The sequence below is a fragment of the Oncorhynchus keta genome, chromosome 13, assembly GCF_023373465.1.
Source record: "Oncorhynchus keta strain PuntledgeMale-10-30-2019 chromosome 13, Oket_V2, whole genome shotgun sequence".
NCBI lineage: Eukaryota > Metazoa > Chordata > Actinopteri > Salmoniformes > Salmonidae > Oncorhynchus > Oncorhynchus keta.
This window is the reverse complement of record NC_068433.1, coordinates 22,060,387-22,132,475: the sequence shown is the minus strand read 5'-3', so window position 1 is coordinate 22,132,475 and position 72,089 is coordinate 22,060,387. Positions and strand designations below refer to the sequence as shown.

The 72,089-nt window shown below is 42.8% G+C and overlaps 2 protein-coding genes and 1 long non-coding RNA gene across 4 annotated transcripts; 2 read left to right on the top strand and 1 right to left on the bottom strand.

Annotated features, from left to right (window-relative positions):
- The first annotated feature begins 22,530 nt into the window (after positions 1-22,530).
- tmem256 (transmembrane protein 256) lies at positions 22,531-27,838 on the top strand. Its single transcript, XM_035783676.2, has 4 exons — positions 22,531-23,050; positions 23,452-23,489; positions 26,990-27,070; positions 27,347-27,838. Exons 1-4 carry the CDS (start codon positions 22,969-22,971, stop codon positions 27,488-27,490), a joined length of 345 nt encoding a protein of 114 aa, XP_035639569.1. The 5' UTR covers positions 22,531-22,968; the 3' UTR covers positions 27,491-27,838.
- An 11,216-nt stretch (positions 27,839-39,054) lies between these two features.
- On the top strand, positions 39,055-55,393 carry tmem102 (transmembrane protein 102). 2 transcript variants are annotated; one of them, XM_035783675.2, is made up of 7 exons: positions 39,055-39,225; positions 39,917-40,131; positions 50,680-50,864; positions 51,062-51,253; positions 51,631-51,789; positions 52,049-52,261; positions 54,338-55,393. In XM_035783675.2, the coding sequence occupies exons 2-7, from the start codon at positions 39,930-39,932 to the stop codon at positions 54,941-54,943; spliced, it is 1,557 nt and encodes a 518-aa protein (XP_035639568.1). In that variant the 5' UTR covers positions 39,055-39,225; positions 39,917-39,929; the 3' UTR covers positions 54,944-55,393. The 2 variants fall into 2 exon arrangements, with proteins under 2 accessions (XP_035639568.1, XP_035639567.1); XM_035783674.2 differs by having other exon boundaries at positions 39,056-39,225; positions 51,619-51,789.
- A 4,756-nt stretch (positions 55,394-60,149) lies between these two features.
- Positions 60,150-62,810, bottom strand: LOC127906746 (uncharacterized). The gene is made up of 4 exons (XR_008062743.1): positions 62,496-62,810; positions 61,370-61,391; positions 60,565-60,629; positions 60,150-60,330 (listed from the first exon to the last, which is right to left on the bottom strand). It is a non-coding gene; the product is annotated as an uncharacterized LOC127906746 (long non-coding RNA).
- Positions 62,811-72,089: the final 9,279 nt, after the last annotated feature.

The following is a 72,089-nucleotide window of genomic DNA, read 5'->3' as shown; positions in this document are numbered from 1 at the left end:
AGAAAGTCAACTGCCACGAAGGATTTATCATCGATAGATAGGTGAAAAACACCTTGAGGATTGATTCTAAACATCGTTTGCCATGTTTCTGTCGATATTATGGAGTTAATTTTGAAAAAAGTTTGCGTTTTAATGACTTTTTTTCTTACCCAAACGTGATGAAGAAAACGGAGCGATTTGTCAACACAAATAATCTTTTTGTAAGAACTGAACATTTGCTATCTAACTGAGAGTCTCCTCATTGAAAACATCTGAACTTCTTCAAAGGTAAATTATTTTATTTGAATGCTTTTCTGGTTTTTGTGAAAATGTTGCCTGCTGAATGCTAACGCTAAATCCTACGCTAGCTATCAATAGCTATCAAAACTGTTACACAAATGCTTGTTTTGCTATGGTTGAGAAGCATATTTTTGAAAATCTGAGATGACAGTGTTGTTAACAAAAGGCTAAGCTTGAGAGCTAGCATATTGATTTCATTTCATTTGCGATTTTCATGAATAGTTAACATTGCGTTATGGTAATGGGCTTGAGGCTGTAGTCACGATCCCGGATCCGGGATGGCTCGACGCAAGAAGTTAAGGACAGTATAACCAAATAACGGTAATTCTACAAATGTATAGATACGAGTTATCAGATTTACATCTAAATGTTGTGGAACTTATGTAACTAAATATGAAACTATTTTTGAGAAGATGAAATGTGATTTTAGCCTTATAAATGAGAATTGTCTTTCATGTAAAGTTTTACCCAGTCAGTAACCATGCCCACATGAACACAGACATTATGGCAAAGGGAAGGAACACCCTTTTTCCCAAAGTTTTTATAAAAAGACTCCTAACGAAAACCACTTAGATCAGAGAATGTGAGGATCATCAACATGTTGAAATGGTTGGAATATCTACAGACCATAACATTTCAGGTTGCTGCCGGTGTGAACAGTGGTCTTAGCTGTACCCTGAATAATCAACCATTTAGACCAGACAGTGTGGTGGAGTGGTGGCTACATGGCTGAGAAAAGGTTTAAAACTAAAGACCAGTATACATGCAGCGAGAGCTGAATACGTTACGAAATGGTTTAAAAACTGCAATCCCAGAAAATGGTAAGACCTTCTGAAACTCTCTCTCGATGAAGAGGAAGACTACACAGGAACATTCAGTTATGCACTGTTAGCCTAGGAAACTCGACCGAAGATGAGAGAGAAAGACCCATTTCCTTTCACCACTATAGGTATTTCTAGGGTATCTATTCTAACCAAACAGAGTAAAGGACAAGGCCCGCTGAACACTGCGTGGTACACTTCTGGAGACCCGTTCTAACAGACACTCCGAGACCAAGAAGCTATGACTACAAAGGACATGGTGACCTCTGGTGGACAACCAGAGACTTTCTGATGAATTGCTCTCCACAGACTGATCGAGTGATTTCAAGAGAGCAAGACAACAAAGACATACAAGCGTACATATGTACATTGCATTTCTAAATCCAAATGAATGGTTGTTAGGGTGCTACATATCCATATTTATGATGAGCGTATTATTCAGCTGTATGCACGATAGTTGAATTCTTTTGTCTCTCCCATCATATCAGGTTAGTCCACTAGGGACTTTTCATTGCATTATGTACTAATCAATGTATAATCTATTTGTGTGTTTGTTTATGTATTTCTGTGTGATTATTTAGTTAGTTAGTAAATAAATAGTTAAGTCAATTTGTGTATCGCTGATTCATCATGGAGACTAGGTTTTGTGCAGATTTATAGGATATTATGACGTACAGAATGAGACTGAAATAGAAACAAATGATTGATGGATGACGGATAGTATATCGAGATTCAGATGTTTTTTTTGTTAATTCGGGAAACGGTAGCTCATTAAATAAACTTTTCCCGTGGTACCCCAGATTACTACTTAATTAATTGTTATATGATTCATTTAATTGTGTAATAATTGAACGTGGTATGTAATTATTCGATGAATAGCCATCTTCGCATTAATGGTAGCAACGTCACGACAATAGTCACTTATTACCTCGAATACCTGTTGTATTCGGCGTATGTGACAATGAGAGAGAGAGAGTGTGTGTGTTTGTGTGTTTGTGTGTCACATTTTGCCTTAATAACGCTGAGCGAGAGTTTAGCCATGTTAAAGCAAATTTCCTGCAATTTTACACATTTTGCTATCATATGCTTTCGAGGGGGCCTGTCATCCCAAATACTGTCCCCCTACTAAAATGTGTCACAGTGTGTCACAATAGGATTTCGATGAGTTCTAGCTTCTGTTGCTAGGGCTGTTGCTAGAACTTGAAAAATTCTGATCGGATTATGTAATGAACCTAAGCGGCTGTTGCTACGCTGGTTGCTTGGCTCTATTTTACCTCGTGAAGGAAGGAGGACTCAGGCGGTTCTAGTTCTATTCCACCTCATAAACGCTCGCTCAGTCCACGCAAAATTATTACATCAGAATTGCTCTCCAAGGACAATATTTTAGACAGTGACAACCTGCATGACACAACCTGCTGCTTCAAAGGACCGAAAATACTGGAAAGAGAACAGGTTCTATTTCACCTCATAAACGCTCACTCATTCCTCGCAAAATGATTACACCAGAATTGCTCTCCAAGGACAATGTTTTTGACAGTGACAACCTGCACGGCACAAACTGCTGCTTCAGAGGACCAACAAGACTGGAAAGAGAACAGTATTTCTTTACCATATATTTGTCTTTGTATAAGAAAATATTGTTAAATAGGAAGAAATCATTTAAGCTGTTTTTAGATTGATGTTGCTAGCTACTGTACTTATTTACCTCAGCCTGCCTAGTCAGCTAGCCAGCTGCAGTAGCTTAGCCAGACAGTTTTATTTAGCTAATGTTAGCTAGCTAGCTACTGTAACTGTTGTTGTAGCTTTCTGTTTCTATGAAGCTTGCACTTCAAGAGCAACCAGGCGAAGTACTATGAAGGAACCATTGATCTCGACAATAGGCGCACCTGGTCCCCATTTCCTTGATTAGTAATTGTATAAGTGTACCCTTGGTTCACCAATGTCTTGTCGATTATTGTTACAATATCCATTGGTCGTGTGGGTACCTGTGCTGTGTTGTTTTGGCTATTGTGCCACGTGTATTGTGCAGATGATTACGGGTCTCGTCCCATGTGATAATCATTGTGCGATTGTTTATTTATTTGAGGTACTCCTCGCTCTTTTGTTTGGGTCTCAATCCTGTGTTTTGTAACGTGTTTGTTTGGTCTTCGTCCTGTACACGGCAGGTTGTAATTTTGGTAAAGACATTTTTAAAACTATTACGCATTCCTATGCCTGTCTCCCGACCATTTATGCCAGCGTGACAGGATGGCTCATAATATTGTCTAGAATGTAGTAAATGGAATGGTATCAAACATGTGGTTTCCATGTGGTTGATACCATTCCATTGACTCCATTCTAGCGATTGTTAAGAGTCATTCTCCCTTCAACAGCCTTCACTGATACCTCAATATGACAGACCTATAACTGTATCTACGCTTCTTCTGACCGGGAATTGTCAAGGAGGTGGACAGCTGAGTAAGTGAAATAACCTTTTGTTTATCAATCACATTCTATTATATCTGAAATGATTATGAATTCAATGAATGTCATATCAGAGAGCACACAATGTTCAATTTGTCACTTTGTGCTTAAAGGTCAGTACCCTGTCTAGCCTGCCAGAAGTCTGGAGAGGGCAAAGACTTTGGTGCTGGAGTACTAGCCCATCAAAGTGGTTTCACCATCAAATCCCCCCTCCCACCCCCCACCCCACAAAACATTGGTCACATACACGTGTTTAGCCGATGTTATTGCGGTGTAGCGAAATGCTTGTGTTTCTAGCTCCGACAGTGCAATAATATATAACAACTAATATCTAACAATTTCACAACATATATCCAATAAACACAAATCTAAGTAAAATTATATAATTAAGAATACATAAATATATGGACGAGCAATGTCAGAGCAGCATAGACTAAGATACAATAGGATAGTATAGAATACAGTATATACATATGAGATGAGTAATGCAAGATATGTAAACATTTTTAAAGTGACTAGTGTTCCGTTTATTAAAGTGGCCAATGATTTCAAGTCTATGTATATAGACAGTAACCTCTATGTGCTATTGATGTCTGTTTAACAGTCTGATGGCCTTGAGATAGAAGCTGTTTTTCAGTCTCTCAGTCCCAGCTTTGATGCACCTGTACTGACCTCGCCTTCTGGATGATAACAGGGTGAACAGGCTGTGGCTTGGGTGGTTGTTGTCCTTGATGATCTTTTTGGCCTTCCTGTGACATCGGGTGCTGTAGGCGTCCTGGAGGGCAGGTAGTTTGCCCCCGGTGATGCGTTTGGGAAGACCACACCACCCTCTGGAGAGTCCTGTGGTTGTGGGTGGTGCAGTTGCCGTACCAAGCGGTGATACAGTCCGATAGGATTACTCTCAATTGTGCACCTGTAAAGGTTTGAGTTTTAGGTGCCAAGCCAAATTTCTTCAGACTCCTGAGGTTGAAGAGGCTCTATTGCGCCTTCTTCGCCACACTGTCTGTGTGGGTGGACAATTTCAGTTTGTCAGGGATGTGTACGTCGAGGAACTTGAAGCTTTCTACCTTCTCCACTGCGGTCCCGTCGATGTGGATGGGGAGTGCTCCCTCTGCAGTTTCCTGAAGTCCAAGATCATCTCCTTTGTTTTGTTGACGAGAGGTTATTTTCCTGGCACCACACTCTCAGAGCCCTCCCCTCCTCCTTGTAGGCTGTCTCGTCATTGTTGGTAATCAAGCCTACTACTGTTGTGACGTCTGCAAACTTGATTGAGTTGGAGGTTTGCTTGGCCATACAGTCATGGGTGAACAGGGAGTACAGGAGGGGGCTGAGCACACACCCTTGTGGGGACCCAGTGGTGGAGGTGTTGTTTCCTACCTTCACCACCTGGGGGCGGCCCAGGAAGTCCAGGACCCCATTGCACAGGGCGGGGTTCAGACCCAAGGCCTCGAACTTAATGATTAGCTTGGAGGGTACTATGGTGTTGAATGCTGAGCTATAGTCAATGAACATCATTCTTACATAGGTAAACCTCTTGTCCAGATGGGATAGGGCAGTGTGCAGTGTCATGGCGATTGCATCGTCTATTGGGGTTGATTAGTGTAGTGTTATAAAAATGGGAGATACACTACCGATCAAAAGTTGGGTCACTTAGAAATGTCCTTGATTTCGAAAGAGAACCACATTTTTGGGACATAAAAATAATGTGTTAGCTAATCCAAGTTAATCCAAGTTTGTCCTTTTAAAAGGCTAATTGATCATTAGAAAACCCTTTTGCAATTATGTTAGCACAGCTGAAAACTGTGCTAACAGTCTCAACGTCAACAGTGAAGAGGCGACTCCGGGATGCTGGACTTCTAGGCAGAGTTGCAAAGAAAAAGCCATATCTCAGACTGGCCAATAAAAATAAAAGTTCAGATGGGCAAAATAACACAGACACTGGACAGAGGAACTCTGCCTAAGAAGGCCAGTATCCCGTAATCGCCTCTTCACTGTTGACGTTGAGACTGGTGTTTTGTGGGTACTATTTAATGAAGCTGCCAGTTGAGGACTTGTGAGGCGTCTGTTTCTCAAACTAGACCCTAATGAACTTGTCCTCGTGCTCAGTTGTGCACCGGGGCCTCCCATTCCTCTTTCTATTCTGGTTAGAGCCACTTTGCGCTGTTCTGTGAAGGGAGTAATACCCAGCGTTGTACAAGATCTTCAGTTTCTTAGCAATTTCTTGCATGGAATAGCCTTCATTTCACAGAACAAGAATAGACTGACGAGTTTCAGAAGAGACTTCTTTGTTTCTGGCCATTTTGAGCCTGTAATCGAACCCACAAAAGCCGATTCTCCAGATACTCAACTAGTCTAAAGAAGGCCAGTTTGTCACGTTCTGACCTTAGTTCTTTTGTTATGTCTTTGTTTTAGTATGGTCAGGGCGCGAGTTGGGTGGGTTGTCTATGTTAGTTTTTCTATGATTTGCTATTTCTGTCTTTGGCCTGGTATGGTTCTCAGAGGCAGCTGTCCTCTGTACGCCTATGTAGATATTGCAATAAAAATCGTTTCCAGGTCCAATCATCATTTACAACATTAACAATGTCTACACTGTATTTCTGATCAATTTTATGTTATTTTAATGTACCAAAAATGTGCTTCTCTTTCAAAATCAAGGACATTTCTAAGTGACCCAACTTCTGATCGGTATTCCTTCAAATTTTCTCACGGTAAGGTGTAACCTGTGTGTTTGCTTTTTTACGTCTCTGTCTCCTACCCTGTTCCCGTAAACTCTGCTCCTGTTCTCCAGGACCTAGTGGTTCTGCCCAACACCCAGATGTGGATCCACCAGATATCCTCCATTACCAACCATCTTTTCATCACATCATCTACAGCTACTGTTATTGTCATGTTGTCATTATCTGCTAAGAAAGTTTTCTTGCTCTGTCATACTGGGCACGTAATATGTGAGATACACAAATTAACTAAAAACACGAGCACAGCAAACGAAGAGAGCGGCAGTGCGTGGACTTTGCTGTCTCCCTCTTCAAGTCCACCTTCTGAGACTGGCTGCCTGTTGAGAACAAATGACAGGTAGAACGTCCCACCCACACAGCAACCACCTCCACAATATTCCACACAACACAATTCAGTATTTTACTCTATGATTGGCATGTGAGTGTACAAAAAAATCTCAAAATATATTAATGACAAAACTGTACCAGAAAGTCCTTCTGTAGCTCAGTTGGTAGAGCATGGCGCTTGTAACGCCAGCGTAGTGGGTTCGATCCCCGGGACCACCCATACGTAGAATGTATGCACACATGACTGTAAGTCGCTTTGGATAAAAGCGTCTGCTAAATGGCATATATTATTATTATTATTATCAAAGTTTGTGTATTAAAATCTTAAATATTGCTAGGTTGGTTTTCACAGCTGTTTCACAAGTTGTTAATTATTGTAAGTTGTAAGGTACCCTTTGATTGGTATTTATTTGTTCCACATGATTCATTGTTGTATCTTAGGACCGACAAAATACACATATATATTCCACCACAAGGGGGTGCTAATGAATCATAATAGAGGACACGGGAAGGTCAGGTTAAAATGAAAACATGACAGCCAGACAAGCCAGTGTATGAATCAAATGGATTTGCATATGAACGGAGTGGAAATTAGCTGACTTCGTGATCTGTAAGGTAAATCACTTTAATTCATGTGTCAAGCAGATTACACGTTTTCTTTGCCGTTTCCGAAACATAGCAACGTTTAAGACATGGATTTAATGTTGTAATGTTAACAAGGTACCCAAAAGTAGTTTGAAGTAATATTTTTTATTTTATTAGCTTAACAAAAATTGTCACGGAAATCAGCCTTGTTTGCATAGCAGTGATGAAAATAACGTAATTTAGGCTGTAATGATCTCCAAAATTTGAATCATTAGGTCATCACACTGTTGATATAGCAACGGACGCTAATAGTTTATCAAATCCCATTGTGACACAGAGTGGGACACTTTTTGGCCGGGGGACATCATTTGTCATGACAGGCAGGAAGGGTGCAGGTGCCCTGCGTGCCTGTTCGGTAATCCGGCCCTGAGTACAAAACATTGCATGTCCGGTCCCATACCAACACCCTCAGTAGGTACCAGCACTATACTCAACTAAATCACCTATTGGGGATTGAATTATCATGACTGAGCTTTAAAACAATGTTGTTATATCCACGAAGCCATCAAATCAAACCAAACAATAAGCTCCAGTCCAGTTAAAATATGCAGATGGACACACACAACTATACCCCATGGCATTTCCACTACACTCATTGGGCCAGGGTGCGTGATGTGCTGGTTGTGTCCCGGCCCTCTAATGGCTGAGGCTGGTTGGCTGCCGTTGTCTCCTCCAGCACATGAAGAGTAATGCAAACCGACAGGCCTGTCTCCACTGTCCACTGTGGTTAACACACACACACACACTCCACTCCCTCCGCTGTGCATTGGGCTTGTGTGTGTGATGTATAGTGGAGCAGTGAGTGAGTGTAGAACAAGCAGTGTGGTGTCAGGCTTCTACTGAGGTACTAGGAGAACAACTGTGAGATGTTAACCCCCCCTGGAAGATGTAAATGTGATCATTATATTGTTAGCGCTGTCTTCTCAATATAGGATGCCATCTACCCTCTAAGACAGGTGGGAAACTTTGATTGGGGTTTGGGGCCACAAAAAAATCTGAACTCATCATGAGGGGACACAGTGGCTCACCGGTCTGCTTACCCACATCCAGACCTACACATACAGTCAGAGCTGGCCCTAGCCTTTTGGGGCCCTTGCCCCCCCCCCACACACACATTTAAGTTTTAAAGTTAATTTCCTGCAATTCAACACATTTTGCCATGGGGTATAAAGAAAATGTTTCAGTTTTAAAGCAAGGTTTCCGCAGTTCTGCTAATTTTGCCTTGGGACGGAGAGAAGAATGAGCAGTTTTACAGCTAATTTCCTGCAATTCTACACGTTGCCAAAGGGTGTAGAGAAATGTTTGCCGTTTTAAATATGATTTTGGAGTGAGAGTGACTAACAAAAACCATAGTCGGTAATTTGACCATGATTACTACAGCTTTAGACAGCTGGCTAACCTTACTTACCAATCTAAAAATCTTAGCTGACTTGGGCTAATTGATGAATGTCAGTGACTGACATAACAAGAGAAAAAATGCTGATGCACAACCAAATGTCTAAATTGTACCTTGCGTTGTCTACTATTCTAACTCTCAACAGTAAGATGAGATCCCAACTGAGTCATTTTTTGTTGTTAAAGAAATTGATCTGCTGGCCCAACCCTGCTCTGAAACATAAAAAAACATTTATCGGCTCACTGTTCAGCTCATCCACTGGTAGTTCTATATAAGCAATGTTCTGTGTTGTCAGCTTCATGGCTTCACAAGCGTTGAATGGCTCCTTGGATGGGAGCTCCATCACAACAACAAGGTTGCACACACACACACACACACACACACACACACACACACACACACACACACACACACACACACACACACACACACACACACACACACACACACACACACACACACACACACACACACACACACACACACACAAGGGGGAAATTGTCTGAAGAGATTTGGCACTGAACTGAACAGCCCGGAGACGGGAGAGGAGAAGCTCTCTGAAGTAAGATGGATGTTTGCTTTTGGGGAACCTTACAGGAGACTGGTGCTGTGACTTACAGGTCATTTCCTGCTTGTCAGGGAAAACAAGATGTAAAGCATTGCTTTTCTGTTGTCCTTGCCTCCCCGTCTGTGTCTAGCTGGCACGGGCCAAATTGAAAAGAACCTGTGGACTGTAATGAAAAAGGAGAGCATCTCTTGGTGTAACCGTTTATGCGGGGGACATGTATTGCCTACACACACAGGCACTGGCAGGAATACATACACACGTGCACAAACACACATTAAATGGATGCACGTACACACCCACACAGCTACCCACGCATGCATGCACACTTAAACTAATGAGCTAAAAGTGCACTTTAGAAAAGTTGAATAATGGTATGTGCACATACGGGGTACCAATCAAATCATAACCATTACAACCAGCACATACTAATCAAGATGACATATGAACACATTTACCCTAACCTTGAGATGAGTACGATACATACTCCAACACTGACAGGCACTCAGACAGGTATGAGAAGAGTGAAGAGAGAAGATAGAGAGAAGAGAGAAGAGAGAAAGAAAGAGAGAGAGAGAGAGAGAGAGAGAGAGAGAGAGAGAGAGAGAGAGAGAGAGAGAGAGAGAGAGAGAGAGAAGAGAGAGAGAAAGAAAGAAAGAAGAAAGAAAGAAAGAAAGAAAGAAAGAAGAAAGAAAGAAAGAAAGAAAGAAAGAAAGAAAGAAAGAAAGAAAGAAAGAAAGAGAGAGGTGGGGTGGGGTGAGAGAGAGAGAGAGAGAGAGAGAGAGAGAGAGAGAGAGAGAGAGAGAGAAATAAAGAGAGAGGTGGGGGTGGGGTGAGAGAGAGAGAGAGAGAGAAAGAGAGAGTGAGAGGTGGGGGAGAGAGAGCAATATGGTTGAAACGGAGAGAGAGAGAGAGAGAGAGAGAGAGAGAGAGAGAGAGAGAGAGAGAGAGAGAGCGATATGGTTGAAACGGAGAAAGGGAGAGAGTAGGCCTATCTCACAGATGAGGGAGGACGGAAAGCCATAAGGCTTGCTTTTAATGAAATAGTAATTAAAAAGTCGTAATTACAAACATTGTATTAACATTCCGTACACTTGCTTCTCTGTCACCCAAGGACTTGATAATACTATATGCGGCTGACTGGGTTTTTTAGAGTTCTCCGCTGTGTGCTGTGACCCTCCCTGACATCAAATTGTTAATTGGCATTAATGTAAGCTTCCTGGGCACATCTACACAAAGTGGTAGAGACAGTAAAATAGCACCCCCAGCTGGTCAACACATTATAGAATTGGTCCACTTTTCAATGAGGAAGGATGACATGTATCGCATTATGAGGAAAAGCAAACATTATATTTTCAACATTTCCTGTTGAAAGGGAAAATAGGCTACGGTTAAAAAAATATTGTAACCAAGGAAGGAAACTCAATGCTTCTGAAACAGAATAATTTTGAATTGTAATTACATGATCCATGAAGTGAACACTAATGCACACTCTCTTCATTATGGGTTACGTTTTAGAATATTGTCTGTAGACAATAATGGAGGGTGAGACACACTAAGCCTCCTCTAAAGCTGTGGAACTTATTAGAGTGAAAATGAAAAATGGGAGAGTAGGGCTATAAATAAATGATGTGAATCACATTGCTATAAATCAAGCAGTCCATTGAATTATGTATTTCAAATGTAGGTCTTAAACAGTCAAAGTAAAAAGCTTGTTTCATTTTTTTTTTCAGCTGTGAATTTGAGGTCAAGGGGTCATCGACAAGAGTGTAAGAGCTTTTAAAACAATGTGGCCACTCTCTGCCTGGCAAAGTTATCATTCTAATTCATCCACATGCACAACACTGATTTGCACTGATAAGCCTAACAGCACTTTTCTGTAATCTCCAGTGTTATAAAGTTATGCTATTTGTGATGCACACTGGAGAGTTCATGACATTTCACTAGGCCTACATTGCATTTCCTCTTTTGGCTACAATTGCAAAATATAATGTTTGCTAATATTGATTTATGTGGCTAGGCAATTCCTACAAAATGTCCCCCCATATTCTTATAAAAGATCACATGCCAGAAGAAATTGTAACATTGTTTTTAAGAGTTTAAAGTTACATTGTATCGCCAACGTGTAGGCAGGCATATTCACCACCGCTGACTTTTAGCGAACTGCGCAGTTCGCAAACGATTCGTTCTTTTTGAACAACTCTTTTAACTGACTCGAGAGCCATGATTCGTTTTTCTGAGTGACTCGTTCATTTGACCTGCTGGCCGCCATGAGTCCTACAGCACGATTTATACACGCTTCTCCGGCTTAGCGACTCAGAGACATGCTCCGGCCAATTTACAGTACCAGTCAAAAGTTTGGACACACCAACTATTTTCAACGGTTTTTCTTTATTTTTACTATTTTTTATGAAATAACACATATGGAATCAAAAAAGTGTTAAACAAATATAAATATATTTTATAATTTACATTCTTCAAAGTAGGCACCCTTTGCCTTGATGACAGCTTTGCACACTCTTGGCATTCTCTCAACCAGCTTCATGAGGTAGTCACCTGGAATGAATTTCAATTAAAGTTAATTTGTGGAATTTCTTTCCTTCTTAATGCATTTGAGCCAATCAGTTGTGTTGTGACAAGGTACAGTAGGTGTGGTATACAGAATATAGCCGTATTTGGTCAAATAACAAGTCCATATTATGTCAAGAACAGCTCAAATAAGCAAAGAGAAGCAACAGTCCATCATTACTTTAAGATATGAACGTCAGTCAATTCCCGAAAATGTCAAGAACTTTGAAAGTTTCTTCAAGTGCAGTCGCAAAAACCGTCAAGTGCTATGATGAAACTAGCTCTCATGAGAACAAACACAGGAAAGGAATACCCAGAGTTAACCTCTGCTGCAGAGGATAAGTTCATTAGAATTAATAGCCTCAGATATCGCAACCCAAATAAATGCTTTACAGAGTTCAAGTAACAGACAAATCTCAACATCAACTGTTCAGGGGAGAATGCGTGAATCAGGCCTTCATGGTCAGATTGCTGCGAAGAAACCAGTACTAAAGGACACCAATGAGAAGAAGAGACTTGCTTGGGCCAAGAAATACAAGCAATGGACATTAGACCGGTGAAAATCTGTCCTTTGGTTTGATGAGTATTTGTGAGACGCAGAGTAGCTGAACTGATGGTCTCTGTATCTGTAGGTCCCACCATGATGCATGGAGGAGGTGTGATGGTGTGGGGGTGCTTTGCTGGTGACACTGTCTGTGATTTATTTAGAATTCAAGGCACACTTAACCAGCAATGCTACCACAACATTCTGCAGCGATATGCCATCCCATCTTGTTTGCGCTTAGTGGGACTATCATTTGTATTTCAACAGGACAATGCCCCAACACACCTCCAGGCTGTGTAGGGGCAATTTGACCTAGACGAGGCTGTGATGGAGTGCTGCATCAGATGGCCTTGCCTCCACAATCGCCTGACCTCAACCCAATTGAGATGGGATATGTGGGAACTCAGTGCTCAGCATATGCGGGAACTCCTTCAAGACTGTTGGAAAAGCATTCCAGGTGAAGCTGGTTGAGAGAATGCCAAGAGTATGCAATGCTGTCATCAAGGCAAGGGTGGCTACTTTGAAGAATCTCAAATATAAAATATATGATAAAATATATTTTGATTTCTTGAACACTTGTTTTGTTATTACATGATTCCATATGTGTTATTTCATAGTTTTGATGTCTTCACTATTATTCTACAATGTAGAAAATAGTAAAAAATAAAGAAAAATCCTTGAATAAGTAGGTGTGTCCAAACTTTTGACTGTTACTGTATATTCGCGCAGGAAAAACGATGATGGTGCAGGCAGCATAGAGGAAGATACATGTTCAGAACTGATAATCGATCGCATGCTGAAATAATTAATTAAATTAATAGATTATTGAATGTTATGATGGACACAGCTTTATAGAACCACAACATACAAAGTCTCTTCTCAACAAACTCGAACTCTAGAACGAATCGGTTTTGGGGGGCTGCCGTTCGCAAACGATATTGTGCTGATCAACCACATGGCAGTCTAGAAATGCATTCCGCCATGAGCGGTTCCCAATCGACCCCCGTTGCGGCCACAACTTGACCTTGTTTCAATATATCAAGAAATAGTCTTATGTGTATGCCTAGCAATCAGCGAAATACATGGTCTAAAGCACACATTTTACAAGTCTTGGTCCAAATCTCCAATAAGCCTCTTATGGTGAACGAAAGGGCTTAAAGAAACACGACTCTTTCGAGTTTTCAGTTCGCCGGTAGGGGGTCCTGCGTGCTCTGGGCATTACTGACTCAAATGAACGAAATGACTCGAAGGATTCGTTATTTTGACTGAACAAGTTGAAAAGATCAGTCAGTAACTTCATATCAGTGTACAAATCATCAATTTGAAAGTATTTATACTTTACTCTAACTTTTGATACTAATGTATTTTTGAAACCAAATATTTTTTTGCATTTTACTCACATAATATTTCACTGGGTGACTCACTTTTACTTGTAATTTTCTATTTTAGCAATAAGGCCCGAGGGGTGTGGTATATGGCCAATATAACACAAACCCTCTAGGTGCCTTAATGCTATTAAAAACGGTTTACCGACGGAATTAGAGCAGTAAAAATAAGTGTTTTGTCATACCGGTGGAATACGGTTTGAAATACCGTCAGGCAGCCAATCAGCATTCAGGGCTCAAACCACCCAGTTTATAATAAGGTTTATTTACTTTTACTCAAGTATTACAATTGGGTACTTTTTCCACCACTGAAACCAGTGTTACAATTTCAGAAATGTAATTTATTGTCGCGTGTGACCTTTTATATAATAATGTGGGACATGTTTAGCAGTATGAATGCGCATGAAATCAGCAGCCAAAGAAATAGCAACATTGGCAAACATTTGCAATGTTTGTTTACGCACCAAATCAGGAATTGCAATGGGTGAGTTCGTTTTGCATGACCCAGTTTTGCATGACCCAGTTTTGCACATTTTAGACAATTCCATTGGGCCTTCAGTGCATTTCCACCCACCCAGGCCATGCAAAAGGAAATCGCTCATTATGTCCAAGAAAAGTTCAGCACTTTTTACTGACTCTGATCTTTTCGACTCGTTCAATCAAAATAACGAATCTTTCGACTCGTTTCATTAATTTGAGTCGGTAATGCCCAGGGCATACAAGACCCAATACCAGCGAACGATTCACTGAAAACTCAAGAGTCATTTTCTACAAGCCTCTCATTCAAATGATCTCGTTCACCATAGGGGGTTTATTGGAGCTGTCATTTCCAACTAAGCACTAAGTGTGCTTTAAACAATGTAGCAATAGATTTGTTTATTGCTAGGCATACAAATAAGATTATTTATTGATCATCTACATTTAGGGATGAACGTATATTTTCTTACGGCTACGGACACCCAAACTCGCCCACACTTCATTTGTAAAGAAAGAAAAAAAAATGTTATAGCCTAGGCATAATCCAAGAAATACACATGCCTTATTCATTTTAAATATGATATCTGTGGCCCTAGTAGCCTAGTTCGAGTAAAGATTTGTCATATCACTTTTAACATGCAATACATTTGAACATAGGCGGCGGTGGGTTTCAAGTTTGGGACATGCATCCTTTGCAGATTTATGTAAAATAACCTACTATTTCTAATGTGATTATTAACTTGGATAGTCATAATTCTGCCTGATAATATAAATAAATCACTGCTAGCAAAAATAGTGCTCTATGCAGCACGTAGTGGTGTAGAGTAGGCATAGGCTATATCAAATACATTTCATCTTCTGCTGGCCTTTTATAAACACATTTCATGCAATTCTACTATGCATTATTGTATTTTTAAATATTGCGAATTGCCTGGCTGGGTCTCTGCTTTTCACTGACAGTCGCAACTCAACAATCTTCCACATTTGGTGTTTGCCTTGCTCGCTGCCCCAACGGGCGGACCCTTCCGACTAAAGTCTATGTTATTTAAACAATCCACAGCTTTTTTTTGTTTTTAAGAAGCTAATGATCCTGTGGCCAAATCATGCTTTCTAGTGTAGTATTTTGAATGGTTTTTATTTATGTATGTATTGGCAGGAGTAAACTATTTTAATTTTGGCAATTGAATTTAATTATATTACATTACATGAATTACATTAGGGAAAGCTTCGCTTCTCCTAGCCTTATGGACACGCCGCCTATGCAGTTTAATGTGGCGTAAACACAACCAGTCATGATGATGTTTTCACCTGATTGTCAAACAAGTACGTTAAAAACGCGCTCCTGAATGCCACCCGCCCACGGTTCCTGCACTCACAAAAGAACACATGTTGGGATATATGTTTTGATTTTTAATACATTCTAAGGCTGCATGATAAGACTAAAGATGATGAGACACTAATGATTTGAAAAAAATCTGTCACGTGATCCGGTCTTTCTCACAGGCCACAGACGTATCCGGGACGCAACTGCAAGTGCCTTATCCAATTCCGAGGTGCATATTACTTTTTGTCAGCCAAAACGATGAGTGGGTCTAACGAACAGCAAAGCACTATGCACAAAGCAAAGCCTTTGTCAATCTACTATCCCCATAGTACAAAAATTGACCTATTAGGTTCTGTGCTAGAAATAAATATTCCAAAGTCTGGGACAGTTGTTGGATGCAATAGATCTCAAATGAAATAAACTATTCTCTATTTCTTCACATAAGTGCAGCAATGCGCACATGGTAGTAGGCTATAAACCCAAATGTTCCATTAAGAAAACACAATTATCAAAAGTAACTGCAAATGCATTATGCATGTAATGCTTTTATTATAAAAGTGCATTTCTATGGAGAAAATTATCTTCCCCAAACTTGAAACTCACTCGCTTCTTACAGAGCCAGTTAGGCTCCACACCCCTTGTAATGGATTAATGTGCTTAATATTAAGAAGTTATTTGGCCACTTTAGTTTTGATACAACCCTGATCAAAACATGTAGGCTAGAGGTGTGGGCTAGGCTACATGAGGTGTGGGCTAGGCTACATGAGGTGTGGGCTAGGCTACATGAGGTGTGGGCTAGGCTACATGAGGTGTGCAACTATGATTTGAACAAGTCGTAAAAAAAATACATTATTTCTTAAAATGGGCATCATTCACAAATTATAATATATAATTCCCAAGTGATAGGCTAATACTGTCACCCATCAGACTATTCTTGATTTAATCTTGTCTTTACATATACTACATTTGTTTTGATTCATGCCCCTGAATCGAAACACTGTTTTCTCTCGCAATTGCATAGCAATTTTTGTTGCGCAACATGAGCTCATGGGCTCTCATGAAGTGTTTGATTATATTTTCGAAAACATTTGCATTGATGTCAGAGTGATTAGAGAGACGATAGTGTGCTGAGTACCAGGCAGTTAGCAAGTTTGGTAGGCTAATAATGGCCAGCAGCAGCATCAGATCTTGGAGAAGCCTAATTACCTGACTAAAACCGCTGGTGTGGTGATAACACAGTCACAGCAACAGCCCTAGTGTAACGGCTGATTTCCTCCTCTTCATCTGAAGGGATTGGACCGAAACGCAGCGTGGTAAGTGTCCTTATCGTTTAATAACAAAAGCACTGAACACTATGAAGTACAAAAACAATAAACGAATACATGAAATGACAAAACCGAAACAGTACCGTGTGGTGAAAAACACAGACATGGAAACAAACACCCACAAACCAACAGTGAAACCCAGGCTACCTAAGTATGATTCTCAATCAGAGACAACTAACGACACCTGCCTCTGATTGAGAACCATACTAGGCCGAAACATAGAAATCCCAAAATCATAGAAAAACAAACATAGACTGCCCACCCCAACTCACGCCATGACCATGCTAAATAATGACAAAACAAAGAAAATAAAGGTCAGAACATGACCGTATCCCCCCCAAAGGTGCGGACTCCGGCCGCAAAACCTGAACCTATAGGGGAGGGTCTGTGTGGGCTTCTGTCCGCGGTGGTGGCTCTGGCGAGTGACGTGGACCCCACTTCAACACAATCTTTCTCCGCCTCATTGTCTGCCTCCGTGGCCTCCTAACCACGGCGACCCTCGCCGACACCTCGGACTGGGGACCCTAGAAATGCCGAATGGATGGGAGATTCCGGCAGCGCCGGCCAGGCGGGAGACTCCGGCAGCACCGGACAGGCGGGAGCCTCCGGCAGTGCCGGGGTGAAGGATGACTCCGGCAGCTCCGGAGTGAAGGGCGATTCTGGCATCGCCGGCATGACAGGCAGCTCTGGCAGCTCCTGGCTGACTGACGGCTCTGGCAGCTCCTGGCTGGCTGGCGGCTCTGGCAGCTCCTGGCTGGCTGGCGGCTCTGGCAGCTCCTGGCTGGCTGGCGGCTCTGGCAGCTCCTGGCTGGCTGGTGGCTCTGGCAGCTCCTAGGCTGGCTGGCGGCTCTGGCAGCTCTGACAGCACTCTGGAAGAGGAGACTCTAGCAGCTCTGGACAGACGGGAGACTCTGGCAGCACTGGAAAGGAGGAAGCACCTGTAGGCAGAATACGGAGAGACAGCCTGGTGCGGGGGGCTGCCACCGGAGGGCTGGTGCGTGGAGGTGGCACTGGATCGACCGGACCGTGCAGGCGCACTGGAGGTCTCGAGCACCGAGCCTGCCCAACCCTACCTGTCTGAATGCTCCCCGTAGCCAGGCCAGTGAGGCGAGGTGGAATAGCCCGCACTGGGCTGTGCTGGCGAACCGGGGACACCATGCGTAGGGCTGGTGCCATGTACCCCGGCCCGAGGAGACGCACTGGAGACTAGTCATGGCACCTGACTCGATGCCCAACCTAGCCCGGCCGATACGAGGAGCTGAGATGTACTGCACCGGGCTAAGCACGGGTACTGGGGACACCGTGCGCTGCACCGCATAACACCGTGCCTGACCAGTACGACGCCTTCTCTCTCCACGTTAAGCACGGGGAGTTGGCACAGGTCTCCTACCTGGCTTCGCCACACTCCCCGTGTGCCCTGTCCCAATACATTTTGGGGGCTGCCTCTCGGGCTTGCAGCCGCTCTGCCGTGCTAGCCCTCATAATGGCGCCTCTCTGCTTTCGCTGCCTCCAGCTCTGCTTTGGGACGGCAATATTCTCCTGGCTGAGTCCAGGGTCCTTTGCCGTCCAGAATCTCCTCCCAAGTCCACCTCTCCAGGTATCACTGATTCTCCTGCTGCTGCTGCCTCTGCTGCCTGTTACCACGCTGCTTTGTCCTTGGTTGGTGGGTGTTTCTGTAACGGCTTATTTCCTCCTCTTCGTCTGAAGATCGTCTGAGGATCGGACCAAAACGCAGCGTGGTAAGTGTCCATATCGTTTTTAATAGCAAGAGCACTGAACACTATGAAATACAAAAACAATAAACGAATATGTGAAATGACAAAATCGAAACAGTACCGTGTGGTGAAAAACACAGACACGGAAACAAACACCCACAAACCAACAGTGAAACCCAGGCTACCTAAGTATGATTCTCAATCAGAGACAACTAACGACACCTGCCTCTGATTGAGAACCATACTAGTCCGAAACATAGATATCCCCAAATCATAGAAAAACAAACATAGACTGCCCACCCCAACTCACGCCCTGACCATACTAAATAACGACAAAACAAAGGAAATAAAGGTCAGAACGTGACACCTAGTGAGGACTCCTAATTTCTTCCCCAGACCAGCAAAGACCAGTGGAGTAAGAAATGAATAATTATCAGCTTCCATTCAGTCGGTGCATGAAACCGATTTGCCAGGTAAATATATACACTCCTTTCTTGAAACATGAATATCTTAACAGCTTTATCTATTATAGACATGTTTGCACAGTGGCAAAGCCCCACCTGTTTTGAGCCCCACCTGTTTAGCTAAAAAAAAACATATATATATGTATATTTTGGCATTAATATATGTCACATATCAGTTTGCAAACAATGTAAACAAACAAAACAAAATGTGTTAATAAAGCCACATACAAACAGTCTCTTTTTTTCTTTCTTGAGTAAGGCAATTCCAAAATGCAGGTGTTTCAGCCAAGCTCAGTGCTTTCTGTGGTGGTGGGTCAGCGTCACTGAAAAATCAACAGGGAGAGCTCAAAAATTCAAGCCCCCTGGGTGCTGCCATAGAGTTACATTAGAAGGGCCCATCCAAGAAGGCTCAAGGTCATTGGCCACAGATAAAATGACGTTAAATCACTTTATATCTACTGTAGCTATGATTGGACTGATCATGTCACCATCATACTTTCACAATCTTAGCTAGCATGCTAGCAGTCATCATCATGAATCACCGTCGATAATCTACTGGCAAAAGCTTTTCAATCCTTGTCATAAAGAAGAGAAATTATGACGTAATTATGGATAAAACATATTGTTGTTCATCGGACATAAACATTACACAACAAGCTGGAAATCGCAAATTCAACAATGACTGGTTTGGAAGGAATCCATGGCTAACTGCAAGCATTGCAAAGCAATCACTATTCAGTGGAGTGGGTGTGTGGTCCATGTCTGGGTTTAAGTGTCTTAATATATATTTTTTTACATTTAATGTAACCCAAACCCGGACGACGCTGGGCCAATTGTGCACCGCCCCATGGGACTCCCAAACATGGCGGTTGTGATACAGCCTGGATTCGAACCAGGTGACGCCTCTAGCACAGAGATTCAGTGCCTTAGACCGCTGTCAATCCAGCATGACTTCTGCCGCATTCAAAACAACTGGAAACTGTCCCTGTACATTGGCCTCTTGTCCGCATGTGGTCCACTTGTGCCATAATTTGTACATCTCAATTGTCAGTGGAAACCACATTTGTTTAAGGAGGTCAGCCATACCAGCTATGGTTTTTTTAAGGCAGTAAATGAGGCTGAATGAATTGTTTCGCTGCCAGACAAGGCTCCGCTGATACCCAGGTGTAGCGGTGGAAAGGATTCACTCCATGGTGCTGAAAAGAAGGCTGATATGTAGGCCCTAACAGTTTGTGGGCACCGTTTGTCACCATTACAGCGCAATTAATGAATTGTGTTGTGTTGTGTAGTGGCTTTGTTGCCATGCATCTAACATTTGGGGGGTTTGCCCCACCAACATTTACATGCTAAATTTGCCACTGATCCCTACTGATGCATATCAAAGTAGTGTAGTGGAGGTATACGACTTATCAATGATGTAGTACAATAGAGAAATCCTGCACAAAGTAGCCTACACAATCGCAAAGCAGTAGGCTGTCATTGTAAATAAGGATTTGTTCTTAACCGACTTGCTTAGTTAAATAAAGGTTCAATCAAAAAAAAAAAAATCTGTGGGCAGCAAGAGTGTGCAGCTCTCAACCGATTTTGGGTAGGAAAGACGTTTCAATGAATGATATCTACCAGGAAATGCTAACTAAGGCAACAATGGGTATTCAAACCAGGTATTGAAAAAGTCTGAAGTGTTGGTTAGTTGGGTATTTGTGATGTGCCATTGTCATCATGTGGCTGTTTGCATCAGGGGCGTAGGCCCACCGACTGTGAAGCCTGGCCCTGACGGCCCACCCAATCAGATTGAAAAAAGTTGTGATTTTGAGAGTAAAAATCTGAAATATCTATTGGAAAAATAATTTTAAAAAACATAGGAAAACATTAGATTTTTTTACACGACTATTACTTCCCATTGCAATTTTTTTTCACATTTAGCACACAAAGTAAACGGTGACCTAAAGTTTAAAGTGGAACTTACAGCGTTTTAACTACTTTGCATATATGAAACAAACAGACAATCATAATATCTGTCAAAAAATATCAAATTCCCAGTTTATGCTACAAAATCTACGTTATATAACAAATTATATTTGACTCAACGTTCAATCAGTGGTAGAAAAAGTACTACATTTTCCTACTTGAGTAAAAGTAAAGATGCCTTAATAGAAAACAACTCAAATAAAAGTGAGTCACCCAGTAAAATACGACTTGATTAAAAGTCTAAAAGTTTTTGCTATTAAATATACTTAAGTATCAAAGTAAAGGAGCACACTCCAACACTCAGACATAATTTACAAACAAAGCATTTGTGTTTAGTGAGTCCGTCAGATCAGAGGCAGTATGGATGACCTGTAATGTTCTCTTGACAAGTGGATAATTTTCCTGTCAAAATGTAACAATTACTTTTGGGTTTCAGTCAATATGTACGGAGTAAATAGTAAATTATTTTCTTTAAAAAATTATTTTCTTTAGCGAAAAATGTCTTTAGTGAAGTAAAAGTAAAAGTTGGCAAAAATATAAATAGTCAAATAAAGTACAGATACCCCAAGAAATTACTTAAGTAGTACTTTAAAGTATTTTTACTGAAGTGCTTTCCATGAATGTATACAAAGGCATGTTGGCAGAATGAAGATAATAGAATTAACCAATACATTTCCTGGTAGTCCAAAATATATTGCTATCAGGTTGTAAATCACAGCTGGCCTGGTACATTGTTTGCTGCCTCTATTCTGGATGCACTGTTTCAGTTTCAATGACACAATATTCTGGACAAAAACGGACTAATGTAACTAAGGCTGGGAATGTCAATACAATCAAACTATCAAGGGCAATGATCACGTCAGTCATAACGTGGCTAATAGGCTAGAGTTAACATTAGCTAGATAGCTAGCTAGCTGCTAGGAGGATGTCATGTCATGCCATTGGAGGAGTGGGTGAGTGACTGACTTTTCCCCCTCATATTGTTTTTCAGTGGCTATACACAGCTAGAGATGCAGGTGGTTGTTTAGCTGGCTAGAACTTGAACAACTTTTCCAGTCAGCGTATCTCTGGCGTTTGCAAATTCAGAACAACTGGTGAATTTATGAACGTGCAACACCCTTTAAATATGACTTGTGTCAGTAAAAGTAGACAAAAAAAGTAATTGTTAGTCAAGAACGCTCTAGTTAACATGTAAATAGCCTAACCAGCTCTGCTACGGCTAGCAAAATGAACAGAGTGAGGTATTCTCTTACTTGTGTCTGGAAATAACTAGCTTGCAAGCAAGCTAACTTTAGTCAGTTTGCTTGGGTGCTTGGTTGGGACAAGCATGCAGGCTACAATTCCCCATTGAGGAGGCTACAATTCCCCATCGAGGAGGCTACAATTCCCCATTAAGGAGGCTACAATTCCCCATCTCTCCCCGTAGATTCTTTGGTGACGTTGTGTCCCCATAAGTGACACAACACTAAGCCAATCACAGCGCAACTAGAGATCATTAGGAAGCTCTACGCTACATATTTTCCGCTGGCTGCCCCACCACCACAGAAAGCACCGAGTTAGGCTGAAAAACCTGCATGTTGGAGCTGCCTTATTCAAGAAAGCAAAAAAAAACGACTTTATTAACTCCATGATTTTATTTTTGTACATTGTTTGACAACGGATATGTATTAATGCCAAAATAACACTCAAAACAGCCAACAAAAACATGGTGGGATCAAAACAGGTGGGGCTCTGCCCTACCTGTCCTGAATGACGGGTTGCCACTGCACTACACAGATGAAAGGGAAAACCTTTAACATTTGGTTGCACTTCAGAGTTATGAAATCTATCCCAGAAACTGTAACACAGCGGGCGCCATTTTGGCTCAGGAAACAACTCTGCAGGAGGATGTGCACTCACTAACGAGTCCCTACCGCACGCAGTTTCCTTCATCTTTCACGTCATTCGTCGGCTTGTGATACACAGCAATGGCCACTTCTTTGGTTGTGCAGAGGTTAGCAGGAGTGTCGGGGGCGCTCGCTGTCGCAGCGGGGGCATACGGAGCGCATGGTAAGAATCCACAGTTTATCATTGCGCGCTGCATGACAAACAGATTGCATGATTGTGTTGTTAACGTTAAAAGCAGTCTGCTGTTTTGTAAACGCTGCAGGATAGGCTATCGCTGCTTCATGTCACTCATTTGGCCATGGGGATGGGATAGTCCTGTCCAGACAGCATGGTGTAGAAATGCATAACAACAATGTATCTGTGCTTTCCGGCTGTAGTTTACTACTGTAAATGAAACCGAGCCTAATAAAAACTGCGCTCTGAAGGATATGTAGGCTGTAGGCTAAACTCTTTATGATCAAGTGACACACACATAGGATACAACACACGGTATTTTATGTGGCCCTACCCTTACTGTTCAGCTGCCATGACCCTTTACAATACCTACTATTTGTTTTATTCAGGTTTCAAAAACAAAGATCCAGAAGACTACTCGAGAGTGGTAAGTGTTATTGTTTTCGTATGGATTTATATTATAAATTGCGCCCACTACCAATACACTAATACACTGTTTTGATACCGTTTAATTAATATATGAGACTGTTATACCACCTCCTTCCTCCTTGTCAACTTCAAAATCAAATCAAATACAACTTTATTAGTCACATGAGCCATATATGACAGGTGAAATGCTTACTTTACGAGCCCCTAACCAACAATGCAGTTTAAAAAAAATATGAAAAAGAATAAGAGATAAAGAGTAACAAGTAATTAAAGAGCAGCAGCAGTCCAGATGGCCATTTGATTAATTTAGTTGTTCAGCAGTCTTATGGCTTGGGGGTAGAAGCTGTTTAGATGCCTCTTGGACCTAGACTTTGCGCTCCGGTACCGCTTGCCGTGCAGTAGCAGAGAGAACAGTCTATGACTAGGGTGGCTGGAGTCTTTGACAATTTTTAGGGCCTTTCTCTGACACCGCCTGGTATAGAGGTCCTGGATGGCAGGAAGCTTGGCCCCAGTGATGTACCTGGCCGTACGCACTACCCTCTGCAGTGCCTTGCGATCAGTGGCTGAGCAGTTGCCATACCAGGCAGTGATGCAACCAGTCAGGATGCTCTCAATGGTGCAGCAGTTGAACCTTTTGAGGATCTGAGGACCCATGCAGAATCTTTTCAGTCTCCTGAGGGGGAATAGGTTTTGTCGTGCCCTCATCACAACTGTCTTGGTGTGCTTGGACCATGTTAGTTTGTTGGTGATGTGGACACCAAGGAACTTGAAGCTCTCAACCTGCTCCACTACAGCTCCTTCGATGAGAATGGGAGCATGCTCGGTCCTCTTTTTCCTGTAGTCCACAATGATCTCCTTTGTCTTGATCACAGTGAGGGAGAGGTTGTTGTCTTGGCACAACACGGCCAGGCCTATGACATCCTCCTTATAGGCTGTCTTGTTGTTGCCGGTGATCAGGCCAACCAATGTTGTGTCATCTGCAAACTTAATGATAGTGTTGGAGTCGTGCCTGGCCATGCAGCCATGAGTAAATAGGGAGTATAGGAGGGGACTGAGCACGCACCCCTGAGGGACCTCTGTCTTGAGGATCAGCGGATGTGTTGTTACCTACCCTTACCACCTGTGGGGCGGCCCGTCAGGAAGTCCAGGATCCAGTAGCAGAGGGAGGTGTTTAGTCCCAGGGTCCAAAGCTTGATGAGCTTTGGGGGCACTATGGTGTTGAATGCTGAGCTGTCGTCAATGAACAGCATTCTCACTTAGATTTTCCTTTTGTCCAGGTGGGAAAGGGCAGTGTGGAGTGCAGTAGAGATTGCATCATCTGTGGATCTGTTAGGGTGGTTTTGGAGTGGGTCTAGGGTTTCTGAGATAATGGTGTTGATGTGAACCATGACCAGCCTTTCAAAGCACTTCATGACTTCAGTCATGAGTGTTTCGTGTCGGTAATCATTTAGGCAGGTTACCTTAGTGTTCTTGGGCACAGGGACTATGGTGGTCTGCTTAAAACACGTTGGTATTACAGACTCGGACAGGAGAGGTTGAAAATGTCAGTGAAGACACTTGCCAGTTGGTCAGCGTATGCTCGCAGTACACGTCCTGGTTTTGCCAGGGTAGGCAGTCATTGTAAATAAGAATTTGTTCTTAACTGACTTACCTAGTTAAATAAAGAATCTGTCTGGCCCTGCGGCCTTGTGAATATTGACCTGTTTAAAGGTCTTACTCATATCGGCTGCGGAGAGCGTGATCACACAGTCTTCTGGAACAGCTGGTAGTCTCATGCTTGATGGTTCGTCGGAGGGCATAGTGGGATTTCTTATAAGCTTCTGGGTTAGAGTCCCACTCCTTGAAAGCGGCAGCTCTAGCCTTTTGCTCAGTGAGGATGTTGCCTGTAATCCATGGCTTCTGGTTGGGGTATGTACGTATGGTCACTGTGGGGACGCACTTATTGATGAAGCCAATGACTGATGTGGTGTAATCCTCAATGCCATCAGAGGAATCCCGGAACATATTTCAGTCTGTGCTAGCAAACCAGTCCAGTAGCTTAGCATCTGCTTCATCTGACCACTTTTTTTATTGATTGAGACACTTGTGCATCCTGCTTTAATTTTTGCTTGTAAGGAAGAATCAGGAGGATATAATTATGGTCAACATTTGCCAAATGGAGGGCGAGGGAGAGCTTAGTATGCGTCTCTGTGTGCGGAGTAAATGTGGTCCAGAGTTTTTTTCCCTCTGGTTGCACATATAACATGCTGATAAAAATTTGGTAAACTAGATTTGTTTCCCTGCATTAAAGTCCCCAGCCACTAGGGGCGCCGCCTCTGGGTGAGCGTTGTCCTGTTTTCTTATGGCGGAATACAGCTCATTGAGTGCGGTCTTAGTGCCAGCATCAGTCTGTGGTGGTATGTAGACAGCTAGGAAAAATACAGATGAAAACGCTCTAGGTAGTTTGTGTGGTTTACAGATTATCATGAGATACTCTACCTCAGCGAGCAAAACCTTGAGACTTCCTTAGATATCGTGCACCAGCTGTTATTTACAAAAATACGTAGTCCACCACCCCTTGTCCTACCAGACGCCGCTGTTATATCCTGCTGATGCAGCGTATAACCAGCCAGCTGTATGTTGATAATGTCGTCGTTCAGCCACGACTCCGTGAAGCAGTTTTGAATGTCCCGTTGGTTGTTTTAATCTTCCACGTAGGTCATCGATTTTATTTGACAAAGATTGCACGTTTGCAGGCAGAATGGAAGGTAGTGGGAGTTTATTCAATCGCCTATGAATTCTCAGAAGGCAGCAGCCTGCCCTCCGGCCCCTTTTTCTCCGCTTTCTCTTCACACATATGACGGGGATCTGGGCCCCAAGAAAGCAATATGTCATTCACGTCGGGCTCGTTAGACTCGTTAAAGGGGGAAAAAGGATTCTGCCAGTTTGTGGTGAGTAATCGCAGTTCTGATGTCCAGAAAATATTTTCGGTCACAAGATACGGTAGCAGAAACATTATTTACAAAATAAGTAAAACAATTATTTCCAAACAACACAAAGATACGCACAAAAAAACACAATCGGTTAGGGACACGTAAAACGTCAGCCTTCTTCTCCAGGGTGCTATCTTCACTAACAATGCTGATCTCTAATGTAACATATTTCTCTCTATCCTGATTTGCGTGATGTATTGTTATCTCTGCCTTCTTGCTCTTTGTGCTGTTGTCTGTTCCCAATCATGTTTGGACCATGTTTTGTGCTGCTGCCATGTGGTGATGCTACCATGCTGTGTTGGCATGTGTTGCTGCCATGCTATGATGTTGTCTTAGGTATCTCTTTATGTAGTGTTGTGGTGTCTCTCTGGTCGTGATGTGTCTTTTGCCCTATATTTATAATTCATTTTTTACTTTAATCCCAGCCCCCATCCCCGCAGGAGGCCTTTCTGCCTTTTTGGTAGGCTGTCATTGTAAGTAAGAATTTGTTCTTAACTGACTTGCCTGGTTAAACTATCCTCCCCAGCTTTATGAGACGGCCAACAAGTACCACTTCTACCACAGCATAGCTCTGCTGGGTGCCTCTCGCTGTAGGAAACCTGCTGTGGTATGTACTGTATGCTTCCCTCCCATCATTATAATAATATAATTAAATGGAACACTATATTGTTGTAATAGAAAATACATCTCTATGGTTTATTCTAATCCTCCGTGTGCATGTATTCTCTGTTTTGTTTTGTATTCGTGATTTGTGGACCAAGTACATGTCTTTTCAGATGCTGTATGACACTATTTGAATGCTGTTTGTGCCAAAAACTGTACATATTGGTCTTGACAATAAGCAGATAAGCACACACTCTTTTCCCCTGTCTTCTCTCTGCAGGCGGGCACCCTCCTGGTATTGGGCACAGGGGCGTTCTGTGGGTCCTTGTACCACCAGGCCCTGACGGAGGACCCTGTGCTGAGGAAATTGGCTCCTTATGGGGGCATGTTCCTGATCGCTGGCTGGCTGGCGATAGCTATCTGACCTGACCATTAACCTCGGGCCCTTGAACCTTTGACCCCTACTGGTGCAGGATGACCTTGCTATGGGACACAAACTGACTGTTAAGTTCAGAGGACAGAGAAGTGGAAATGTCATGATAGGTGGATGGAGGGAAGGAGCGTTGGTAAAATGTCACTTATCTAAACCCTCCTATTTTTCTGTGGGTGTTAAAGGGAAGATAAGGTTGTGAGGGAACAGTTTTTAATCTTCCGTCATCACAGGCTGCCACGTACCCTGTGACTTAAATTTGTGTTTGTGTGCTTGAGTTCGTGTCGATCCAAAATACGAATGTACATTTATCCTTTATCACAAATAAACATGTTGAAAAGAGTTGACCACTTTTTCATCCCTCCCTTCTGAAGCTTTCTGAAACCACTCACTCACTCACTCACTCACTCACTCACTCACTCACTCACTCACTCACTCACTCACTCACTCACTCACTCACAGTGGGGTAGGAATTGCTGCTCATCCTCTAGTTCACCGGACCCACAGTGCTTACATAGTCTTGGTCTGTAGTCAGTCTGTACATTGTTAATGTCTTCCTTTGTTTGATTTCTTTGATTTTGACAAGGTGTGGTGCTACATTGATATGTCTATTTATCATTTGGTAACATTGAAGTTACCAAATTGCAGTCCTCTCTTCTGAGGGACCTGAGTTCTTATCAAGTTGGGCCTAGTAAGAGGTGTGTGGCAATAATAAACTATGTGGTCTGTAAGCAGCCAGCATGTGAAAATGTATGTGTGGGCCATTAGAAAAAAATGGAAAAATATGCACATTCACCATGTCAGGTGCAGGACAGAAGAATGTATCAAAGAGAAAGGGAATGTACACAACTCTGAAATGCTCCCATGGTGATTTAATCAGACGCACAATGAACACAACGTTTCGATCCGAAGTTTGATCTTCATCAGGTCGTACATACACCACTGTGAAACATACATACTTAAGTAACCTCTAGTGGCATATACATCCGGTCAGTTGAATACAGTGTACAGTACATTCGGGAAAGTATTCAGACCCCTTTACCTTTTCCACATTTTGTTACGCTATATTCTAAAATGTATTACATCGTTCAATCTACACACAATACGCCATAATGACAGAGCAAAAACAGGGTTTTAGAATTTTTTGCAAATGTATTTTTAAAAAAAACCTGAGATCACATTTTACTTAAGTAATACATTTTTCTTCAGTGAAGTAGCTATCAGCAGTCAGTGCTAGTAGGGGGGAAGTTGAGTGAGTGTTTGTTTTTTGGGGGTGGGGTGCTGTGGGATTATTTAAGATACTCTTTGAAGATGTAGGGTTTCAGATGTTTTTGGAAGATGGGCAGGGACTCTGCTGTCTTAGCGTCAGGAGAAATCTGGTTCCACCATTAGGGTGCCAGGATAGAGAAGAGCTTTGACTGGGCTGAGCGGGAGCTGCCCTCCTGTAGGGGTGGGAGGGCCAATAGACCAGAGGTGGCAGAACTAGGTACTTGTGTTGGGGGGTAGGGTTTGAGCATAGCCTGAAGGTAGGGAGTAGCAGTTCCTCTTGCTGCTCTGTAGGCAAATATCATGGTCTTGTAGTGAATGCGATCTTTGACTGGAATCCAGTGTGCGGAGGAGCCGGGTGACGTGGGAGAACTTGGGAAGGTTGAACACCAGGCGTGCTGCATTGTGGGTAAGTTGCAGGGGTTTGATGGGAAAGCGGGGAGCCCAGCCAACAGCGAGTTGTCCAGACAGGAGATGAGAAGTGCCTGGATTAGGAACTGTGCTGCTTCCTGTGAGGCAGGGTCACACTCAAAAGATGTTGTAGAGCATCAACCTGCAGGAGCGAGTCACTGCTTTGATGTTTGCAGAGGATGGCAGGGTCTTGTCCAAGGTCACGACAAGGTTCTTTGCACTTTGGGAAGGGGCCACCATGGAGTTGTCAACCGTGATGGCGATGTCTAGGAACGGGCAGGCCTTCCCCGGAAGAAAGAGCAGCTCCGTTTTGTCGAGGTCGAGCTTGAAGTGGGCCGACATCTAAGCTGAGATGTCTGCCAGGCACGCAGAGAATTCAGTTCATTGTTCGCTGTTAGGGGGTCCTGTGTGCCCTGGGCATTATTGAATCAAATCTAATCAAATCTGAATCACACTTGTCGAAAGATTTGTTCATTTTACTGAACGAGTTGAAAAGATCAGTCAGTAAAAAAAGCAGAACTGCCCATCTCTAATATAAAATTCCCAGAACTGGGTATTCAGAACACATGCCCATTGATTTTGGTATAATGTTTGAGCAGAGGATCACAGAGCTAGCCATGGCAAAATGAATAAAATTGCAGTAAATTTGCTTTAAAACTGCAACATTGTCTTTCAGCTCAATGAAAGAATTGCAGAAAATGCGCTTTACAACAGCAACATTTTCTTTACACTGCCAAGATGACTTTAGCTACCTTCCAGCTAGCTAATAGACTATGTTAGAGTTTACACTGCCAAGATGACTTTAGTTACCTTCCAGCTAGCTAATAGACTATGTTAGAGTTTACACTGCCAAGATGACTTTAGCTACCTTCCAGCTAGCTAATAGACTATGTTAGAGTTTACACTGCCAAGATGACTTTAGCTACCTTCCAGCTAGCTAATAGACTATGTTAGAGTTTACACTTCCTCTTCCAATGAAGTAAGGGGAGGTCAAAACAATGTCTACCAAATCTATTCATTTTAAAATGTTGATTACTTCATTCTTGCCATTATCATTCACCTGATAAGACAAGACATGACTTAGATGTTTTGCTAATATATGGTCGCCGGCTTGCCTGGACAGGGGTCCCTGGGCAATAAAAGTTTGAAAACACCTGACCCAGAGCTCAGGCTCTCGCAGCATCTCCAACTGTCGAGTCTCAGAGCGGGAGGAGAGAAAAAGGTCTGTGCTATCATTGGATCCTTCGGACCTCCCTACCCCATTGAAGTTGAAATGTAAAATGGTTAAGGGTTCAGGTTTAGGCTAGGAACTTCCCAAGGATCCCAAATAGCACTGACGACAGAAAAAGCAGAGGAACTTCTTATGCCAGTTGAACCAGAAGTAAATCCAACACCTTCCTAATGGTGGTCGGGGATGCAACAATGTAACTAAATTATTCTGTGCAAGAATGAGCTAAAAGTAACCTGTGGGTTACATACACTTCACGCAAAATAGACTTGGTGTTCCGACAAGTCCCAACATCTTTGACCTCAAAAGCATGCAATACATTAATACATACACAGCAGCGTCAATGTGTCTTTGACATCATAAAAGTACATACAAGTCTTTCTCTCTCTTGCTCTCTCTCGCTTTAGCTGGGGCTATGTTCGTTCCAACCAACAGAGCATTCTGGAAAGTAATTCAGACCCCTTCCCCTTTTCCACATTTTGTTACGTAACAGCCTTGTTCTAAAAATTTATTTATTTATTTTATTTCACCTTTATTTAACCAGGTAGGCAAGTTGAGAACAAGTTCTCATTTACAACTACGACTTGGCCAAGATAAAGCAAAGCAGTTCGACACAAACAACAACACAGAGTTACACATGGAGTAAAACAAAACATACAGTCAATAATACAGTAGAAACAAGTCTATATACGATGTGAGCAAATGAGGTGAGATAAGGGAGGTAAAGGCAAAAAAAAAGGCCATGGTGGCAAAGTAAATACCATATAGCAAGTAAAACACTGGAATGGTAGATTTGCAGTGGAAGAATGTGCAAAGTAAAAATAAAAATAATGGGGTGCAAAGGAGCAAAATAAAAATGGATTAAATAAAATCATCAATCTACACACAATACCCTATAATGACAAAGTGAAAACAGGTTTTTAGAACATTTTGCACAATTATTAAAAATAAAAAACAGAAATTCCTTATTTACATAAGCATTCAGACCCTTTGCTGTGAGACTCGAAATTGAGCGCAGGTGCATCCTGTTTCCATTGATCATCCTTGAGATATTTCTACAACTTGATTGGAGTCCACCTGGGGTAAATTCAATTGATTGGACATGATTTGGAAAGGCACACACCTTTCCATATAAGGTCCCACAGTTGACAGTGCATGTCAGAGCAAAAAACGAGCCATGAGGACGTAGTAATTGTCCATAGAGCTCCAAGTCAGGATTGTGTCGAGGCACAGATCTGGGGAAGGGAATCAAAACATTTTCTGCAGCATTGAAGGTCCCCAAGAACACAGTGGCCAGACGGAAGTCACTCTTCAGTAAAAGGCACATAACAGCCCGCTTAGAGTTTGCCAAAAGGCACGTAAAGGACTCTCAGACCATGAGAAACAAGATTATTTGGTGTGATGAAACCAAGATTGAACTCTTTGGCCTGAATGCCAAGCATCCCTACGGTGAATTATGGTGGTGGCAGCATCCTGCTGTGGGGATGTTTTTCAGCGGCAGGGCGTGGGAGACTAGTCAGGATTGAGGGAAAGATTAAAGGATCAAAGCACCGAGATTCTTGATGAAAACCTGCTCCAGAGTGCTCAGGATCTCAGACTGGGGTGAAGGTTCACCTTCCAACAGGACAACAACCCTAAGCACACAGCCAAGACAACACAGGAGTGGCTTTGGGACAGGTCTCTGAATGGCCCAGTCAGAGCCCGATCAAACATCTCTGGAGAGACCTGAAAATAGCTGTGCAGCGACGCTCCCCATCCAACCTGACAGAGCTTGAGAGGATCTGCAGAGAAGAATGGGAGAAACTCCCCAAATACAGCTTTCCCAACCTTGTAGCGTCATACCCAAGAAGACTTAAGGCTGTAATCGCTGCCAAAGGTGCTTCAACAAAGTTCTGAGTAAAAAGTCTGAGTACTTATGTAAATGTAGTATTAAAATTTGCCCCCAAAAAATCTCTACTTGTTTTTTCTTTGTCATTACGGGGTATTTTGTGTATTCAATTGTGTATTCAATTGTATTTTTTTACTCCTCGATCTTAGAATAAGGCTGTAACGTAACAAAATGTGGAAAAATTCAAGAGGTCTGAATATTTTTTTCCAAATGCACTCCATCTGTATTCAAAGTGAAAGTGCTAATGCCTTCCGTTGTCCTGACTGTAGGCTAGGGTTTGTGTGTGTTTGTGTGTCTCGGCCGTCTGCGCAGGGACCTTTGAAAATTGCTTACAATCTCCAAGTCAATTTGCAGGGGCGGCTCGAGCATGTAAACCAGCCGTCTGACTCTGACTGCACTGAAATCAGCAGGAATCTTATTGACTAAAGCATGTCCCAATTAACTCTGATCACAACTCATAAAACGCTCATTAGAAGGCCTATTGATGGGCAATGGGCAAGTCGGGGTCAGGCTATCAGACTGTGATTTGTAATCTCTGGAATGGAAACTTGGCGGCTACATGAGTTGCTGAATTTGGGCTCCTGAGACTATATAAGGAGAGGAGTGAGGAAATATACGTGGTGTTTTGGTGTGGGAGAAAGACTTGAGGCACATAAAAGCACCATCCTGCTGCAAATTGAAGTGAAATTGAAGTGAAATATGCTGACAGAAGAGAGAAATCTGCAGATTCATGATGTATCCAGTTGTTAGACACCCCACCCAACGGCGTGCAGTGTTGGGACTCCCCTCCCCGACACGCACACATAACCACACGCTGGGACTCTCCTCCCAGACAGTCAGTCATTAGTGAAAGCAGCGCAGCATACCCTCGTTTAGAATCCATAGACCTGATCACAACATTCTGCTCCACCAGGCTGTGTTAAAAGTATCTCTCTCTCTCGTTCTCTCTCTGACTGTCCCTCTCTTTCTCTCTCAGGGGCTGTTCTTCACTCGTGTTATCTCATCTCTTTCTCTATCCCCCATCTTTGTTTTTGCAGGCCAAAATAATACATGGATAATGATGATTCACTTTGTGAGCTTACAACCCCTCAGCATTGAGTTTGTCTGCCATTATTTCTGTGTATCCTTGCTTCGGGTTGTATCCTTGCTTCGGGTTGTATCCTTGCTTCGGGTTGTGTCCTTGCTTCGGGTTGTATTATCCTAAGTTGTGTGTGTCCCAGGTGCAGACTGTAAAGCAGGTTATCTCAAGAGAGTTTTGCCTCACAAGTCTCTACATGTCTTATTTATTTCATTCTGTGTACTTTTTTTTAACTGTAGAAATTCCTTTCCTTTCCTCCTCTCTCTCACCACCAGACTGGTTGGTTAGATAATTACCGCAGTACGAGGTCTGTGTCCCAAATTGCACCATATTCCTTAACATAGTGCGCTACTTTCCACCAGGTCACAAATGGCTCTGGTCAAAAGTAGTGCACTATTTAGGGAATAGGGTGACATTTGGGATGGAAGCCAAGCTTGTTTTGGGAGCGCTCTGCAGCCAATTGATTTCTTGGTTGTGGTCAGGATGAGTGTGAAGCTTGGCTGGTGAAAGACAATCACTCACACAAATACAGTGTGTCTGGAGTCTGGATGGTGGCAGGACTGGGAAGAGAGAGGACTAGCTGACTGACTGGGTGGGAGGATGTGCTTCTCACAATATTTTCCTCGGAATAAAAGCATGAAATAAATCTCCACGCCTATGAAACCTGACATGATTACCCAAAGCCTCTCTGTCTCTCTCTCTCTCTCTCTCTCTCTGTCTCTCTCTAATACATTGAACACACACTCACACACGAGCTCTCTCTCTCTTATACTATTGAGAGAGCACAGCAGCAACAAATCCTCTCTCTGAAGCATCAATCAGCAGACCAGCCGCCCACACATTGAAGCGGAATTAAATGTAATGTATTTTCCAGAGCTCTCACACCGCCTGCTCCCTCCTGACATTCGACCCTTATAGGATGGTCAGCACTATCCCACTTCAGGTAAATCATCATCCCGTCACTTCCATGGGCAGTGGAGCCTCCGCTGTTAACACAGTGCACTAATGTTGTCCAGAGCCCTATGGTAATTCACTTGATGGGGTATAGCATGCCATTTGGGACGCAGTTTACTACCCCTTCCTCTATTTCCCTCTGTTTCACTGCAAATGGGGCTTTGGTGCATGCATTAGTCAGGCCAAGGTTAGGATATAAAAATTCATATGAAAAGTTACCCAGCAACCACCCAGTAATTGCTACCTCTGAGGGAATCATTGAGGTTGGAGAGTAATGTTGACACAAAAAAAATAGGCCACATTCACACAGAAATGTGTCATATACATAAACTGTGTGCTTTAATATCTATAAGTGGTGTCTTCTTGCTCTTCTCTCTCTCTCTCTCTCTCTCTCTCTCTCTCTCTCTCTCTGTATCTCTCGCTCTCTATCCCTGTCTCTCTCTCTATCTCTCTCTCTCTCTGTATGTCTCGCTCTCTCTCTCTCTCTCTCTCTCTCTCTCTCTCTATCCCTGTCTCTCTCTCTATCTCTCTCTCTCTCTCTGTATGTCTCGCTCTCTCTCTCTCTCTCTCTCTCTCTCTCTCTCTCTCTCTCTCTCTCTCTCTCTCTCTCTCTCTCTCTCTCTCTACCTCCTTCCACCACTTATCTCACTTTGTCTTTGATAAATTTGCTGATGGATAGAAGAATTGAAGAAGTGGTTCAACAGATTCCAACTCCTGGCTGGCTCTCTGCACTCGGTCCTCTCTCTCGGGTCTCCCTATCATTACCTCCAACGGGCCAATTACCTGCACTGTCAGCTCATCTCTGATATGGCTTCAAAGGGGGAGGTATTTCAAGGTGACACCAGTGAAGAGGGGCTGATATGGCGGGCTGGAAATGGTATGAAGATCTTTTGATCACGTCGCGAATTGCTCCCATCCTGAAGAAAAAGGGCAGGGGAGGAAAGGATAGAGGTGTCAGAGGCAGAGCAGCTCATTCTGCAGAGGAGCCTGTGTTGTCACTTTGTCTACTAAAAGCAGAGGGCTGGCTCAGGCTCCATCTCGCCCCCTTGTTCTGCAGAGGAGCCTGTGTTGTCACTTTGTCTACTAAAAGCAGAGGGCTGGCTTAGGCTCCATCTCGCCCCCTTGTTCTGCAGAGGAGCCTGTGTTGTCACTTTGTCTACTAAAAGCAGAGGGCTGGCTCAGGCTCCATCTCGCCCCCTTGTTCTGCAGAGGAGCCTGTGTTGTCACTTTGTCTACTAAAAGCAGAGGGCTGGCTTAGGCTCCATCTCGCCCCCTTGTTCTGCAGAGGAGCCTGTGTTGTCACTTTGTCTACTAAAAGCAGAGGGCTGGCTCAGGCTCCATCTCGCCCCCCTTGTTCTGCAGAGGAGCCTGTGTTGTCACTTTGTCTACTAAAAGCAGAGGGCTGGCTCAGGCTCCATCTCGCCCCCTTGTTCTGCAGAGGAGCCTGTGTTGTCACTTTGTCTACTAAAAGCAGAGGGCTGGCTCAGGCTCCATCTCGCCCCCTTGTTCTGCAGAGGAGCCTGTGTTGTCACTTTGTCTACTAAAAGCAGAGGGCTGGCTCAGGCTCCATCTCGCCCCCTTGTTCTGCAGAGGAGCCTGTGTTGTCACTTTGTCTACTAAAAGCAGAGGGCTGGCTCAGGCTCCATCTCGCCCCCTTGTTCTGCAGAGGAGCCTGTGTTGTCACTTTGTCTACTAAAAGCAGAGGGCTGGCTCAGGCTCCATCTCGCCCCCTTGTTCTGCAGAGGAGCCTGTGTTGTCACTTTGTCTACTAAAAGCAGAGGGCTGGCTCAGGCTCCATCTTGCCCCCTTGTTCTGCAGAGGAGTTTAGAGGATGCAAGCAAATGCTTCACAATCATGATTGTCCCAATGTTCTATTGGGAAAAAAACATTAAATTGTAGGCTAATAGTAGGCCTAATTCAGGGATGGACAACTGGAAACTTCCTTTTGAAGGCCTTCGGATCGGAGTCTCAACTTACTGTTGCGAATTTAGAATAGTGGAATACATGAGGTGCAATTTCGAAATGTGGTTGTGCATCAGCAGTTTTCCTCTTGTTATGTCAGTCACTGATAGTCAATCAATTAGCCTATGTCAGCTAAAAACCTTTAGACTGCTAAGTTCGTTTAGCTATCTAAGTTTGTTATCATGGTCAAATTACTGGCTGGCGGGCCCCCATTGATTTTGTTAGTCAGTTTCACTCAATTATCATATTAAACACTGCAAACATTTCTCTCCACCCTATGGCAAAATGTGTAAAATTGCAGTAAATCAGCTATTTAACAGCTAATTTTCCTCTCCGTGCCATAGAAAAATTAGTAGAATGTCATGAAATCTCTTCTAAAATTGCTAAATGGCAATATGTGTAGAAGTGCAGAAAACTTGCTTTAAAACTGCAGTATTTTCTCTACACCCCATGGCAAAATGTGTAGACTTGCAGGAAATTAACTCTAAAACTTTGTTTACTGAACCTTTATGTTGACAGGGAAGTCATACTGAGACTAGGTTATCTTTACAGATAAGCCCTGCATAAATATACACAATTCAAAACATATTAAGAAAAACAGACAAGTTTATCAACGTGGAGGTCTCCGATCATTACTCTGAACTAACCAAGGGGGACCAGAACATCTCATTTCAGAGAGCTCTGTAGGTTGTTCCTCATAAAAGGCACAAAAAAAAGAATAGTTTGGTAATTTGTAAGTGTAAATTGAATTAATGATGATAGATACATAGGACGTTTCTGCATGACTGCTTTGTAGAGTTATATACAAGGAGGCCCAACCCACTTTTTGATACAAAACACATTGGTGGGTTCTATAACCATCACCAGTATTAAACCTAAAGGCAAAGTGTAGATGCTGCTACATTCATATAGATTATACCCCCATAATCTAAAATAGACATAAAAGTGGTCTGGACAATTTCCTTCCTATTAAAAGGATTGGACCTTTCTTTCAAATTTTCCCCTAAAATGACATACCCAAATCTAAATGCCTGTAGCTCAGGACCTGAAACAAGGATATGCATATTCTTGATACCATTTGAAAGGAAACAGTTTGAAGGTTGTGTAAATGTGAAATGAATGTAGAAGAATATGACACACTACATCTGGTAAAAGATAATACAAAGAAAAAAACATGTGTCACAAATCAGAGCAAGATTACTGAATGTAAGTACATTATTTACCTTCAGAGGTGAACGTATCAAACCAGTTGCCGTGATAACAGTTTTTTGCTGTTGTGCACTCTCCTCAAACAATAGCATGGTATTGTTCACTGTAATAGCTACTGTAAATTGGACAGCGCAGTTAGAATTTAAGCTTTCTGCCCATATAAGACATGTCTAAGTCCTGGGAAATGTTCTTGTTACTTACATCATGCTAATCACGTTAGCTCAACCGTCTCGCGGACACACACACACACACACACACCGATCCCGTAGAGGTTAACAAAAGTCAGACATGCTTTGTTAATGTAAACACAGACACTGGACAGAGATATGGCTTTTTCTTTACAACTCTGCCAAGAAGGTCAGCATCCTGGAGTTGCCTCTTCACTGTTGACGTTGAGACGGGTGTTTTGTGGTTTCTATTTCATGAAGCTGCCAGTTGAGAACTTGTGAGGTGTCTGTTTCTCAAACTAGACACTCCAATGTACTTGTCCTCTTGCTCAGTTGTGCACTGGGGCCTCCCACTCCTCTTTCTATTCTGGTTAGAACCACTTTGTGCTGTTCTGTGAAGGGAGTAGTACACAGCCTTGTATGAGATCTTCAATTTCTTGGCAATTTCTCGCACTCTCAGAAGAGAGTTCTTTGTTTCTGGCCATTTTGAGCCTGTAACCGAACCCACAAATCCTGATGCTCCAGGTACTAAACTAGTCGAAAGAAGGCCAGCTTTATTGCTTCTTTAATCAACAGTTTTCAGCTGTGCTAACATTCTAATGATCAATTAGCCTTTTAAAATTATAAACTTGGATAGGCTAACACAATGTGCCATTGGAACACAGGAGTGATGGTTGCTGATAATGGGCCTCAATACGCCTATGTAGATATTTCATAAAAAATATGCCATTTCCAGCTACAATTTACAACATTAACAATGTCTACACTGTATTTCTGATCAATTTGATGTTATTTTAATGGACAACATTTTTTGCTTTTCTTTCAAAACAAGGACATTTCTAAGTGACCCCAAACCTTTGAACGGTAGTGTGTGTGTGTGTGTGTGTATATATATATACAGTGCCTTGCGAAAGTATTCGGCCCCCTTGAACTTTGCGACCTTTTGCCACATTCCAGGCTTCAAACATAAAGATATAAAACTGTATTTTTGTTGTGAAGAATCAACAACAAGTGGGACACAATCATGAAGTGGAACGACATTTATTGGATATTTCAAACTTTTTTAACAAATCAAAAACTGAAAAATTGGGCGTGCAAAATTACCCTGGATGAGGGTATGAAGACCCGTGAGCAGCTGCGGACCCTCATGATTTTTTTGTGGCCCCCATCTCCATCAAAGTTGCCCATCCCTGGCCTAACTGCTGTGAGCGATTCGATGTAAAAATCATAGCAACCTATCCAATCTCTGACCAGGGCTGGGCCCCACTGTCCTTATCTCAACTGATGTACTTATAGTAAGTAGGCTGCAGTGGGTCACAAATGTAATCATAGAGAACAAATCTGCTTTGTAGTTTTTAGGAGAGCTATATTACCGGTACACACTACTAATCCCAAGATCCTCAGTGGAGGGCGTGATTTCCGAGGTCTGTGTTGCTCGGGGGAAGGGAAGGTGGTGCTGGGGACCTGTTGGAAATGACGGGAGAAGAAATCCGATTTCAATATAAAGACCAAAACAGTTACGCCTGGAATATAGCAAAGAAACGTCACCAGACCTGCGTGCTAAGGGTGTGTGCTAGTTCAAATGTATATTCATGCATTCAAACAATGCATCGTGGCGGTGTGTGAAAGATTCGCTGTCCAGCTTGCTAGCTAACTCAGTTGTGTTGGTGCACTTATCCCCACCTCTCCGGCTAGCAGCTGGCTAACAAACTAACTAGTTAGTTAATCGAAAATCGATTCTAGTGTCTTCACCAAATAATCCGAGCTAGTTAGCAAGTCTACATTTTTATGGATATAACAATGACTGCTTGTTCTGTTGTAGCAAATTAGCCAGCTAACGTTAATTAGCATGCTCGATAGCTAGGTAATTGATCTAGTTTTGAGGACAGCACCCATGCTGTCACTGACTAAGTAGCTTGCATTTCAAAAACACCAGGTGGCTTTCAGATTAATGTGAACTTTGTTATTCATTTGAGTATATCTGTATCTGCGTTTACTGTGGATTAACAATTCAAAACATGAACATAGCTAGTTAGGGGATATGCCATTCAATGCGTGTGATTTATAATCCTACAAATCCCTGGTATCACGCCCTATTTGATACGAAATTCATAGTCAGTGCTAGGACTGAGAGTACAATAACAAAGTTTACAATTCACTTTGATTGCCAATAACACACAAGGTATACAAACTAGTATGCAATGAGTCTTCTCCCCTTTATAAAAATGATTGACAAGACCTGTATACCCAACCATAGGGTGTGAATAACCATGGAGACCTTGATAAGTGCGGTGGCCCCTCGGTCCCCAGCGCCGGTGAAGAAAGCCTCGGAGGTGGATTTCCGGTCGGGGGCCATGCTGGAGCAGCTGTCGTCTCAGGTGTCTGAGCTGGTCACCCTGGAGCAGGGGGACTTCGGGGACCAACTGGCCCTGGAGGTCCACACGGCCAAAGACTTTATCTTCAACATGCTGGGTAAAGCTCATAGTAACAGAGAATGTGTTGTGACACACTGAGGTTAACATTCTGAAATCATTAGATGGTAAAATATGTATGGTATACATTTATGATTCACATTTATTTTATATATTGTGTGTTTGGTGAACACTTTTAAGTTATGTGATTGTAGTGTGTAGCAGTGGAGGCTTCTGAGGGGAGGAAGTCTCATAAGGGCCGAATGGTATCAAACGAATGATGTTTGATTCCAGCCATTACACTCCATTTCAGCCATTATTATTACCTGTCCTCCCATCAGCAGCCTCCACTGGAGTATAGCCTATTCATGAGAAGGACAGATCGAAGAAAGGTGTTGGCTGTGTTTATGTTGTGTGTCATACCCCTGATCTACAGTACTTTTCAGCCAGGTGAAGTGTGGTTGTTTGTCCAATAGGTGGCACTCTTCCCTCTCTTCACTGCTACTGCCCGCCCCTAAGCTCTCTCCTTTTCTCTCCTCTCTCCCTGCCGGTCCCAGTGCAACTGGAACCAAGCCTCTTTGGCCTGTATCCCTCCCTGCATGTCCCTCACTTTGCTCTTTCTTTCCTTCTCTCTCTCGTGGCTTGTTTGTGGATCATGTGCAGCTTGAGAGGGAAGCACAATGCAAACAGTCTAACTGGCTGTAAGTCCACTTTCCCCGTCCATCTCTAAATCCACTCTCCCCGTCCATCTCTAAATCCACTCTCCCTGTTCATCCCCATGTAACAATAGCTGTGAATAGGAGCCACTATTGGCATGGGTGTATTGTTTGCCCAAAAATATCATAGCTGACAGCCAACCCTCCTCCTGCGACTCTCTGTATCTTCTGCTAATCAAGTCAGATATTGGATAAGGTCTCTGCTTCTCCTACTTTGGTTCTGTGCTTGCTAGTCTAGCATCCTCTTTTCTCCTCTCGCTCTCTTTCTCTCTCTCTCGCTCTTTTTGTCTCTCTTTGTCTCTTGCTCTCTTTCTCAATCTCTTTCTTGGTCCCCCCCTCTCTCTCTCACCCTCTCTCTTTTCTCCTCTCTCTCTCTCTTCTCTCTCTCTCTCTCTTTTTGTCTCCCCAATTTCTCTCCCTCACTGTGTAACCAAATCTTTTCCTACCACTGCTCCACATTCTTTCTTGACTCATGCGTCCTCACACCGCCACATTTTTTTTGCTTCATTTCCTGGTTCCTTTTCTTCTTCTTCTCCCACTCGCTGTCTCCATTGACAGTCAGACTGACAGCTAAAAGCTGCTCTTAAACACTTCGCAGTGGGGGTTTTTCCTACAGTCTAGCTCCCTGTATGGCAGCCAAAGGATGCAATCTATTTGTCCCATCACCCTACCCTTCTCTCTCTCTCATCTCTCTCTCTCATCTCATCTCTCTCTCTCTCTCTCTCTCTCTCTCTCTCTCTCTCTCTCTCTCTCTCTCTCTCTCTCTCTCTCTCTCTCTCTCTCTCTCTCTCTCTCTCTCTCTCTCCCTCTCACTATCGCTCTTTCTCTCTCTCTCTCTCTCTATCTCTCTCTCTCTCTCTCTCTCTCTCTCTCTCTCTCTCTCTCTCTCTCTCTCTCTCTCTCTCTCTCTCTCTCTCTCTCTCTCTCTTGTTTCATTTCCAACTCTGCTAGAGAACAGAGTTAATGTGAGTGTCGGTTGTGTGATTGTGTTAATGCACTGTGTTCATTAGCTACGGTAGGAGCACTGCCACTTGTATTATTTTTAAGGACCCTGAAGAGGATGGAGCCTAGGCAGTTAAAAGGGAATATCTGACCAGCTACTAGGAATGTTGAAATGGGCCCTTTATATGGAACACTTGGAGTGTGTGTGTGTCTATGCATCTGTGTGTTTGTGCATCTCTGTGTGTTTGTGCATCTCTATGTGTATAAGTGTTGTCACGATACCCGATTTCTGACTTCGATACCAGGTTTAGGATACCGACGCAATACTCGATACCGAAACGATACCGTGGCAAAAAACGCTGAACAATGTTGATAACTGGTAGAACAGAATATCTACTATATTAAATTTGGTCCCAAAATAAAACACCATGTTAAATAACAGAAGAATTCCCTCAATTTTCCCTTATGAAAAACCATATGTTTTAAAAAGTAATTTGATACATATCAGGGTTGATTTTCTCATCTATGGCCATAATATTGGGTCAAATTACATTCATTAGACCTGCAATTGTTTCATTACAGCTAAATAATTGAATGTATTAAATTAATAGTTTAGTTCCAAAACAACATAAAAAAAAACCCACTGATGCTCATTTCTGAAACTTTTATGTTGAAATAGTCTAGACGCCATAGAAATACAATTGAATTTACCCAGCATACTACGAGTCCCAGGGAGCAATGCTCCGCCCAGGGCTGCTGGCTGGCTCGTGGCTACTGCTAGTAAGCCTAGACAAATGCTAAGTAGTCAAAATATATTGTCAAGTTATGAGTGCATTTCACATTGCACAACCCCAAATTAATCCCATTAATATATGTTCAAATCATCCACCTCTGGCCTGCTCGCCTCCTATAATACCTGGCTCCCCATTGGAACACACTCCCTCACGAAGGACAGCGGATCAATCACCACCTTCCGGAGACACCTGAAACCCCACCTCAAATGAATGTCATGCTTGGAATATATGTTAAATGTAAATGTAAATGTAAATGTAATGTTCATGTCATTGTCACTCCAAAATAATTCCAATTTACTAGAATAACGTAACTGCAATAACAACGTAAATGCAAATGTTGTATGAAATAGTTTGCTTTATTTAGTTTAGCTTGGAACTGAACCTCCCTTCCATTGCACTGCTTTGTATCATGTTTTGCTTAATTGCTCATCTGCCCTCTTCTGCTCTGTAATCAAAGTATTCCCATAGTTTGCTTCTGCAGCCAGTTTTGTCAACAAGCTGCAGGCGAAGAGATACGATGTTTTGGTTTCAAGAAGCCACGCTGTCGATATTGTCTCTCTAAAGTGTTTTGCACTGTGTCAGCTGCATGGGTAGCCTGGATAGCTACTGCCCCATTGAAGATTTAGACAAATTACTAGACAGACGTGGTCCTCTCAATCCATATTTGAGGTGAGACACATTTGACAGAAGTACCGAAAGTTAGAAAAATTCTAGTACCGAACCGTTTCTCATGTTCTAGTATTGGAAATACTAGTTTCCGAAACACCGTGCAACAGTAGTGTGTGTGTCTGTGCATATAATGTGTTTGACATCCTTTCTAGTTGGGTCTGTTTTATAAAGATTTCTCTAGCCTAGTTTAAGCAGCAGGTGGCTCCCCACTGGCCATTAAGAGCTGACAGAGATGGAGAGGGAGAGTAGAGAGATTGCACCACACAGGGAAGCAGCTGCACAGATCCAGGGAAGGAAAAAACACTTTCTTTGCCCAGTAGCTCCTTAGTTAACTGTTTTAGGCTAGCCTGTAGCATGCCTTTGGAAAGAAAATGCCTCCAGTACTCCCACAGGACTATATGGGTTGGTGGGAATGCAGAAATGTAGAATAATGACAAACAAACAGTGCATTCGGGATGTATTCAGACCCCTGCCTTTTTTCCACATTTTGTTACGTTACAGCCTTATTATCAAATATATGATGTATTTTGTGTACACAATACCCCATAATGACAAAGCGATAACAGGTTTTTATATTTTTTTTGCAAATGTATTAAAAATGGAGAAAAAACCCCACCATTTACATAAGTATTCAGACCCTTTGCTATTGAGCTCAGGTTCATCCTGTTTTCATTGAACATCCTTGAGATGGTCCTACAATTCAATTGATTGGACATGATTTGGAAAGGCACACACCTGTCAATATAAGGTCCCACAGTTCATGTCAGAACAAAAACCAAACCATGAGATCGAAGGAATTGTCCTTAGAGCTCCGAGACAGGATTGCGTCGGCACAGATCTGGGGAAGGCTACCAAAACAATTCTGCAGTATTTAAGCTCCCAGAGAACACAAGTGGCCTCCATCATTCTTAAACAGAAGAAGTTTGGAACCACCAAGACTCTTCCTAGAGCTGGCCGCCTGGCCGAACTGAGCAATCGGGGGAGAAGGGAACCCGATAGTCACTCTGACAGAGCTCTAGAAGGACAACCATCTCTTCAGCACTCCACCAATCAGGCCTTTATGGTATAGTGGCCAGATGGACGCCACTCCTCAGTAAAAAGCACATGACAGCCCGCTTGGAGTTTGTTAAAAGGCACCCAAAGACTCTCAGACCATGAGAAACAAGATTCTCTGGTCTGATGAAACCCAGATTGAACTATTTGGCCTGAATGCCAAGCGTCACATCTGGAGGAAACCTGGCACCATCCCTAAGGTGAAGCATGGTGGTGGCAGCATCATGCTGTGGGAATGTTCTTCAGCGGCAGGGACTGGGAGACTAGTCAGGATCGAGGGAAAGATTAACTGAGAAAATAGCTGTGCAGCGACGCTCCCCATCCAACCTGACAGAGCTTAAGAGGATCTGCAGAGAAGAATGGGAGAAGCTCCCCAAATTCAGGTGTGCCAAGCTTTGTAGCATCACACCCAAGAAGACTTGAGGCTGTAATCGCTGCCAAAGGTGCTTCAACAAAGTTCTGAGTAAAAGGTCTGAGTACTTATGTAAATGTGATATTTCAGTTTATTTTTAGTACATTGCAAAAATCTAAACCTGTTTTTGCTTTGTCATTATGGGGTATTGTGTGGATAGATGAGGGGGGGGGGGGACTATTTCATCCATTTTAGAATAAGGCTGTAACAAAGTGGAAAGAGTCAAGTGGGCTGACTACTTTCCGAATGCACTGTAACAAGGGATTGTTCTTATTTACAGTAAGAAGTGAGATATCGTCTTGTAAGGTTGTAGGTTCAAGTCTGTCAGATAAAATGCTACAAGTCTTTGCTGAACCAGTAAGTAAACAACAACTTGATTCTAGTGCTTTCTGCTCTGTATACACTGAGTAATCCTCCCATGTTTCATTTTTCACTTCCCTTCAAAGACAGAAAAATTGACTTGGAGATAAAAAAGGAGAGGAATGACGCCCACTCCTATCAAACTAAAAACAGAATCCTGTTATCGCCATGGGTTCTCTCCCCATCTTCAGCCCCCACTTCTTAGGCTAGTTTTTTTTACAAACACACCCTTTTTCATGTGCCTTTGAACACCAGACTACTGGTGACCCCCTTCCCCACAGATCTCATTAAAAAAGTGTTTGTTTTATACCGCTCTATAGCCGTATTAATTCAAACACAAAGAAGGCTAGAGAGGAGAGAGGGGAGAAAAAAGGGGGAGCTCCATTTCAGATTCGGCCGACTCACCGAGGCACAATAACAAAAGAATGAGGCACAAGTCAGGCATTGTCTCGAACACGTCCAGGCGTGCAAAGTCAGGAGGTCGCCTAGAGTTGAGAGACGTAAAGACAAAACAACCCAAACAAGCTGTTGTTTTGTCTCTTCTCGCCGTGCTTGTTTATTGTTGTCTGTGTGTCGGCTTGCCCCCCCCCCCAACAGTGGGATCACCCCCTGTATGCAACGACCAATCAGAGAAAAGCGTATTCGGAAGGGGACTCTTCTGGACAGATGGGCCCACATGTTGGGCTTCCGTAGGTGGGAAAATATCTCGGTGTTAACCTTCACCTACACTGTCCTACAGGATCAAAATCCACATCTTATTCAAAAGTGACAGATATGCTAAACGTTTTGGTTTTCAAGGTCATCGCCTATTTTAAGGACATCTTGAATACTGTTTTTGTATTCTCTGTACCTCACTTAGCCTTCACTGAGATCAAGCTAGATTAATTGAAAGTCTATGTGTGTGTATTTTGGCAGCGATGTCAACACGACTGAATCTGAATGTAAATTGACCGTCGTTTGATTGTGTGGCTGGGCTGTAGCAGCGAAGTTGTTCCGCCTGTGTTCAGGTAATGATCGGTTGGGCAATGGTTGTTGACCGCTTTCAACTCTCCCATTGGGCTCGTGTCCTCAGTGCGTCACACACACACACACTTTTTGACTAATGCCGCCTACGGTCCACTTTAGCTCTCAGGTAGCAGTTTTCTCTCTTCCTCTCTCTCTCTCGCTCATATACACAGTGTACAAAACATTAGGAACACCTGCTCTTTCCATGACAGACTGACCAGGTGAATCCAGGTGAAAGCTATGATTGTGTGTGTGCCATTCAGAGGGCGAATGGGCAAGACAGTGTCTTTTGAACAGGGTATGCTAGTTGGTGCCAGGCGCACCAGTTTGAGTGTGTCAAGAACTACAACGCTTGTGGGTTTTTCACGCTCAACTGTTTCCTATGTGTATCAAGAATGGACCACCACCCAAAGGACATCCAACCAACGACAGGCCAGTACTCAAAAATGGTTAATTGATTAAAGAGCATAAGGAGGCTAACACAAATTGTACATAGCAACAGATGGGCTATAGTTCGTCAACTGACAGTCCAGTACGAAAGGTTGCTGGATCGAATCCCCGAGCTGACATGGTCAAAATCGGTCTTCTGCCCCTGCGCAAGGCAGTTATCCCACTGTTCCCCAGGCACCGATGATGTCGGTTAAGGACACTTTAGGTCAGTCAATCCGGAAAATTTCAAGAACTATGAAAGTTTCTTCAAGTGCCGTCGCAAAAACCATCAAGCGCTAGGATGAAACTGGCTCTCATGAGGACTGCCACAGGAAAGGAAGACCCAGAGTTACCTCTCCTGCAGAAGATAAGTTTCAGTTACCAGCCTCAGAAATCGGCAATTAACTGCGCCTCATATTGCAGCCCAAATAAATGCTTCACAGAGTTCAAGTAACAGACACATCTCAACATCAACTGTTCAGAGGAGACTGTGTGAATCAGGCCTTCACGGTCAAATTGCTGCAAAGAAACCAGTACTAAAGGACACCAATGAGAAGAAGAGACTTGCTTGGGCCAAGAAACACGAGCAATGGACATTAGACCGGTGGAAATCTGTCCTTTGTTCTGAGTCCAAATGTGAGATTTTTGGTTAGTAGGTGAGAGTAGGTGAACTGATGATCTTTGCATGTGTGATTCTCACCGTGAAGCATGGAGTAGGTGGTGTAGGGGTGCTTTCCTGGTGACACTGTCTGTGATTTATTTAGAAATCAAGGCACACTTAACCAGCATGACTACCACAGCATTCTGCAGCAAAACGACATCCCATCTGGTTTGTGCTTAGTCCCACTATCATTTGTTTTTCAACCGGACAATGACCCAACACACCTCCAGGCTCTAAGGGCTATTTGACCAAAAAGGAGAGTGATGGAGTGCTGCAGCAGAGGATCTTGCCTCCACAATCACCTGACCTCAACCCGATTGAGTTTGTTTGGGATGATTTTGACTGCAGAGTGAAGGAAAAGCAGCCAACAAGTGCTGCATATGTGGGAACTCTCTCAAGACTTTTGGAAAATAATTCCAGGTGAAGCTGGTTGAGAGAATGCCAAAAGTGTGCAAAGCTGTCATCAAGTCAAAAGGTGGCTACTTTGAAAAGGTGGCTAACTATTTTTTTATGTCTTTTTTGGTTACTACATGATTCCATATGTGTTATTTCATAGTTTGTATTCTCTATTCTACAATGTAGAAAAGAGTAAAAATAAATAACTGAATGAGTAGGTGTGTCAACTTTTGACTGGTACTGTGTGTATATATACACATACTGATTGTATAAAACCTTATAAACAACGTCCTATATTTTTATAGTAGAGTCTCCTCCGACGTTCGATAACACACACCAAGTCTCACGGCGACGAACAGCTCTGCGTGTGTTTGCTGTGCCCCCAGAGTCTGTACGCTCCCCCCTCTAGTGTAGGAGGAGATGGTTTCTTAACAGGCAGCAGGAATATTACAACATTACAACTCATTAACTACAGACTGATAATTAACCAGGCGAGTGCTGTTGTATGAACTACTACAGGGAAGAGATCTCTCTCTCTCTCTCTCTTTGGGCTCTGTGTCGCTCGCTCTCTCTCCCTCCATTTACTGAATCACTTTTAATGTACATAAAAAAAGCAATTTGACATTTACTGCATGTGAAAATCCAAACGGATGTATCATAGTCATAACACAATGTGTTTTATTTCTTTATTTTTAAGCATACATCGATCCCCGAACACAGTCCATCTCTCCATTAAACTCTGTACTACAGCATTTGAACACAAACACATTTTAATGTTTCGATCACCTTCGTTTTGCGGCCTGGTGTTTGATAGATAGCCCCTGACCCTCTTCAGCTTCAAAAGAAGGTTTCTCGCATCGACACCCAATTGGATTAGATGAGAACAAAGTCTCCCTCTGTTTAATTTTTGAGAATGAGCGAGGCCTATTTTAAGATCTGGAAATGAAAGCTAGGCTAATCTCTGGGCTTGATGTGAACGCATAAACACCGTCGGAGAGGGGGGTAGCAGGACACACTGACTCTTTTGTGTGTGTTAATCCGTCTCTCTTGAGTCTCAGAGTATGAAAGCTCTGTATTTTAAAAGGAGCAAGGGCTCGATTTAGAAGCTAATCGTTTACGTTTTAAAAGACTCCGGGTTTGAAGCCGAGCGAGAGTGTTCAATGGCAATTGAATGGCTAAAACGGTCTCTGCTGGAAGGATCTGTGTTACGATTCATTGGATGGTTTGGCCCTACGTCTTAGTTATAGAGAAGGCCTCCTGTCTGACATCCCAACCTTTCCCATTGTGAGTCGACGTGTTTACACAGCTACTCTTATCATGTCTCTCTCTTACGGTACATCCCTTCTCTCATCTTTTCACTTTTTTTGCTGCCTGTATTTACATTTGAGTCATTTATCCAGAGCGACTTAGTGTTAGTGCTTTTAATCTTAATATAGCTAGGTTGGACAACCACATATCACAGGCACAGAAAGGGGGAAAAAAGATATCATTATTATTTTTTAATATTTTTTTAATCTCTTTGTGTAGTACTGGCATCCACACCACAAGCATTCCTCTTATACGTTTGTGTGTGTGTGTTACGATTCCCAGAGTGGCTCAATGGAAATGAGATCTGCTATGCTTGACCTCCCAGAGACCTACTGGTGGATGCATAACACTGTGGCTGTTTTGAATGGGAAACAGATGAATTCATTATAGTACTCAAACACAGTGAGTTAAGTCCTGGTTTGAAAATGTTCAAGTCCATGCACTTTAGTTTTTCTCAGCCCAGCTTCAAGGCTTTATTGGAGCCTCACCTAAGCTAAGCTGGTGTCCACGACCTTTGTGTCTAGACTTTGCGTCTAGTCACGACCTGGTGTGGGTTTTGTACCCCCCCCCCCCTCTCTCTCTCTCTCATGTTCCTCTGCATGCTATAGTATGTTCTCCTGCTTCCCATTTGACCCAATTGATCAACTCTAGAGACCCAAAACAAATCAGAGGAAGTTTCTGCTTGCCGACTCTGCCCTTTGTCTGTCTGCCTGGAAGATATTTTCTCTCCCTCAGCTCTTCTCAGCTTCTCTCAATGTTTGGGAAGAACTGACAGATTTTGATTTCTATATCTGATTATTTCTCTGCTTTCCTTTTACTGTCAGTATAACACACACTAGATCGACACTGTCTTTGAAATAGCTCTCTCTCTCACACACACACACACACACACACACACACACACACACACACACACACACACACACACACACACACACGACACAGGGCCTGTAATTGGATGAGAGAAATCGCGTTAGGAGCTTTAGGCTCCAGGCTGCAGTCTCAGTGTCTGCAGTTGGCAGTTGCACCCCCCCCACCCCACCACTGCCTTCATATCGACCTCAGAGCCTCCCTGAGGGGATGGGTGTACTTCAGGTCAAAGTTGACAGCCTGGAAGGCATCACTGGGTCTTAGCCCTGTGTGTGTGTGTCCGTGCGTACATGCACACTTGAGTGTGTGTGTGTGCGCGCACGGTGAAGATGCATGGTATCATGTGTTGAGAGTGACCTTTTAAGCCTGTCCGGCTCTAATCTTGCTTGACTGGAACGCCATAGTTGAGAGCACAATAAAGGGATTTGATTGGGTTCAGTATTTTTCATCAACCCTTTGGCAAAGAGGAGAGTTTTGGTTTGGGCTGGGTGGGGAAGTTGTTTGCCAGAAGCTAGATTGATAGGATGTTATGACTATTCGAAAGCTGTTAGTTTAGACTTTTCTTTATTTTTTTTCTCTCTCACGCACTCTCACAATCTCTTTTCCTTCCTCTCCCTCTCTTACTCATTCCCTCTCACGCTATCCCTTCCTCCTCTCTCACTCTCTCCCCCCGGTTTCTCCTCTGTCGGAGTTATTGCAGTTTGCCCAGTCATTTTGGCTGTGTTCAGTAAAGACTCCCCCTAGGAGGATAAAGCCAGGGTTGGTTGAGGACGAGCAGCTAGCGTGGAGAATAACATAAAACCACGCACTGCGCTCACCGAGGGAGCTGTGTAGACCTCATATATTTTTATGTCAATATCGCTACTGCTGTATTTCATGAATGTATGCTTTGCCTTCAGAAGAAATGGAACGGCTCAAGTATTGTATTTGTTTTTAATGTCATATTACACTCATCCTTTGTGTGTGTGTGTGTGTGTGTGTGTTCTTCCTCTAGGTCTAGTACAGAAGGTGGACCAGCGTCTCCCAGTGGCCAATGAGTACCTGCTCCTGTCCGGGGGGGCCAGGGAGGGGGTCCTGGACCTCAACCCAGAGGAGCTGGGGGACTACGCCAAAGGGGCCGACTTCGACCTGGACTTCACCCTCCTGGTGCCGGCGCTCAAGCTCCACGACCGCAACCAGGTTGGTGCAGCAGGCACGGGGATGTGAAACGTACTGCTTGAATGCGTCTACGTTTATTGATGAGAAGCTGTGATGTGTCTTATGGGATGTTTTTACTGTATACTTTCTGATATGGTGATTTTGATGCCAGACTAATCACGAGTATTGCCTCAGGAAAACAAGTATAGCTTAATGCAGCGTCATCTCATGTCAACCAGCCCGTCACCCTAGACATGCGGCAGTCGGCCCCCTGCCACTCCTGGCTGTCCCTGCGTCTGTGTGACCCCACCACTCTGGCCAGGTGGAGCATCTGCTGCCAGGAGGAGAACGGATTACCCCCCGATGAGGAGGATGAAGAGGACAGGGGAATGGGTCACCAAGTCTCTGGTGCTGTTCCCCCCTCCCTCCATGTAATGTGTTTTCTAACTTATCTTATTATTATTCTTTATTTATTTTTTTTGCTTTTAGTTTTTTGAAAGTTAATCAAATGTGTGTTGCTTTTAGCTTCGTCTTTTATTGTGTTTTACTGTAAAGTGTGTTGAAATTATTTTAAAGGGATAGTTCAGGTATTGGCAAGGAAGGGGTTTTATGTACTTCCTTGGAGTCAGATGAACTTGTGGATACTATTTTTATGTCTTTGCGTCCAGTACGAGGTAGTTCTGCGAGCCAATGCTAACTATCTTAGCGCAAAGATGGGAAGTCTTTGCACTAAGCTAATGCCAAAATTACCCTTTAATTGCACTTGAACTAAAGTTGGTTCATGATTTGATCCCAGTCCCCCCACCAGTCTCTGGACGGGTGCTACTTCTCTCCCGCGCTGGTGGCTGACTGGTTCTGGGGGGTGGTGGGGGAGGCGGTGGACGAGCTGAGACGTTCACCACAGAGAGGCATCCCCATCCCGGAGAGGCTGGAGCGCAACGGGCCCCTGACCACCCTCATTCTTCAGGTAGGGAGTTAGTGTACGTCCCAAATGTCACCCTATATAGTGCTAATAGTAGTGTCTATATAGAGAATAGGAGGCCATAGTTGGCATCTATCAATTCCAGAATCTGATTAATTGGCACAAGCAACCATCTCAGCTAGTCGATTCTGGAAAAACTTGTGTTGAACAAATGTTTTCACGAAGCCTTTGTTTAACCGGAGAAGTAATTCAGAACATCTCTTTTAAATAATTGTGTTTCACAATAAATCGTTCCTACCTCCAGGCGGGGTCCAGCCGAGTGCTCTATGACCTCCTGCCCGTGGTGTCCTTCCGGGGCTGGCCCGCCGTGGCCCAGAGCTGGCTGACGGCCAACCACTTCTGGGACGGGAAGATCACGGAGGAGGAGGCCATCTCTGGGTTCTACCTGCTGCCCTGCCCGGCCCCGCTGGGAGGGAGGCCTGACCGGGAGTGGAGGCTGGCCTTCTCACGCAGCGAGGTGGGTAGTAGTTGGTTAAGTTAGCTCTTCTTTTTGAGTAATTAGCGAGTTCAATAGATTGGGGCCTCCTTCCTTCTTTACTTGGCCAGAATGGTTATCTAGCTAGATGTGTTCAATTGCGACTCAGTGATATGACATTGTCACAAGCAGCAGGATGAACCGCAGATATTGCAGATGAGCGTTAGGCAAGACGATGCACTCACACAGAGTATATGGCCATGTGCACGGGTACTCTTCATGCTGCTGCAACGTGATCGCTGCGGGACCAAAACAGCAGAGAAGGTTAGCCTTCTACTTCATACTCTTAGTTGTTTGGGAAGTCTGCCCGATACTGCTGGCAATTCCACGGGAACACAATTACAGTTTGCTGTTTGTGCTGTCATTCTGTTACCAAACTTTGCACCTGCACTGTTTTTCAAGTAAATCTTTTTTTGTCAAAATGTTGGGTGGAAATCGTTAAAAGTTGTCCTTGTGCATAGAGTTGTATGGTTTGACTTTGCAATCATTAGTTTTTGTTTGACATGCATGCATTTTAAAGTCTCAACATCATTCTGTTGCTGTGGAATTGCCCTGCTATTTATTTTGTGCATTGCCAATTCTACCTTGTAAATGTTAGCTGAAGCTAAAGCGCATGACACGATCAAAAGTCTGTGGACACCTGGCTGTCAAACATCTCATTCCAAAATCATGGGCATTAATATGGAGTTGGATCCATCTCTGCTGCTACAACAGCCTCCACTCTTCTGGGAAGTCTTTCCAATAGATGTTGGAACATTGCTGCAGGGACTTTCTTCCATTCAGACACAAGCATTAGTGAGGTCAGGCATTGATGTTGGGCGATTAGGCCTGGCTCGCAGTCGGCGTTCCAATTCATCCTCAAAAGTGTTCGATGGGGTTGAGGTCAGGGCTCTGTGCAGGCCAGTCACGTTCTTTCACACCGACAAAACCATTTCTGTATGGACCTCGCTTTGTGCACGGGGGCATTGTCATGCTGAAATAGGAAAGGGCCTTCCCCAAAATGTAGCACAGAATCGTCTAGAATGTCATATGCTGTAGCGTTAAGATCTCCCTTCACTGGAACTAAGGGGCAAAGCCCGAACCATGAAAAACAGCCCCAGACCATTATTCCTCCTCCAATAATCTTTACAGTTGGCACTATGCATTCTGGCAGGTATCGTTCTCCTGGCATCTGCCAAACCCAGATGGTGAATCGTGATTTATCACTCCAAAGAACACGCGTCCACTGCTCCAGAGTCCAATGGCGGGTGGCTTTACACCACTCCAGCCGACGATCTTATGCTTGTGGGCGGCTGCTCGGCCATGGAAATCCATTTCATGAAGCTCTCGACGAACAGTTCTTGTGCTGACGTTGCTTCCAGGGTGATTTTGGAACTCGGTACTGAGTGTTGCAACTGAGGACAGGCTTTCAACTTCTTTAAAAAAAAATGTTTTTACACACTTAACTCCCGTTCTGTGAGCTTGTGTGGCCTACCACTTTGCAGCTTTGCCGTTGTTGCTCTTAGATGTTTCCACTTCACAATAATAGCACTTACATTTGACCGGGGCAGCTCTAGCAGGGCAGAAATTTGACAAACTGGCTTGTTGAAAAGGTGTCATGTTGAAAGTCACTGAGTTCTACAGTACGGGCCATTCGACTGCCAATGTTTGTCTATAGAGATTGCATGGCTGTCTGTTCTATATTATACACCTGTCAGCAACGGGTGGGACTGAAATAGCAGAATCCATTAATTTGAAGGGGTGTCCACATACGTGTGTGTGTGTGTGTGTGTGTGTGTGTGTGTGTGTGTGTGTGTGTGTGTGTGTGTGTGTGTGTGTGTGTGTGTGTATATAGTTGAAGTACAAGTTCAACTTTAAATATGTTCAGGTTGAACTTTGAATATGTCTTCTAAATACAGTTGAAAATGAATAAACTGTAACATTTAGCTTCAGTATAACATCCATTAGGACTGTCTCTGGTGCTGGTGACATCCAATTTCCCCTTGTTGGTTTAATAAAGTTTTAATTCAATTCAATTCAATCTGAACCTCTGGCTGCCATATCATTGTCTGTCTCCAGGTTCAGCTGAAGAAGTGCATCCCGTTCCCCATGGCCCAGGCCTTCCAGGCAGCCAAGGCTGTCCTCTCCCGCCTCCTGGCTCGCCCCCGCACTGGCCTCAGCCCCTACCACCTCCGCACCATCCTCTTCTGGGCCTGTGACCGCCTGCCCCCCTCCTACCTGTCTTCGCCTGACTCCGACACTCCCGCCCGTCTCCTCCTGGGCCTCCTGGATGACCTGGCCCACTGCATCTTGGGTAAGAACTGTCCCAACTACTTCCTGCCCCAGTGCAACATGCTGGAGCACCTGTCGGACAGCCAAGCCCTGCTGGTGGCCCGGAAGCTGGCTCACGTCCGCTCAGACCCCACCGAGCACCTCCGGGCGGCCCTGGACCAGGCACAGCAGGCAGGCCAGCTCAAGAGGAAGGCGGCGGGCGCCACCAACGGGCATGGCGGGTCACCTGGCCATAGGTACCCGGCCAGTGGCATCATCTCACCCTCGGACGACAAGCTGGCCGCCAGGCTGCAGCAGCTGGTGACAGAAAACCCAGGGAAGTCTATTTCTGTGTTTCTCAACCCAGATGATGTCACGAGGCCACACTTCCGCATCGATGACAAATTCTATTGACCTGAGGGCCTAGTCTAGTGTTGTGGTAGCCACACACACACACTCTCTCACACAAGTTAAATAGCGGGCCAAATGTTGGCGAGTCAACCAGGATGGCTCGAGGCGCGAAACACTGCCGATCGCTGCTCCCTATACTGCCCCCTCTTGGCGGCGAATGATAACGACGCTAACTAATAAGCGTTAACTCTGACTCTGTTGTAACTATAAGACACTGTACCAAAAAAATCCATACTGCACGCTCCCAAGAAGATGCTAGCTCTAGAGAAACCAACACACTTCTATCGATTTAGAGACACCGTGACAGAAAAAGGCTTGTCAAGTGGTCACCACGGAGTCCACTGCTCTTTATGAAGCTTGCCCTAACGAGATGTTTTTTTTTTTTAGCTGGTGCTACGAAGAAAAGAGAATCGTTTTAGAATAAAGAAAGGAGCTGCTGCTTACAAAAGGGTACACCGTTTCATTCTCTTAAGGGTTTATGCTCTTCTCGTCTCTGCACACTGCTGAGAATACTGTATTCCCCCCTTTTTCTGCCCAATCAGAGTGGATGATCGCTGAATAAGAAAAGGGGTACCAAGGAACTATGATGTAACTGAATGTAATTTGGTGTGGGGAAATGTCTTTGAACAGAGTGTTTTCTTTCTTCCCTCTTTCTATATTTCTTTTTATCCCTCGTTCTCTCGACCCTCTGCCCCACTCTCTTTAACTCCCTATCTCGCTCGTTCGCTATCTCTCAGGTATTTTGAATGTTTGTTTTCTATGTGACTCCAGACTCCCTCTGGTAGGGTTACGGTCCCCCATATCTACCTGAATGGTATAACCCAGGGCGGTCCTTCCATTTCAACTCTCACTATGTGGCGGAAGGCACCAAAGAGCCACGCTGGAGGGGTGTTTTTCGAGGAGCCTTTGGCTCCACCCCATAACAAAATGTATCTGTATTCACTGACCCAGAGTCAGTCTGTACTGTTAACACTCATATTCCCCACCTTTACAATCCTGACCAACATGCAGATGAGAGATCACCTTATCAATTTGCCTTTTATCCCCTGAACGCTTGAAGAAGTTTCATCAGATAAGGGTCATATCATAGGGGCCATTAACTTAATTCAGTTCCTTTTTATTACAGTCCCCTTTGAAAGTATCTTAAACGGTGAGATGTGGTCATTTAAAGGTTGTATGACGTAGACCGACTACCTATAAGGAGACCGGTTGGGGAGGAGAGGTGTGAGGCAGGGTTAGCCGCTAACACGGTTGGCCCAATGCTTGATTGTATTCTAATCTCTACGTTACAGCATTACAGTACAGCCATGGCATGGCTAGCTACACCATGTAATCCCCCTGAGGCTGGTGTAAGGGCTATTTGCTTTGTTCTACTTTTTTATTTATTCCGTCTAGTGTGTGTGTGTGTGTGTGTGTGTTAAGATGGGGAGGTTAAGGTTTTTGTTTGAAACCCCCCAAAAAAGTATTTTGTATTGTGTTCTCAGATTTTTAATTGTGAGAGACTTGATTGGTTTTTGTGATGGTCCCTCCTCCTGCCGAGCAGGCCTGTTTTAATAAGGTGTGTGTGTGATCACTGGACGACTGATGGAGGTCTTGAAATGTGCTGATGAGGGATGGAACGGGAACAAATGCGCAGCAGGACTCAAGCACGCAAATGTGCCAGCTACCCATCTACCTTCATCTCTTTCTGTGTGTGGGGGTCTTGGGGGCCCTATCTTGTCCACCCAGATGTGTGCTGTTAGCAGGGAGATGGATAGGGAGACAGGCCAGCCCCTGGCCCTTTGTAGAGATGAGCCCTAAAGGAAAGTGCCCCTGGGACCTGGGACAGCTGCTTGTCTCTCTCTCTCTTCATCCCCCTCTCCGCTCTCCGTACTGCTCCTATCTCTCTATATAATGTATATGTTTCTCTCTCTCTCTTCATCCCCCTCTCCGCTCTCCGTACTGCTCCTATCTCTCTATATAATGTATATGTTTCTCTCTCTCTCTTCATCCCCCTCTCCGCTCTCCGTACTGCTCCTATCTCTCTATATAATGTATATGTTTCTCTCTCTCTCTCTCTTCATCCCCTCTCTCCACTCTCCGTACTGCTCCTATCTCTCTATATAATGTATATGTCTCTTCTCTCTCTCTCTTCATCCCCCTCTCCGCTCTCCGTACTGCTCCTATCTCTCTATATAATGTATATGTCTCTCTCTCTCTCTTCATCCCCCTCTCGCTCTCCGTACTGCTCCTATCTCTATATAATGTATATGTTTCTCTCTCTCTCTTTCATCCCCCTCTCTCGCCCCCTCTCTCCGTACTGCTCCTATCTCTCTATATAATGTATATGTTTCTCTCTCTCTCTCTTCATCCCCCTCTCCGCTCTCCGTACTGCTCCTATCTCTCTATATAATGTATATGTTTCTCTCTCTCTCTCTCTTCATCCCCCTCTCCGCTCTCCGTACTGCTCCTATCTCTCTATATAATGTATATGTTTCTCTCTCTCTCTTCATCCCCCTCTCCGCTCTCCGTACTGCTCCTATCTCTCTATATAATGTATATGTTTCTCTCTCTCTCTTCATCCCCCTCTCCGCTCTCCGTACTGCTCCTATCTCTCTATATAATGTATATGTCTCTCTCTCTCTTCATCCCCCTCTCCGCTCTCCGTACTGCTCCTATCTCTCTATATAATGTATATGTTTCTCTCTCTCTCTTCATCCCCCTCTCCGCTCTCCGTACTGCTCCTATCTCTCTATATAATGTATATGTTTCTCTCTCTCTCTCTTCATCCCCCTCTCCGCTCTCCGTACTGCTCCTATCTCTCTATATAATGTATATGTCTCTCTCTCTCTTTCATCCCCCTCTTCGCTCTCCGTACTGCTCCTATCTCTATATAATGTATATGTTTCTCTCTCTCTCTCTTCATCCCCCTCTCCGCTCTCCGTACTGCTCCTATCTCTCTATATAATGTATATGTTTCTCTCTCTCTCTCTTCATCCCCCTCTCCGCTCTCCGTACTGCTCCTATCTCTCTATATAATGTATATGTTTCTCTCTCTCTCTCTTTCATCCCCCTCTCCGCTCTCCGTACTGCTCCTATCTCTCTATATAATGTATATGTTTCTCTCTCTCTCTCATCCCCCCTCTCCGCTCTCCGTACTGCTCCTATCTCTCTATATAATGTATATGTTTCTCTCTCTCTCTTCATCCCCCTCTCCGCTCTCCGTACTGCTCCTATCTCTCTATATAATGTATATGTCTCTCTCTCTCTCTTCATCCCCCTCTCCGCTCTCCGTACTGCTCCTATCTCTCTATATAATGTATATGTTTCTCTCTCTCTCTCTCTTCATCCCCCTCTCCGCTCTCCGTACTGCTCCTATCTCTCTATATAATGTATATGTTTCTCTCCCCCGCTGGTTGAATAACGTTAATGAAATATCATGGTGGACATGAATGTTCATTCACACAATATCAGAACACTAGAGGTCAAAGAGAACTGTTATTTAGGATTCTATAGAATTCTACGTTCTCTAGAATGTGATAGAATCACTGTACTACTGTATTGGTACTACTTGTATACATTGGTATTGCTATTTGAACAGCATCAGTTAGTGGAGCGATTTAGGAGCTACTAGTGAATTGTGTTGTCACTTCTGTTCCATATAGCCTTGGTACAGGTGAGTGTGAATATGGACACCTTGACAAACCAAAGCATGTAGTGACGGTTACTATACAGAAGAATGTAGACCCAGACGATAGTTAAGTGTGGGTATGTAAACCGCCAAGTATCAGGTGTGTGTGGTCCTAGCACTTTCATTGGGGGGGGTCTTCGACACACCACAGCCCGATGTTGTAAGAATGTTTGTGAACGTTGCAAGCAAACGTATCAACGTTGTCAGGACGTTTTTGAGGCGTCCTTTATAGTTTTTTTTCTCCTTCCTGAAATGAGCCCCTACGTTTTAAAACACCAACAGTCCCAACGTTGTGGTGAGGTTGTTTGAACGTGGTGAAGCTGTTTGACAGTTCCTCTAAAGTTTTAAATCCAGTGCTGTTTGAAGTTTGAAATATGCACTGTCAAGAGTATCTCTCACGATATACCTTAATCTGCCTAGTTTGTGGGCATAGAAAGTAGTATGAAGCTTGAATCAATATTTAGCCTCTTTCTGTGAAAAATGTAAACACACTTTGATCCTGGTGCAGAATATCAATATAAAAAGTTAATGGCAGCAGTTCTATGCAATTCTGTAGCCAATCTCACTTGGACTGTCTGCCTTAGATTGAGCTGTTGTGCCCTTTTCATCTACAGGGATGATCATGTTTATTGTGAAGTTTAAAAGTCTACGTAGAAATCAATTAGTTCTGCCCAGGGTTTCTATACCTATTGAATACGAAATGTGTGTTCGAGGATATGCCATTATCAATCATTCAGACATCCTTCTCCCATTTGCTTTCCTGTTTGAAATCTGATATCACGTAAGTGTCGGAGGCAACTAGGTCATGCATTGATAACGTCGAGGCAATGTGAGGTCACTGTACTGCTTAAACTACTAAACGTTATATTATTTGGTGCTTAAACTACTGCTAATTGTTTTTGATTGAAAATAAACCATGATTGTAACACATTTTTCCCACTGGAATCACTCAATCAATTCAAAATATAGTTCATCAAAGATATCCGGCCTAATTACGGAATACAAGAGCTGCAGTATCAACGACTCCACTCCATGTCTGGAAGTATATGCACTTTTAAAACGTTCCTCTTCCTCCATAAAGTGCAAATGAAGTTGATGTTCTTATCTTGTGACTGTTACTGCGGTGTTATTTCATTTGGGATGCTTTGAATGATGATCTTGAATGGTACTCTGCCGTAGCATGAAATATATCTCGACATCTCCATCTGAACATTTTGACTGTATAACTTCTTTGTGGAATAATGTTAGCCTGGCCCCAGATCGAGTTGTGCTGTAACAGCCAACTCCTAAGGGGAGTCATGGGTAACTACCTCAACATGGCTGCCGGTGTTGAAACACTGGTGTGTCAACATAAACGGCTTTATCAACACAAGTGGATGGATGGAAAGCGAACTGGGCAGATTTGTCGCCGCTTAAGTCTGTTTTGTATGGCTGCATCTCTGAGCATTTAGCTAACCCTTTTCCTGACCGTAACCTCATTCTTCTAACCTCTACTTTAATTATCCTAACCTCTACTTTAATTACCCTAACCTCTACTTTAATTATCCTAACCTCTACTTTAATTATCCTAACCTCTACTTTAATTACCCTAACCTCTACTTTAATTATCCTAACCTGCTACTTTAATTATCCTAACCTCTACTTTAATTATCCTAACCTCTACTTTAATTACCCTAACCTCTACTTTAATTATCCTAACCTCTACTTTAATTATCCTAACCTGCTACTTTAATTATCCTAACCTCTACTTTAATTATCCTAACCTCTACTTCAATTACCCTAACCTCTACTTTAATTATCCTAACCTGCTATTTTAATTATCCTAACCTCTACTTTAATTATCCTAACCTTCTACTTTAATTATCCTAATCTCTACTTTAATTATCCTAACCTCTACTTTAATTATCCTAACCTCTACTTTAATTATCCTAACCTCTACTTTAATTATCCTAACCTCTACTTTAATTATCCTAACCTGCTACTTTAATTATCCTAACCTGCTACTTTAATTATCCTAACCTGCTACTTTAATTATCCTAACCTGCTACTTTAATTATCCTAACCTCTACTTTAATTATCCTAACCTCTACTTTAATTATCCTAACCTCTACTTTAATTATCCTAACCTCTACTTTAATTATCCTAACCTCTACTTTAATTATCCTAACCTGCTACTTTAATTATCCTAACCTGCTACTTTAATTATCCTAAACTTGTACTTTATTTATCCTAACCTGCTACTTTATTTATCCTAACTTGCTACTTTAATTATCCTAAACTTCTACTTTAATTATCCTAAACTTCTACTTTAATTATCCTAAACTTCTACTTTAATGATCCTAACCTCCTACTTTAATGATCCTAACCTGCTACTTTAATGATCCTAACCTGCGATTTTAATTAGCCTAACCTGCTATTTTAATTAGCCTAACCTCTGCTACTTTAATTAGCCTAACCTGCTACTTTAATTATCCTACCCTCCTACTTTATCGATCCTACCCTGCTACTTTATTGATCCTACCCTGCTACTTTATTGATCCTACCCTGCTACTTTATTGATCCTAACCTTCTACTTTATTTATCCTAACCTCTACTTTAATTATCCTAACCTCTACTTTAATTATCCTAACCTCTACTTTAATTATCCTAACCTGCAACTTTAATTATCCTAACCTCTACTTTAATTATCCTAACCTGCTACTTTAATTATCCTAACCTGCAACTTTAATTATCCTAACCTCTACTTTAATTATCCTAACCTGCTACTTTAATGATCCTAACCTGCTACTTTAATGATCCTAACTTGCTACTTTAATGATCCTAACCTGCTACTTTAATGATCCTAACCTCTACTTTAATTATCCTAACCTTCTACTTTAATTATCCTAACCTCTACTTTAATTATCCTAACCTCTACTTTAATTATCCTAACCTCTACTTTAATTATCCTAACCTCTACTTTAATTATCCTAACCTCTACTTTAATTATCCTAACCTCTACTTTAATTATCCTAACCTCTACTTTAATTATCCTAACCTGCTACTTTAATTATCCTAACCTGCTACTTTAATTATCCTAACCTCTACTTTAATTATCCTAACCTCTACTTTAATTATCCTAACCTCTACTTTAATTATCCTAACCTCTACTTTAATTATCCTAACCTCTACTTTAATTATCCTAACCTGCTACTTTAATTATCCTAAACTTGTACTTTATTTATCCTAACCTGCTACTTTATTTATCCTAACCTGCTACTTTATTTATCCTAACTTGCTACTTTAATTATCCTAAACTTCTACTTTAATTATCCTAAACTTCTACTTTAATTATCCTAAACTTCTACTTTAATGATCCTAACCTGCTACTTTAATGATCCTAACCTGCTACTTTAATTATCCTAACCTGCGATTTTAATTATCCTAACCTGCTATTTTAATTAGCCTAACCTGCTATTTTAATTAGCCTAACCTGCTACTTTAATTAGCCTAACCTGCTACTTTAATTATCCTACCCTCCTACTTTATCGATCCTACCCTCCTACTTTATCGATCCTACCCTTCTACTTTATTGATCCTACCCTGCTACTTTATTGATCCTAACCTTCTACTTTAATTATCCTAACCTCTATTTTAATTATCCTAACCTGCTACTTTAATTATCCTAACCTCTACTTTAATTATCCTAACCTGCAACTTTAATTATCCTAACCTCTACTTTAATTATCCTAACCTGCTACTTTATTTATCCTAACCTGCTACTTTATTTATCCTAACCTGCTACTTTATTTATCCTAACCTGCTACTTTATTTATCCTAACCTGCTACTTTAATTATCCTAACCTCTACTTTATTTATCCTAACCTCTACTTTAATTATCCTAACCTGCTACTTTAATGATCCTAACCTGCTACTTTAATGATCCTAACCTGCTACTTTAATGATCCTAACCTGCTACTTTAATTATCCTAACCTGCGATTTTAATTAGCCTAACCTGCTATTTTAATTAGCCTAACCTGCTATTTTAATTAGCCTAACCTTCTACTTTAATTAGCCTAACCTGCTACTTTAATTAGCCTAATCTGCTACTTTAATTATCCTACCCTCCTACTTTATCGATCCTACCCTTCTACTTTATTGATCCTACCCTGCTACTTTAATTATCCTAACCTGCTACTTTAATTATCCTAACCTGCTACTTTAATTATCCTAACCTGCGATTTTAATTAGCCTAACCTGCGATTTTAATTAGCCTAACCTGCTATTTTAATTAGCCTAACCTTCTACTTTAATTAGCTTAACCTTTTAATTAGCCTAACCTGCTACTTTAATTATCCTACCCTTTAATTTATCGCCTAACCTGCTACTTTAATTATCCTACCCTCCTACTTTATTGATCCTACCCTGCTACCCTATTGATCCTAACCTTCTACTTTAATTATCCTAACCTTCTACTTTAATTATCCTAACCTCTACTTTAATTATCCTAACCTTCTACTTTATTTATCCTAACCTGCTACTTTAATTATCCTAACCTCTACTTTAATTATCCTAACCTGCAACTTTAATTATCCTAACCTCTACTTTAATTATCCTAACCTTCTACTTTAATTATCCTAACCTCTACTTTATTTATCCTAACCTCTACTTTAATTATCCTAACCTGCTACTTTAATTATCCTAACCTCTACTTTAATTATCCTAACCTGCAACTTTAATTATCCTAACCTGCAACTTTAATTATCCTAACCTGCTACTTTATTTATCCTAACCTGCTACTTTATTTATCCTAACCTTCTACTTTAATTATCCTAACCTGCTACGTAAACAAAGCATCAGTAATACCACAGAGGAACTGACCAATGAAAATCTGTTAAGAAACAGAAAACACAACTCAAATCAAAACCACCTAACAAATTAAACAGCGCTGATGTTACTTCCACCCATCGCTGATGATCCACCCACTTATTTCGCCACGCCCACTTTCAGACACACTTCACATCTGCAGTTATCCGTACGTGCTTAAGGTTGGCATAAACAGATCTGGGACCAGGCTAGAAGAACGTTAACACGGTCTGTTGGCACAGTTGGTTCAAGTAACATCAGGGTTTGTTGTTTTGTTCCCTACATGGGCTACATATCATTGGTGTGCTGGGGGAAAATCTGGCATCAACTGAAAGTACTCAACATGGAGGGGGGTGAGTGTTTTATGACTAGTAGTACTGTAATACAACTAAGTCATTCAAAATGCCTTGTGGACGTCCATTAATCCATGGCTGCAGATCTGAAGATAAATGTAAATTCAAGTCAACATTTTTTGCGAACCATGTTTTTTTTCCCCCGGGACTCAACAATTTGCTGTATAATAATGCATTCATTTGAAGTAACTTTGGATAAAATAATCTGCTCCGTTTATCACATTAGGACATTAAGTAAAAATCCTATCAGTTTGGCATCGAGTTTCCTTCCTTCCGGTCTGGGGAGCAATACAGTGCAGTTCCAACAGAGGGTGCTAGGAGACAGCACTTCTGCCTAAATATAGCACCATGTACTGTCTGTGCAGCTCTGCTCCTCTCAGATAGTCACACTGGGATAAGAACATCAGGAGAGGTTCCAGAGGGGAGAGAAAAGGCATGTGTCTGTGGCCCCGGTACACACTCGCAAAACCACACTAATCTGGACAATTTGCCCTGGTCAAAAGTGACTCCGAAACATACACTTGCAGAGTTGCTTATACACACTGACACACACACACACTCACCCTGACGACCACAGTAGCAATCTGCTGGTCTATTAAGAAGATTACAAGGCCAGGGTCTTTCAGGATTGTGTGACTGGCCTGGCACAGCAATGACCTCACTACCAGTTATATCACCCTAGATCAGCCCTCGAGGCCTGGCTGTTGCCAGATTGGCTGGTCCATGGCTGAGGAGGAGACAGCAGGGGTCTTCCTGGGTCACTGAAGCACAGAGGAGATGAGGGAAGGATGGAGAGGATGCAGGCAATCCTAGATCCCTTAGGTATATAGTGGTAGAGGGAGAGAGAGCGCTCTTTTCCGTTCCCCCTCTGTCAGTGTGCTGGGCTGCTGCCGTATAAGACCGACTAGTGACTGAACGCTCAGGATATTCACCCCAGTCTGGGTATAATTATCTTCATTAGCAGAACACAGCTACCAGTATATCTGCAGAGACTGCACTGCAGGGATTCACAAACTTTTTTGGCCTGTGACCAATTTTGATTTCAAAACTTTTCCCAGATCCCACCATGTTAAAAAAAAAAAATGAAATGATGAAATCAGTGGCCAATGTTTAGAGTTGCACCCGCTTTTGCCCTCAACAGCCTCAATTCGTCGGGCAAGGTGTCGAAAGCATTGCACAGGGATGCTGGCCCATGTTGACTCCAATGCTTCCCACAGTTGTGTCAAGTTGACTGGATGTCATTTGGGCGGTGGACCATTCTTGATACACGCGGGAAACTGTTGAGTGTGGAAAACCCCAGCAGCGTTGCAGTTCTTGACACAAACTCAGTGCGCCTGGCACCTACTACCATACTCCGTTCAAAGGCACTTCACATCTTTATTCTTGCCATTTACCCTCTGAATGGCACACACACAATCCATGTCTGTTGTCTTAAGGCTTAAAAATCCTTCTTGAACCTGTTTCCTCCCCTTCATCTACACTGATTAAAGTTGACATCAATAAGGGATCAGTGTTCACCCGGATTCACCTGGTCTGTCTGTCATGGAAAAAGCAGGTTTTCCTGATATTTTGTACACTCAGTGTACGTGTTCCTGAGAGTATTATCCTTCAGTGATGGGGACATAATATTTGGTCTTTTAAACCATTCTTAAGATAACTGAAACTGCTCTATTTACTACAACCGCATCTAGTGGCTACTAGAGGTTACTGACGTAACCCCGGTACTATGAACCAAGCGCGATTTACAGTTTCTCTCGCGACCCCACTTTCAGACCCCTAGTTTGGGAAACGCTGCTGTAATGTGTTTTAACTTGTATCTGTTCTATAATTTGATATAGACTTATATTTTGAGTTGTTTGGTTAATGTGCACAAACTTGCTGTATCTATTTGCATGTTTGTCCTTGAATGGTGTCACTAGTCTAGTCTCTGTCCTGTGTACAGGTAAAGTGGTCCATTGTAACCTCACGGTTAGGATGCTAGTGAATGAGGCCAGGTGGGAACCCTATCTAACTCCAGACAGACATGTAAAGTAGATCTGGACAGTAGGACACTCGATCACTCAATAAACATTGGTCATAGTCCTAGTGTGAGATGTAACAGTCTCTCGAGGTCAAACCGGATCTGATGGTAAATGGTCTCGAGGTCAAACCGGATCTGGTGGTAAATGGTCTCGAGGTCAAACCGGATCTGATGGTAAATGGTCTCGAGGTCAAACCGGATCTGATGGTAAATGGTCTCGAGGTCAAACCGGATCTGATGGTAAATGGTCTCGAGGTCAAACCGGATCTGATGGTAAATGGTCTCGAGGTCAAACCGGATCTGATGGTAAATGGTCTCGAGGTCAAACCGGATCTGATGGTAAATGGTCTCGAGGTCAAACCGGATCTGATGGTAAATGGTCTCGAGGTCAAACCGGATCTGATAGTAAATGGTCTCGAGGTCAAACCGGATCTGGTGGTAAATGGTCTCGAGGTCAAACCGGATCTGATGGTAAATGGTCTCGAGGTCAAACCGGATCTGATGGTAAATGGTCTCGAGGTCAAACTGGATCTGATGGTAAATGGTCTCTGTTCTGCCTAGTGAGCATGTGAAGCTCACCATTACTATTTCAAACATACACTATAGGGAATGGACACAGGCCTACTGTACAACACTACCTAAAGCCAGGAGAGGGGATATGGAATGAACACAGGCATAGACATCCCTAATCAGTCATGATGTAGACTACTACCACCCACTGTTTGTGTGTACTGCACTTTAGTAGCTCTTCTTTAGGAAGGAAATGTTAAAGAAACAATTACACTTCGGAATATTTGAAGGCATGACCATATTCCTGCTCGACTCTCCGATTCCCCTCACGAAAGTCTGTAATTACTGGGAGATTTAATTCATATGGGGCGAGGAGAGCAGGGACGGAGAGATGGAATCTTTGATCTGTCCCTGTATTCAGAGCTGCTGTAACAGAAAGGGAGGAATAGAGAGGAAGAAGAGAAGTTGTTTGTGATCAAACGGGCTTCAACTTACTACTGTATTATCAATCTCTCTGTATCTCTCTCTCTCTCTGTGGAAACGGGAGGGAGAAGGCAGAAGACAACTTCTCAACCTGCGTCAGCACGCCCGCCCCCCTCCAGAGAATAACACAATTTAGGGATAATTCATCACTGAGGAACGGAGTAATGAGGGAAGGGGGATGGAAGGGGATGTTCATTGGTTAGGGAAGTGGACAGAGAAATTGCTTGCAGGTGGTTCCAATGTCAGGTGGGACAGTGCAACAGTGGCTGAGATACTCCATACTGAGCAGTAGCATAGTCAACATTTAAATGTCAAGCCATATAATAAGGTAGAGGTTGATACTTAATATTGAAAGAAGCTGTGAAAAAACCATACCAAACAGTGGAAAAGGTGCTGGTGTCAAACAGGCACAGAGTCATATTCATTAGACACCAAACAGAAGAAAACACAAACAGGGAGGGACTTCCTGAAATAGTCCACTAAGAAATGTTCGTTTTCACTTCCTGTTGCAAAAACGTTCCGCTACGGTGTGCACTAAGGAATAGGACCCTGAGGTCACCTCCAGTATTATGAAGTCAGACCAGAGGAAACCGAGGGGAAAATAAATAAGACCAAAGGTGGGAAGACACCCAAGCCTAGCTTGGTGCCAGATCTGTTTGTACTGTATTTCCAACTCCTTCCCAGTCGTTGCCATGGCAAGACAGCCCAAACGGATCTGGGACCAGGCTAACCCAGCTCTGATGTGAGGCGTGCCTATGGAATGTCGCAGCAGTAGCAGCAATCTGCTCTGTCTCGCCCCAGAATCTCTTAATACATAGGATCCTATAATGGAGATGAATGTATACTGGCAAAGGAACAGGTTCTCACTGAATGATGGAGGGAGGGAGAGAGAAAGGAGGGAGAGAGAAAGGAGGGAGAGCGAGTGAAAAGGAGGGAGGGGGATATTTGAAGGAGAAGCATGGATACAATTAGGGAAAGGAGAAATGAAAGGAGTGTTCACCCTCAGGTGAAGAAGCAGATGTAAATAAACAACAATAAATAACAAAAACAGAGCGATTATGGAACTGCTGGTGTCCCCGTATGACTCTAGAACTACCCTGCAGTACTGAGTGGTGACAATCTCAACACAGACAAAATACACACACAAACACACTCAAACACCGCCCGTAATACATTTCATTCAATCAAAAACACAAAATGAAACAATCAGTTGTGCTTTTCAATGAAAAGTATGGAATATTAAGATGAGTAATGAAATAAACCTAAAATTATACATCTGTGCCAAACATAAGCTCAGAGCCCTATGTAACTATGTAAGGAGTAGCCCTTTTTTTTACATTTTAATTTTCGCCTAAAATGACATACCCAAATCTAACTTCCTGTAGCTCAGGCCCTGAAGCAAGGATCTGCATATTTTTGGTACCATTTGAAAGGAAACACTTTGAAGTTTATGGAAATGTGAATGAAATGTAGTAGAATATAACACAATAGATCTGGTCAAAGATGATAATACAAAGAAAAAACAAACATTATTTTGTCTTTTTTTTGTATCATCTTTGAAATGCAAGAGAAAGGCCCTTAAAACTTCTTCAGGATTGGTGTCCCTTCCATGGGACGGTTGAGCTAAAGTAGGCTCATGCGATTAGCATGTAAGTAACACCAAAATGTTCCAGTACGTGTTAATCTAACTGCACTGTCCCATTTACAGTAGCTATTACAGTGAAAACTCGTGTGCAAGCGAGCTGATGTTAAACAGGTAAATTGTTGAACCTGGCGTTAGGGCTGGAAAATGCTAGTATGCAAGTTCTTGCAAGACGAAATTGCAAACTGCCGTATGTTTAACACTTGCACGTCCTTAGCGCCAGCAGTGGCGATTTTAGCATGTACATCTTGGTGTGGCAACACTACACAACACTAAATGAATTGCACTATAATGGTGACAAACGATGCCCACACACGGCCTCCATAAAGCTGTCCCAACACCTTACCACTGCTACACCTGGCTATCAGCGGAGCCTTGTCTGGCAGCAAAACAGTTCCTTCAGCCTCATTTACTGCCTTTATAAAAAACATAGCTGATATGGCTGACCTGCTTAAACAGATGTGGTCTCTACTGACAATTGAGATGTACAAACTATGGCATAAGTGGACAACAAGCTGATAAGAGGTCATCCGTAATTTCGATAAAGACATTAATGAGCGAGCTTGGACAGATGTAGTCAATATAACACTTTGTTTAGCACCTTTGAAATGTACAGAGACAGAATTCAGAACATGTGGCAATTCTTAGTGTTCTCCCTGTACACCAAGTCCGAACCGTAGGATAAATACAGGGGGCATATAAGCAGACAATGAAAGCTCTTACAGTATTCAAGGATTACATTTCTTTAAAACAGCTAATATAAGCTACATGTGCACCACCAAGTCAGAACAGTAGGCAAAATTAAGAGGAGTAAATAGACCAAATTATTAGGGTGATGCACATCAGCTACTAACGTCTTACTACAAAGCATACACTTAGTACTACTTTCTTAGCTATAGTATACATATCTCCCTGGCATATTACATCATGCAGCAACATACAATACATTTTAGGACTTACCTTGTTGTGCTGTGCTCATTTGAACAGGAAGGTTGTGTGGTGGTCCTTCGTAGGCAAATTTTGTCATCAAAGTCTGGTATTCTCTGGATATATGGTGCTTCAAGACAACTGGGAACTCGGACAAAAACAAGGTCAGATCATGATGACGTCATTGATCTTCAGGTCGTAGCTCTAGAAAGAGGCTGGATTTACAATTCCGAGTTGGATGATCGTTCAAAATGTATTTTCCTAGTCGGAGCTTGTTTATTCCCGACTTCCCAGTTGTCTTGAACTCACTAAGGTCAAGTTTTCTCAGTTCAGAGTTAACAGTTGTTTTGAGCACTGCACAAATCATGCTTCATTGACAGCATGGCCAATATTGAATGTTTATCATTTTAAACTTGAAAAAGAGCGCCTTCATCCTAGATTTGGTACCACACAGCCACTCCAATGAATAGCAGGCTAGTGATTTCTTTGCAATGCTTGCAGTTAGCCACTGTCGCTGATTCCTTCCAAACCACTCATTGATTTATGTGAGATTTGCAACTTGTAGTGTAATGTTTATGTCCAATGGCCGATGAGCACCGATACATTTTATCTATAATTTCTCTTCATTATTTATCTTCATATAACAAGGATTAAAGTGGATTTGCCAGTAGATTGTCGACTTGATTCATGATGATGACTGCAAGCTAAGATTTTGAAATTATGTTGACATGATCAGTCCAATCAAAGCTACTGTACATATAACGTGATTTGACATTTTATCTGTGTCCAATGACCTTGAGCCTTCTTGGATGGGCACTTCTAATGTAACTCTATGGCAGCACCCAAGGGGCTAGAATTTTCAAGCTCTACCCTTACACTTGGCGGTGACGTAGTGTCCCCATGAGTGACAGAACACTGAGCCCATCACGGCGCAACGCTCCATATTTTCTGCTGGCTTGCCCCACCACAACAAAAAGCACTGAGCTAGGCTGAAACACCTGCATTTTGGAACTGCCTTACTCAAGAAAACAAAAAAGAGCATGTTTGTATGCAGCTTTATTAACTTTTACATTGTTTGCAAACTGATATGTGACACATATTAATAACAAAATAACATGCAAAAAAGGCCAGACCTCCCCCCATGTTAAAATATATTATTCCGGCCCAGGTGCAATTTAGATTTTGCCCACTAGATGGCATCCGTGTATGTGCAGAGTTTTACACTGATCCAATGAACCATTTAATTTCTGTTCAAAGTTTTGGATCAAGACTGCCCAAATGTGCCTAATTTGTTTATTAATACATATTCATGTTCAAAATGGTGTACTCACCTCAAACAATAGCATGGCAATATTTGAGGTGTGTCCTTAAAAAAGTCACAATTTCATGCAGTGCTAATGGGAAGTTTTAAGACTCACAAAAAGCAGGTCTTAAAGGTAACAGTTGATGATAATGGCATGCTTTTGACAGAGGAAGCCCAGCCCAGACATGACGCACAGTGCCCATGGAAGGAGAGATGTGCCGATGAATCTCGTATTTAGAAACATTAAAATAACATTTGTTTTCCCCTTATTTCGTTTAATTTGATAAGAAACACAATAAATTATGAGACATTGGGCTTTATTTTCAGCTGGCGCTAAGTGGGTGCAATTTCATCATGTAAAAACTCATGTACAGGCATTTTCCAGCCTTCGCCTTAACGCTGGTTTAGCAGCATTGCATAGGTGCAATGCTGAGGGAAATAGCGAGAGCGAGGAGGGAGGGGGTTGGATTTGGAGGGGAAATGGGGACAAGGATGAAGGATGGATAGATTAGGGAAAGGAGAAATTAAAGGAACGTTGACCCTAAGGTGAAGAAACACAGATGTAAATAAACAATAACAGCTGGTGTCCCCATATGACTCAAGTCCTACCCTGCAGTACTGAATGATGACAATCAACACTCACACCATCAGTAAGACATTTCAATCAATCAAATTGTAATAAAAACGGACAATGAAACAATCAGTTGTGTTTTCAATGATACATGAAAACTAATCTCTCTTGTCCACAGCCATTGTGTAGGTCGGTTTGAATCCTTTTCAGACAGGAAAATGACCTTTCAGCTCATATACTTGTACCCGGGATGGTGAGCATCAGTTTCAGGAGCTTGCATACCTCGGGTAAATTGGTGGTCAGGTCATTTTTCACGAGTGATTGCAGCAGCCTCACCTGGTGGTTTGTGGAAGGAGGCATCAGCATAGATTAGATGCAGCTCATTTTTTCAACCTCTGGTTGTCCAAAAAAGGGTACTTCTGGAACGGCTGTGTGAGTACTCTCAGGAAACCCCTCTTCCTTTGAGTACTCAGGAAATGACCCATGATAAAGTACAAGGAAGGAGTCGAGGCTCTTCATGTCAACAAACCTCTGGGTCTCATGTGTAGGTTAATTCCATTGAGAATTTGAAAGTACAGTCATCAGTATCTGTCCAGGGAGTTTGGGTCATTGTCAGAGTCGTCCCAGTGGTTGACACCCTGCTCACATTGATGCAAGCCACGACAGCATCTTTTGCGTCTTTCATCTTCCATTCCAACCATCCGGACAGAGTTGTCATATATCCCTTGAAACTTTGCATCCCTTCCGATGGCTTTCAGTGTACTCCGTGTACTATCAACCCGTACACAAGAATGTCTTACGTCAAGATATTTGCTTTGCAGGCC

Bases quoted from the DNA above. Each gene is read 5' to 3' on its own strand.
- tmem256 (XM_035783676.2), top strand. From the start codon at position 22,969: ATGGCCACTTCTTTGGTTGTGCAGAGGTTAGCAGGAGTGTCGGGGGCG. The intron at 23,051-23,451 runs GTAAGAATCCAC...TGTTTTATTCAG, and splicing joins GGGGGCATACGGAGCGCATG to GTTTCAAAAACAAAGATCCA. The intron at 23,490-26,989 runs GTAAGTGTTATT...TATCCTCCCCAG, and splicing joins CAGAAGACTACTCGAGAGTG to CTTTATGAGACGGCCAACAA.
- tmem102 (XM_035783674.2), top strand. From the start codon at position 39,930: ATGGAGACCTTGATAAGTGCGGTGGCCCCTCGGTCCCCAGCGCCGGTG. The intron at 51,254-51,618 runs GTAATGTGTTTT...ATTTGATCCCAG, and splicing joins CTGTTCCCCCCTCCCTCCAT to TCCCCCCACCAGTCTCTGGA. The intron at 52,262-54,337 runs GTGGGTAGTAGT...GTCTGTCTCCAG, and splicing joins TGGCCTTCTCACGCAGCGAG to GTTCAGCTGAAGAAGTGCAT.